The sequence below is a fragment of the Limanda limanda genome, chromosome 22 (assembly GCF_963576545.1).
Source record: "Limanda limanda chromosome 22, fLimLim1.1, whole genome shotgun sequence".
NCBI classification, from domain to species: Eukaryota; Metazoa; Chordata; class Actinopteri; order Pleuronectiformes; family Pleuronectidae; genus Limanda; species Limanda limanda.
Window position 1 is genome coordinate 16,391,124 of NC_083657.1, and position 72,089 is coordinate 16,463,212.

At 41.3% G+C, this 72,089-nt stretch overlaps 1 protein-coding gene across 2 annotated transcripts; it reads left to right on the forward strand.

Moving 5' to 3' along the window:
* Positions 1-304: 304 nt before the first annotated feature.
* On the forward strand, positions 305-47,467 carry mllt3 (MLLT3 super elongation complex subunit). Of its 2 annotated transcripts, XM_061066401.1 has the most exons (14): positions 305-385; positions 1,121-1,301; positions 25,048-25,130; positions 25,745-25,888; positions 27,104-27,142; positions 28,054-28,182; positions 30,889-31,467; positions 37,916-37,985; positions 38,305-38,358; positions 39,454-39,592; positions 40,159-40,255; positions 40,386-40,454; positions 41,277-41,348; positions 45,314-47,467. In XM_061066401.1, the coding sequence occupies exons 1-14, from the start codon at positions 374-376 to the stop codon at positions 45,443-45,445; spliced, it is 1,800 nt and encodes a 599-aa protein (XP_060922384.1). In that variant the 5' UTR covers positions 305-373; the 3' UTR covers positions 45,446-47,467. The 2 variants fall into 2 exon arrangements, with proteins under 2 accessions (XP_060922384.1, XP_060922385.1); XM_061066402.1 differs by lacking the exon at positions 38,305-38,358.
* The last annotated feature ends 24,622 nt before the right edge of the window (positions 47,468-72,089 follow it).

Here is a 72,089-nt window from a genome sequence, read left to right on the forward strand (position 1 = left end):
TATGTCTTTTTTACCATTTACTACAATTGTATTGGATTTGGCTGCAAACACTTCACCTGCCACTCCATCGGCAGAGTGGTGAGTAGATAATGAGGCCAATTTCATTTTTTCGGTGAACTATCCCTTTAACGAGGTTTTGGCTTCCACATGGAGCAGCTTCTCCGCGGGAGATTTATTTTGAAAGTCCGCAGCGGAACCTCTTCAGCTCGTGGCGGGCGGCTGACAGCCGGCGAGCCCGTGTGAAAGTGTAGAGTGACTTGGGTCCAGGAGAAGAGAGAGACCATGTCCGCCGTCACAGAGAAGCTGTCCTCACCTCCGCTCCCGGTTCCACACTCGGTCTCCATGAGAGAACAGTAACGCGCGGCCCTCCAGGATGGCCACCTCGGTGAGTACCGGGCCGGGGGCTCTGCCGGCGTGTCGGCCTCTAACGGGACCGGGGTTTTCGGACGTTTCGCCGCCGTGTCACACCGGAGGAGTCGGTGGCTTTTAGTCCGTAACGAGGATTTTCCACACAGCTAGCAAGAGCCGATACGTGCCGCCGGTCCAGAACCAGCCGTGCAAGTCGGAATTCCCTTCAAAAAACTTCCCATTTGAACAATTCTCTCTATTCGTCTGCAAAAACAAAGAGTTTTCGCTCGTTCGTAAATTGTTAATATGAATTGTGTCACTCCACAGTTTCATTCGGCGCAGTGTTGCACACTATCCACGCATTATTATATGAATCGGAAAACGTGTCAACTTTCTACATCATTTTTTTTTTTTTTGCTATTCTCGTAACATTGCCTTTGAATATTCTGCAAAGTTGACGCAATTTCCCGGGAGTTTAAAGTGCATGGAAACGTGTTCTGCTTCACGCGTGGATGTTTGACTCCACAGTTCCCGTGCAGGCTGCGAGTCAGGTTGTGAATTTAAATCTGCACTTTTACCACCGGACTTCTCAATGCGGGGGGTCGTGGATACACACTGGGCTGCGATGGATGAAAATAAAAAAAGAGCAAAATCAAATCCACATAAGGATTTGTTTTTGATGACAAAAATGATTCTCTGCAGTGTTGGGATTTTTTTTCTTCTTCAAATTGTGTGAGCATTAAATCCAACCTCCTGTTCTCCCCCCCCTCAGGGTGCTGTTCAGGTGAAACTAGAACTCGGTCACCGTGCCCAAGTCCGGAAGAAACCCACAGTGGAAGGCTTCACCCACGACTGGATGGTGTTTGTCCGAGGACCAGAGCAGAGCAACATCCAGCACTTTGTGGAGAAGGTGGTTTTTCACCTGCACGAAAGCTTCCCTAAACCAAAAAGAGGTAAACCCCCCCTGAGTATTTGCTTGTTTTCTTAGGTTGTGAGAGGAAACCCTTATCAGAAAGCACCCACATTGCTTGTGGGCCCCTCATCCAGCCATGGAGTTGCTGTGGTTCACTGTGACTGCTGATAATTTTCAGGGTGGCAGTAAAAAAAAAGTAGAAATTCTCACATGTGCATATTGCAGGGAAGACAGTGGATGTATGGTTCTGTGAAGAGAACAGCGGTGGAGAGTGTTATTTGTTTTTAGTGGCAAATCAAAGAATCCTTGGCTGTGGCTGAAATCGCTCCCGATCACTTTGGGGATAGTCCCACTACTTGAGCCGTTTTCAGACATGACCTCTGAGGTAAAAGCGGGAGAATCTGCTATGGAGTCTACCTGTAGTCTGCCTTCCACACGTGCACAACACAGCGGGAGGTTTATCTTCACGTTCACAACTGCAAGAAACGATTATTCAGACGAGAGGTGGAGCAGCCGGGTGCAGCAGACAGAGACAGGAAGTGATGTATTAAACACTCTGATGTGTGGATCAGGTGATTTCCTTTACAGCACCCCGACACCGTCATCGGCTCCTATCACCACAAAATCTCTCGACACATTTTGTCTGTGTCTTCTATGTCTGTGACATCGCCTTTTCGCCGGGATATATATTTTAAATGTTTTGCGACTGTCGCGTTTTGGAAGCATCATCAACCCCCCCCCCCACTCACCTGTGTTGAATTCAGTCGGGGATCCCAAGAGTTCGCAATTTTGTAGTGCCGTTTGAAAATGTTATACCCTATATAGTACACTACACTCACTGTTTCCGCAATTTGCATCGTGAGAAGTAGTGTCCAGCCGATGGTCACTAACCGAGCACTATATCCCATCATGCATTGCCCTCGTGGCAGAGGGGAGAGAGGGTAGCGGGAACAGCCCGACCCGGCTTTCAAGAGCAGAGCAGCGCATCACGGCACAAACTGCAACAAACAAGTTTGTTTCTCTATCTAAATATGGTCAGTCAACATGCTTTTATCCTGAAAGTGTTGATTCTGAAAATCAAATAAACATATTGTACGTCATAACCTTGCGATAATGATGTAATTACGTCGCGTCTGAAAGGGTTTTATTCTTTTGTCATTGAGCTCACTATACTATCGTCTCCATAGAAGTCAGGACATAGGGAAGTAGGGGTTATCGAGGGCATAACTCATGTGGGTCCCTTCCTCTGGAGATCTCGGACGACATAATGGATGGACTGGAAATCATGTTTAATGTTGCATTTAGCTTTTTGTGCTGAATGTCGCTCCACGGCGTGTCGGTTTGAAACCCTGCCAGACAGAAGGGATCACATGTGATGTCGCCTTTGGACATGAGGTAGATAAACCTTTTGTGTAAGAGCTGCTTGGCGTGAGGGTGTTAGATGGTAGAAGTCACCTGTAGAGGACATTCGTGTGAATCTAGTCGGTCGCAGGCCTGTAGGCATTAAATCTGCAGTGACCCTGAAATACAAGTATTGCAAATAAAAAGTCTTTAAAGTCAAGGTTAGCTTGATCATTGCTTTTCATCCAACTCACTGCTAACACACATGCACCCATTTTATAGAGGCTGCAACAAAATGGTAAATGGACTGTATTTATATCGAGCTACTCCAGTCTTCACCAACACTCAAAGTGCTTTACAGTACAAGACACATTCACACATTCATACATTCATACAGCTCCGTTTTTCTATCATACACTATTCATACACAATCTGCACAGTCAGGAGCAATTAGGGGTTCAGTATCTTACCCTAGGACACTTAGGCATGTGGACTGGAAGAGCCAGGGATCGAACCGCCCACCCTCTGCTTAGTGGATGACCGTCTAAATGGGACTTGTTCTGGAAAGCTCTTAGCCTCTTGAACCATGGCCGCCTCAGCAAACATGAGGACTGGTACTTGGCATCGGTCCAGTCTTGATTCCTGATTTTGTGCCGGATAATAACAACGGGCGATACTTCTTGATTCGCTGACTCCTCTCTGCTTCTCAATAATGAACGTGGCAGATTCTCACCGGATGTTTCTTGTAGTGATGGGAAATAGGACCAATGTGTCAGTTGGTGTTCGTGTCACGTCTAAGTCGGGGGGGGATTGTCTCACTTTGTGGCCACATGTTCATGTTCATGCAGACGGACTGGACGACCTGCAGCCACACTCGATCTGAAGCTTTCCAATGTATCCAGGGATGAAGTGGCTCTTTTTATTGTCACTGCCGATCGATCTGGTGCTTCACTTCTCACACAATTCCTTGTTTGTATAGAGTATAAGTACCTGTTCTGTAGCTGTTTGTTGAAGTGAACCATTGTTTTTCTTTCTACCTCCACCATTTGTTTCTTATCAATAGAAAGAGATGGAGATGTTCTGTGCAACATGCTGCATGTTGGAACTGATGAGATAATCTGTTACTTCAGGGTTCAAACCTTTTAGAGGTTTGATGTAAGTCTGAGCAGATGAACAAAAAAAACATCTGTATATTTCTCTTCTTTGTTCCCTGGTTCTGCCGTGCTCTGCAATGCCATGTGCAAAATTATTTGAAAATGAAGAAAAGGAATATTTTTCCCTTTTTGTTTGCAAAGTTACGCTCGGGATCTTTGTTGAAAAAACAGAAACCTTGAAGAATAGCAAAGGCCGTCAAAAGGGGTGATACAGTATTTTTATATATATATTTATTGCTTGATCAGCTGCAGGCCATTGTCCAGAATCCATTTCTCTTTATGAAATGCATTGTTAAATAGAAGTTCTATATGGGACTGCATGATTTGCCTCCTCAATCCTCAATTCAATCTATGGCGGTAACTGGGACGGACGTGCGTGCCCACACAGTTCACTCTCACATGTGACGGGTACACAGACTACAGTGAAATATAATCACAACTGCAGCTGAAACTAAGATCCAACTGCGTGCATGGTGAAAATGTGATGGACCATAGTGCAAGCACGCAGTAGCATGATAAAGCGAGTGAGCACGCAACACATAGTGATGCACACAGCTTTACAACACAGCAATGGAGCAAAACCACAAAGTAAGAAATCTCTTTTGTTATTACCAGAAGAGTAACATGTTTTTGGTTTACTTTTTAAACTGCTGGCATAAATTACAACACAGCACCAAGAGAGAAACTCTGCAGAAAGTCCACAGACAGCTCCTCCAGAGAATGTCTGTAGATTCTTTGGAGTTGTCTGAAAGTGTTTGAAAGCCGCTACAAACTCAGTGTAACTGCTGGATTGTTTTCAAGTTGGGCTAATTAAGTTCTCTCAGGCCCGGACAGTTTTGGATAGAACAATGCTGCTCGAGCCAACTGTACTGTTAGCAGTCTATAAATCACATCTCTATTTCCTGATATGAAACCTTCAGAGATTTGGATCTATCTTAAGAAGCCTTTGGATTGTAGGGAATCAGATCAGTCTATGCACATGGCAACCTTCTTCCCGACCTTTAGCTCCAGTCCAGTCTTTATGATTGTGACGTGTGGCTCAAACACTAACCATCAGTAGGGTCTCACATGATGACACATGCTATGAGGTCTTTCCAGCCCTGGTGAGGGTTTTGGTGAATCTGCGTTTTTACAGGATGACAAATTGCCAGCCACAGTCATTCCATGTCTGTTGGCTCTTCAAATGCTGCTTAGTGTTTTTCTTCTGAAACACAGTGTAATAGATCAGAGAGAGGGCTACTGTGCAGTTTCTTTTTATTAAACTGCTCAAGAGGATCCAGTGAAACTAACGGGCCGCTCTTCCACACTCTCCATCTGTTCAAATGTTTGCATTCAGTGATTAACACTTTCTAAAGACTACACGTCTCTAGATCTGTTTAGGATGAATGATCTGAAAGGTAAAAACCACTGGTGTACAGTTGATAGAAAAGTCGTCACCTTGGGCTCTTAGGCTACATCCATAATACTATATTAAACTCAGAAAAACAATCTTTGTCCACACGAGTGTTTTCCTGTGGACACAGTGTATTGCTCGAATGACAGCTTGTCTCCTACACATGTTAACAGTTGTATCATTGTAAACTATTGTTAGCAAATACAGCAAGGTCAATATGTCATGTGATAGGAAGCTGACAAATCAGCAAAAGCTACGTTGTGATTGAAAAGACCTAATTGTCAAGCAGTTGTGGGTGTCTACGTTATTGTTTACAAACATCTCAGTTTGCTCCTGTCCAGACGCAGCCCCAATGTTTTCAAACTAAAATGGGGAAAGCAGTGTTTACAAATTTCTCAGTTTAAGCGGCTCTAAAACTCCGGAGTATAGTGTGGATCCATAGCAGAGTATACTAAAATGAAAACGTAGTTGTGTGGATGAAGCATTAGACCCTAAGAAACCTTCTGAAGTTTATAAAGCTGCAACATTTTGTTGATTAATCAGTCAACAGAAAATTTGTCTGAGAATTGTTTTGAGTCAAATTCAGGTTTCAGTTTGGCAGATTAGAGGATTGACAATGATGTGGGCGGCTGTGGCTGAGGGGTAGAGTGGTCGTCCTCCAACCTGAAGGTCGGCGGTTCGATCCCCAGTCTGAACCATCTGCATGCCGAAGTGTCCTTGGGCAAGATGCTGAACCCTCAATAGCCCCCCATAGAATAACAAAGTGCTGCAAGTAGATGCACTGTATGAATGTGTGTGTGAATGGGTGAATGTGAAACTGTACTGTAAAACGCTTTGAGTGGTCTTCATCAGACTAGAAAAGCGCTATATAAATACAAATCCATTTACCATTTACAATGAGACGTCACCTTGCTATATGAAAAATGCAAATAGTTTATAGATCATTTTCAGTAGCAGTCCTACAGTTAATCAACTAAATAACTGTCAGTTGTAGTCCTCATGTGAATTTGGCTGAAGCTGTAAAGGGGGTTTTGGCACAGTCACTAACTTCTTCTTGCTTTGCTTGATTGCTCCTTGTTGGACTGGATCTGTCTTTAATTAGCCACTTACTTCTCAATCAAACAGTTTTGTTTTTCACATTTAAGCAGCAGGAAACTCATCACAGCCAACTTTCCTCATCAGTTATCTCTATTTTCAGTATCAAGTTAATCTGATGAGTTGTTTTTATTGTTGGCTTATTAGAAGATGGTGAAAGACAATCAGTATGATGTCGTCAAAATACAATTTTTTTTCACTATCTAGCTTTTTAAGTGAAAATATGAAATCATTATCAACCTATTGTCTATTAACAACTTATAAGTAATCTATAAATGAGTTGTTTGTTAAACAGGATTAAGGGCACCAAACTTTTCATGCCCAGGATGACCTTTGGAGGGTCACTTTTATTATTTTTGCCATTTCTGTTGAAACAGGCTCAATGTATGAGCATACATATACATACAGAAAGACAGTTTTGCAACTTTATCTATTGAATTTACAATATTCACAATAATATCTGTTCAAAACAAACTATTCAGCATCTGTTCAATACACAATATTTAGCCTCTAAGTTCAACTCAGTATTCACACTTGAAAATGGCCAAAAATATAACTGTATTTTCTTGTATAATAGTAGTACTATATACTCAAATATATACCAGTACTATACCATATATCATTAAGCCGCGCAACTAATACAAATAAATGGATTCATTTAAAAGAAACGCTGGAGTGCTTTTTATTTTGAAATTGGTGCAGGAGGAGCCGCAAACATTTGTAGTGTCTATTCTCTGCGTGGAATGTTTTTTTGTAGAAAATGTCACAAATATACATGTTTGCAACACTCTTTGTACCCGTTTCAAAGTAAAAGCACTCCAATGTTTCTGTCCAGAGCGTAAAGGGGCTCAACAGTGAAGGCTTTCGAGATCTGTTGTTTACCTCTGATTTATGGTTAGAGGAACAAGGGATGGTGACGTGTGTATCCTCTTTCTATGTGTGGCCACAGTGTTTGGTTAAATAAAGAGAGAAGCTCTTCACTCACCTGTGTCTCACATGATGACTCACCATCCACTTAAAAACACAATGGGAGGCACTGAAACGTGTCAAAGTAAACGTGTGAAAAGGGATTCAGTTGTGATGTCTGGGTTTCGGAGTCCGTAGATGATATCTGACTTAATTTTTTTCTTCTTCTTTTATGGACAACGGTAATGTTTTTAGTGTCAGAAAAGTAGATGTGACTGGTTTCATACTATGTCGCCTTGGAAACCTGATAATAAGTGTGAGGAGGAGTGGGACAGTGCAGGGAGATGAGGACCCATCTTTAACTAAATGGACTGGAACATCCTTTTCCTTCTCCCTCTTTCGCCTGGTTTGTGAGGCCAGATTCGACTGCTGACTTTCATGTGTGAATTTACGCTTTTTACATGTAAATTGTTTTTAAGATACAAAAAAAGAGAAACAAAAAAAATGGACCTGATGCATTTGAATCCAATTTGAGTGTGCTGAGTCAACCTCCTCTTTGATCTCGCCTTACATAACTGACTGCAGTGTTAGATGAATGGAGGTTAGGTGTGTGAACCTAGTGTCATGATTCTGCAGCCTGGATGGCAAGCGTGAGTTATGTGGGACAGAGATCCCCCCCAATGGCCTGTCAGGATTTCAAAGACGGGGGCATGTGAAAGCAGGGGGCCCTGATCATATTTCAAACTTTGGAGTACGCATTTCAAAATGCAAAGAAATATTTCTTTCGCCATGCTTTCTTTGCTGCTGTAAAGACACAGACGACAGGTAGGCTCACTCGGCTTGCTGATAGGAATTTAAACCACTTCCCACATCAGCTGTTTCCTCATTGCTCAAACAGTTCCTCTTATCAACATGTCATCATTTTTATCAATATTTCTACACACCCGTGCAGCGTCGCAAAGACCCAGAGAGCGCTCAGGATGAGAAAGCGATAAGAGAGCATGAGTGTAACTTCCTCTCGCCCTCTCAGTGATTTGTTGTGCAGCCAAGAGAAGCTGCCAGACGCACATTAAGATTAATGGTGAATCAGTCAGTAAAGCTGCCACTGTGCTTCATTATTGCCACGCGGTTAACGGGCCTGTGTTGAGGCGTTGCCATGGAGACGGCCAAATGGCAACGCCGTTTGAACAAATGGAGGTAAAGAAGCTCTTTGGAACCAGTGAAGGGGGTGCTATTTTGCCAATAGGTGGCAGCGGCTCATGCTGCTTAAGCACCTCATTTGGAGCCTCGGCTGCCATTTAATCTACTCTGGAGATGGCATCCCTTCAAAGGTGTTTGTGATATTTCAGGGGATTGTCACTTTTATGGAAAGATGTAAGAGCGTGTAATGGGCAAGAAATAGGCCAGCTTGGTGAAAAGAGTTTGAGAATTGTGGTCTGTGCAGTGCAGGGGAAGATACACAAGAGCTGAGGCTCTGAGACCAAGGTGCTTTTTGTTCTAGGGGGAAAGAAAAACGAAAAAGAGGGTGTGGTGAAAGCATGACAACTCTATATTCCATCCTCTTCGTCACCGGCTATGGTATATTTGCCAGTGAGAAATTACAATTTAGCATTAAACATTTTTAGCATCCACACCAGAACTTAACGAAAATCACAGCTGAACCTCTCTGTCATCTACCTACTCATTCCACGAAGGTCTGTCTGCCTGCCTAGCTGTCTGTCTGTTTGTGGAACACATATCTTGCGAGCCGAGTTTGTTGTGATTTGGACACAGGATAAATTCAACGTTACCAAAAATTGAATAAACCGGAAACAAAGCACTCTGTAGCAGTCAGTGGGGAAGTGGTAGTGTGTCTGCCCTCAGTCTGTGGACAGAGTTAAACATGTCTTCTATGTCCTGGGATAAACTGCAGCAGTGTTCAGTGAAAAGTTGTGAACTTGACTAAGAAGAATGTGCAATTTTTTTAACAGATCTCTGAAATTGTATGAAAAAATAACAACAGTTCAGGAAATCATTCAAGCTTGCATGAAAACCACACATGAACAGTAAAAAAACTAAAAATTGATGATAAAATCATCATTGCAGAGAAAGCAGGTAGGATGAACACAGTTTTTTCACTTCACTCTGCACTGCATAGACTATATATTATAATATATATAATAGGCTCTGCACACAATGTCCGGCATCCAAACAGTAAAAAGTGACAGTACATTCTAGAACTGTTTGAGGAAAACTGGCAAACTAAAAACCCATTTCAAATTGCTGGGCACTAGATAATTCCCTTTCAACTGCATCTTGTGCTCATTTATTCAGGGAATTGTTTAACCCTTGTTTACAATGACAGTCACTAGGGATGCACATATGGACATTATAGCAGAGTACAGATCCATTTGGATTATGCCATCTTGAATGTGTTAACGTATGTGATTGTTAAGCAATGGCAGCTCACATGTTTGAGTCTGATCCTGCGAATTTTGTTCAGTGTTGCTGTAAAAACCATAAAATATCCCAAACGATAGATGTCCTTCCACCTCTGGTTTGAGACATTTGCTGTAAAAGGCGTACGCGTATATATCTGGGGGCTAACCCAGCAAGGTACGGCTATCAGTTTTTGGGAAAACAGCCAAATTAGAAATGTAGTCTTACTCGTGTATGACACTTCTCTGGAGGATGAGCACAGACACCTCATTTGTTCCCAATAGGAATGTGTGTAAGTTGCTCTGATCTATTTATGCGATCCCACCGATCCCATTTAAAAAAAAAAAAAAAAAAAAAAGAGGTTTACAATTTTATGCATCCCTTATGGTATGACTGAGCTTGTCCCTTCCTGTGTGTTGTCAAATGTTAGAAAGTTTCAGGGAGTGGCAGGAAAAAGGTTAACCTTCATCCAGGAAGACTTTTTTTTCACCTTAGAGAGACATGTTAGGGGGGAAAAAAAATCTGTGTGATGCACGTCCAGCTAATTTAAAGTGTGGTGTCTTGTTTGCTACAAATCTGGTACTGGTTCATTGCTGCTCCTGTGACTTTAACCTTCTGAAACGGTGTATTTCAGCAACACTAGAGCTAAGTTTCAACCTCCTGTTTTGGGATTTTCAGAAAGCCTTAAAGTTAAAGTCGAGAACAATAGTTGAGGGTGAAGAGTATCTCCTTTCCTTAAAGAAAGAGCCGTCTGTTCTGTGAGCCAGATTGGCGACAGTGTAAGCCCCGCGCAGTGTACACATTACACACACCCTCAGATTGATGCCTTAATGATTGGGCCAACATGTTAGCCTCTGGCCATCTCCTGGGCTCTTTGGAACGTTTGCATGAAACCTTTTAACTCCCCTCATCCTCTGCTCCAGCTTAATTTGTGGCTTGTGTGCACATACCACATAAGTCAAGTCACTGCAGTGACCTATACATAAGATACGGATCCTCGGGCTGAAATATGTCTCAGAAGCTGTAGAGCTTTCCTCCCCTCTTTGCTGTGGCTTTGCTCATGTGATCCCTCTGAGCTGTGATGATAGCGCTGTCGATATCCTATAACGCCTGCCTGAATGCAGTTTCAAAAAGCAGTGACATCATTGTAGCGTTTTGCTGAATAATAGTGATTTAAATGGAATTCTTTTTTATTTGTTTTACATCTCTATGCTAACCATTATTTTTCTTAGTTTGTCAATTCTGGATCAACTGGGAATTCTTTTCAAACTTGCACTGATTATAATTTAATGGCCAAAGACTTCGATGTAAACTATTTAACTGGTTGGTGAGAAACACATTTACAAGGCAGTAATTGTTTTATTGTTGTATGCATTAATTTACTTTCTCATATAATTTATTTGTTGTGTTGACAAATGAGTCAGGTTTTCAGATACATGACGACCAATGAATGCTACTGCTGTCCCTTGTTTGCTGAATGGGCAAATAGAAAAGTATTTGTGTTAAGATTTGACAATTGCCACTTTAAAGGCCGTCATCTCTTGCTGTTAGATAATGAATGCAGCTTTGAGTTTAGCTGCGGCGCGTTCAAACTGAATTACTCCTTAAGTTTTAATACAAGCTCAAGTAGAAAGCTCTTGGTGTTTTTCAGTTTTTAGCCAGGAACCTGTAGCAGCCTAAATATATCCGTTGCCACTGCTGAGTCATTCACTGCTGGGAAGCAGCATGTCAGAGCTTAAATAGATAAAATAAATATAAATGTATAAAAGTTGGAATGTCAAGTGATTCCAAATTGCGGCTGCAAGTTTAGAGAATTCTGAACAAGGACCTGCTGCATGAATACTTGTATTTACAGTAACCTGTTGCCTAGTATAACTGTAACTGTACATTGTTTCTCAAACGCTTGGGAAAATTCACATGACAAAGCAAATTCGTGAAGCACTGATGGATGTAAGATGTACTTAAGGACTTCTTCAGGAGTTGAGCTGAATGCGCTGAAAAAGAAAAGAACCCAGAAAACACACAGTAGCAGCAGCTGGAGCTTCATCTCAGCCGACACAAGTATGAGAGTTTCTAAGTCGGTATGCACATTAGGATCAAAACGTGAGGCAGCGTTTTTTTGGATGAAAATACCTGACCTCCCCCCTCGCCCCCCACTCTGCCCCTTCCCCTTTCCAGTGTCTGGCAGGAATCAAAGAGCTGCAGGAATTTGCCAGTAATTGTTTTACGATTCCTAAGAAATCATACCTACTTGTATAGGTTGAACACAAAGAAAGCAAGAGCCATGAAAGCTGCAGGCTGGCTGTTGCTGCTGGCATGAAAGGATGGGGAAGGGGAGGAGGTACAGATACATGGGGCAGCCACCACCAAATAACAGGAACTGAGCTGTAAATGCTGGCTCTCCCTCTGTTCAGTCAATGAAAGGAGGTTGGAGGAAGTGGTTTATTGAAGCATGGTTTATATGGGCTGTCTGTTGGCAGCTCTCGCTCTCCTTTCTCACTCGGCCCTGCCATAAAACATTTGTCTTCTATTGACAGCTCCTCCAAACACCAGATCTGGAGGACTTGAGTCAGGAGCCATGGGCTTTTTTTCATTAGTGAGTTAAATGGACCCAAAAGGTGAAATTATTTACACCAAGTTTTATTGTACTTTTTAGTTACAGTTAAACCCATTAGTCTGCCTACAGAAAATACATCTAAATTCATTAAGCAACAACACCAAACCTCCAGCATCTGTCTATTGTTGTGAAATTAATCATTGGGTTCATAAGTGTTGTCAAGATTTTTCCATTTAAACTTTTGGTCCCTGGTGTGTGGTGCCTTGTGTTTTTCATTTTTACATTTTACAGACTTTTCATTTAGTTGCTACTTCATTATCAGAGTTGATGAAGCAGCTTCAAGTAAAGCCAGTTTATATTTTCTGGTAAACAAATATCTCTCTGAAAAGGAGCTTCATTCATCATTCTGATAGAGCCAGAACATTGCATACAGTGGATTTAATAAGTAACAGAAGGATTTGCTTCTGGCAAGCGAGAGTACTTAGTGGCCCCGACATGGGTAGATGACATTCCACAAAGAATTGTCCACATCTTGTTTGGGTTCAAGGGGAGTAATAGAGTGTGATTAGTCTACGTTTTGATTAATCTCTATAATTAATTGATCAAAGTTAACATGTTATTGTATAATAACAATAATTAGAATCTGATGAAGCAGTGATTAAATAAAATAAATCTGTACTGCATTTGTTTGACCCAATAATAGAGCAGATGTTTCTTTCCACATTAAGGCTCCATTATGCTTCTACGTATCCGTTTCTCGGAGAGGGTTGCACGGAGAGCGGAGAGTCTTTTTGATTTTTACTTCTCCGACGACTGTACGTTGAAAACAATTCACCGCCAAACCCATAGGTGGCGCAACGGAAGACAAGCTCAGAGAAGCCGACCCCAATTCTGGGAAGGAGTCCACGTGTGTCTGTTTACCTCTGTCGGCTGGCCTCCCACACACTGAACCATGGCAACAAACAGAACTAAATAAAGTGACACCCAGCGGGTCAAAATGCTGATGTTATCGTTTCTTAGCGCAGCGGTTCCCCGGTCTTGTTTCCGAACTGTGTTGCTAATGTAGCTTGAAGCTTGAAGCTAGACAGAGCTAGCTAGCTCCCCTCCCAGCTTCCACACAGTCAGCAGGGACTCCCGGCACTAACTACTACCCAGTGTTTGATTCTAACCTGGCGGTATTATAGAAACAGTGTCATGATAGAAGTGGAATTAAAGTCGTGACGGCGGGTTCTTGCACTATTACCACTGCAGTTAGCATGGTGGCTAGCCCGCTAGTGCAGTTTTGAAAGCTCGTTATAACCATATGTGACCGTGCACACATGCCGTCAGTGCTCTAACGAGCCACCGGTAGCAGGACAACTCCGCTGGCTTAACACACACGTCACATTAATCGTAGAATCGTAGTTGTGTTTGGGTTTATTGTCAAGCAGGAAGTTTGAGGTCCGGAAATGTGAAATCCGGAAATTACGTCGTAGGGAAATGATGTCGTTCGCGGACCAATCACAGCCAAGAGCTGTCCGTGGGGTCTCCGAAACAAAGACGGACAGTTCGAAAAATCAGAGGTGTACGAAAAGCTGTCCGAGGCGCTCGGAGAGGGCGTTCCACAACGGATAGGGCGGTCTTATCTATCCGTTTTAGAAAAGACGGACAGGCATAAATTGGCCTTTAGTTGTATTTTATGTATAAATATGAATAAGGAATATTGTGATATTTGTTTGGGTTGTATGGCCCAGCTCAGCCTGCTGGCATGAGCACTGTTGACACGTCTGAAACTCTTCATTACTGTAATTCTGATATAATATGAGGGCTGCATAAGCTCCTCCACAGCCTGATAAGACTTCAAACAACTTCACAGCTCAAATTTTTGTCAAGACACATGGTTTTCTCTTTGTTATGTGTCTCTGACTCACTGCACCGTACATCCTCTGTGTTCAATTCAAGAACTTGCATATTAATTTGGTACTCCATTAAATGGGTAATGTAGTCCCTTTTCCTTTGAAGGAACTGGTAGGAGTCCAATGAAAGGATCAGGAAATTAATGTTTGTTACTAGTCACTTCCGAGGGCTGAAGTTATGACAGCAGTCAGATTTGTATTATTTTTTTGTTTGTGAAACATCATCTCAAAGTCCAGCAAACACAAATTATATTGACTGCTTCCTCCTCAGTTTAAGCAGAGGTCACAAACACCAAAGACTGTGATTCAAAATAATTTGGTCCCACTCATGTCACACTGTTTTCCTTGCATTTTCCATTTTAGTATTGCATTTCTGGGTATAATAACACGTAAATACTAAGGCAAATTGGAGTTTTTTTCGTCCACCACTCTGCTGTGATCAGTTTATACCTGTGACATAAATGTCATCCACCCAGGTCCGCTATAGGGTATGCAGGGACCTTTGCAGAATGTATGTGTGCAGGCCAAAATCAGTTACTGCGCTGACTGTATGTGTCAACTGCGCATGCTCCAGCCCCAATATACTACTGGAATAACACCAACCCTCATTTGAGTATGAATGGAACCGTGGGCATGTACGTGTTACAGAAATTAGTACGCAATTCTACGCGGACACGGAACACGGCGAAAATGCTGAACCTTTAGTCACACACTGCTGTTACAGAGAAACTAGAGTTTGCTCGCATGAATCCAATTTTAAATGAGTGCTTCACACAGGGAACTGTTCCCAGAAAACAGTCACGGCAACCATGTATTAAAACTGGAAATGTAAATGCTTTTATCTGCCTCAAATCAGTTGTGTTAGACAATGAGTGTCAGAAGTGACATTTAAATATTAATCAAAATGAAAATGCCACAGATTATCTGACTGGTGCTGTGCCAGTATGAAATTAGACGGTTGGAACTTCTCTGCCCAAGAATGACATAGCCAGACATCTACAGCATACTCAACTCAGTCCCTACCAATACCATTGAAATTCAACAGTCAAGGGAAATTATTTAAATGTTTTCTCAAAATAATTCCAATGATTAATCATTTGGATAAAACAAGTTTTAGTTTTAACAACGTCAATGAAGCAAGAAAAACAAACATTCAACTGTAACGTGTTGCTGTGTCACTGAGTCCGTACATGCTGCCAAAATATCAGCTCTCTGTGCCATAAGTCTCATGATCCAACTGCAGACTGCCGTGCAAATTTCCTTTTTGATTTGACTCGTGCCATAACCTTTTCATCAGCCCTCCTAAAGATCCCAGAGTTGTTAGTTAAATCAACACTAGGCAGGTTTTTAGCGCAGCTGTACGTTGATACTCTTCCCTCAATAGCATGTCTGTGCATGTGAGGTCTGAGCCCCAGCTGTCAGCTCTGAGGCTACATAGCTCCATGGGCACACATGTGGTGAAGGTACAAAGAAGTCCCAATGTGAGACTGGTACAGGTAGAGCCAGATTCTGGACACGATACACCACACTGATGCCTTCTTTCAGTTTCATGGTTACCAGGCAGAGTGAAGGTCATTTCGACGTGGGCTCCATAAAACAAAATAAGATGAACAAACTACATAGAAAAGGCAAGTGTTGACTGTGGCCTTCAAGTTTTACTCTAACATGTGTACTCTGGTAGCTGTTCTTTTAAAATGTCTGACTAAGTTGCAATTTGATACTTATGATAGTACTTTGTTTTGTCAGGTATTTGTTAATCACAGATATGTTTTGTATCAAGAAGTCGCCAAATGCAGAGGATACGTCACATCACATGTGGTTTCGAGACCGTGTCCCTTTTTCTCAGCTTGTCAGTGCTCAACTTGTCAGCATAGACTGTCTAGAAAGATGGACGACCTGTTGGGGAGCTATCATGTTGTCCAGTTTTTATATTGTATGGTGTTTATTGGTATTTATAATAGTATATATATATCAATATGCATTTTAATCCCAGCCCATGCCTTAATGTATCTGTGAAAGATGCTGAACCCCCCCAACATTTAAAAATTAAATTTACCCTAATGGATGCCAATTGTAAATCGCTTATGGATAAAAGCGTCAACTAAATGACATGTAATGTAATTTATTGTTTACTCTTAAGCAGCTTTAATGTGGTTAAATCTGCTTATTCCACTGACAATATCACACATATTCCATATCAGCTTCCTCATAAGTTAGGACACTGAGGACAGACATTGTTGGACGTTTTAATCAGGGTGACTTTCTGAAAGACCCCTTGAGAAGAGGCCACATCAGAAGTCAGAACATAGACACATAATGGATCTCCTGGGAGATATGGGAGTGTGCTGGCAGCCCTTCTTCCCATTGTGTGTGCTGTTTACCTGGAACCTGCTATCTAGAGCATCCCCATTATCTTAAGGCCAACCCCAACCCCCAACCCCCACTTCAGTCTTCCAGTCTACCTCTCCATCTGTGTTTGGTCCCTCGAGGTGGGTGTGGCGTCACACACCTGTGGTTTAAATCCAGGATGTGCATATGGTGTTGTTCATGTATAATTTCTGAAGATCCTGCCTGGATTTCTTCTTACAAAGATGCATGTGCCCCTTGCTCTACTTCTTGGTTCAGTACTGATGGGACAGGAAGAGAGTTCTACCTACAACCTTCTTTTTTTTTGCCCGAGTTCAACCGTATAATGGTGGTTTACAGGATGAGTATGAGGAGTGTATGCTGTTTTACTGACCCCTACGCAACCTATAACTGCCCCAGGCTGGCCACCTGTTGGTCTTCTTATCTAGTGCGTTGGCTTACAACACAAACGTGGATGTTTCTTGTGTTCCGGCCTTTAATCTTGGCAGATCAATCTTGGCCCCCATTTGTGTTGGAGGGTCTTTGTTGTTGGCTGATTAGTGTGAGGTCGTTTGGGTCAAGAGAGTTCCCGCAGCACTGTGGAGAAAACTATAGTGTGAGGTTGTTTTTAAGGGACTGCTCAGTCAACCAGAGACACCATCCCCGCTGAGCTGCTAATCACCACCCGCCATTGTTACAGAGGTTCATATCATGACTACTCAATGTTTGTCATGCTGCTATACTCTTATAGTGGGGTCCGTAAGTTTTAAACCACAGTCCCCATCTTACTGTATACGTTGTTCCAGGAAATATACAGCACTCCGTTTCACATGGTGATTTATTCTCCAGTATCCACAGTACTCAGTAGTGGTTTCCCCTTTACACAGCTTTATTCTTTATTACGATATTTTCCTATTAAAAACCACATTTCACTATGGTGTCACCTTTTTGTACGGCTTTGGTTTAGATTATTGAATTTCTTTTGTTAAAGCTACAGGATGCCTGCCTACCAAGGGTGGTAAAAACTGCTTTGTTTTTATTGATGTGGGGGGGATTCCTCCTGTTGCTGGTCAGTCTGGCTGTAACACACTAACCACCGTGTTTGTTAGACACACACTTCGCACACTGTTATCTTATTGTGAGAAGTGTTAATTTTGAAAATATAGCAAGTTGTTTGCACAAAGTTCCACAGTGTTCCCTGCAGAAGTCATTAATTTAGTACAACAAGGTACTATCTGTTAGACGCCCTTCCTGAGTAATGAATGTAAATGTCCTGGTATTAGTGTACATAATATGTTGTTAATGTGTGGTGTAACCAGATTCCAGTATTGATGGGGAAACTGAGTCTGAAAATATTGCTGAATTATATATATACCATAACAGGGATTTGTTTAAATTGTATTAAGAGTGAAGAAGTTATTGTAGGTTATGTTTCTAACAGTGTTGGTATGGTTATTAGACCTGGTGAAGTGTGCTACACCATTGAGAAATTGGCAGTGAACACAGCATATGGCCTTGACCATGTAACAGCAGAACATCTGAAATATGCTAGCCACAGGATCTCAGTGTTACTTGCTGTTTGTTTTACTGGTCTGCTAATGCATGGCATATTGCCTGACTCTTTGTTGTGTGTCATGTTAGTGCCAGTTGTTAAGAACCAAACTGGAAAAATATCCAGCATAGAAAATTACAGGCCAATTGCTCTGGCTAGTATACTTTCCAAAGTACTCGAACAACTTCTCTTGGGAAGACTTCAAGAATATATTATAACCATTTAAAAATTCAAACATGGCACAGATTTGTGTATATATGCACTGGAGGAAACTGGTTAGTACGTGTAGAAGACATAACACCACAATCTTTGTGTTTTTTGGATGCATCCACAGCATTTGACCGATTTAATACAACAGTAAAGATTTCCCACGTACCTGATAATTATTTTTGCACTTTTGTTATTCACATCATTCCTAGTGACCAATGGGGTTCAACAGGGTGGAATACTGTCACTTGTTCTTTTCAGTCTGTATATGGAGGATCTTTACAACAAGTTAAAGGAGTGTAAGACTGGATGTGTGTTTGGGAGAGCTTCATGTGGCTTTTATCAATGTATTTAGAATCTTTCTAAAGCTCTCAAGATGAACCAGCACAATTTTAGATTTGTGGCCAGTAATGTTCTTACTTTCCATGCAGTCGTTGTGAATTTAATTTACAAATGTATGTGTCTATTAAATGATTCTAAAAATGTCACCATAATGGCCTTAACTGAGCCTCGTCAGAGTGACACAAGGTATTCCTCTTGTTTCTGGTAACACTGGAACAAATGCCTGTATGTGTCTTAACAATAATCTAATTATTTTCGATTTGTGGGCTGCTATGATTGTATTTATGTTTGTTTGTATTTTATTTTGTATAGATATGGACCTTTGTTTCTACAATAAATTGCATTGGAATTGAAATAGCCGTTAACATGTAATCATTTGTCTCTGCTGAAGTTTGAAAAACATTGACTTAGTGTTACTGCTGCAGATTGAATTGCTCAGAGGCGGCACACCGTTTCACATTCCGCCTCCGCTGGACTCCAAAATGTTGACATCACTATGTGGATGTGTATTTGTTGAGGGGAATAAGATAGGGTCTGCTTTGTTTAGTATAGCATCAGTAGCCTATAAATGTGCTAGTTAATACAACACCATTTTGCTGGTCATGAATATTAATGAACCATGTGAAGGTTGAGCAGTGGTGCTCATGATTAATAGTTTTTAAAAGTGTAACCTGTCTTTCAGCAGCTAATATTAGCTTGAAGCCGTGGTGCAAGAGGTTGGCAGTAGGAGACCAAAAATGAGCACTCTCATATTGACTGACAGCAGTGAAATAAAATAACCCTGAGCCACAGCTACCAGAGGCTAAAAAGCTCAGCAGAAGTGAAAAAGAATTGCAGAGTTAGCGACAATTCTGTTGTTTTTTCATTTCGAGGAACTCCCTGTTGGTATAAAAAAAACATTGATTAGTGGAGCATTATAACATCCTCTGATATTGTAGCTCAAATTACTTGATCAGAGATTTGACAAGAAGAGTGTAATATGCTTTTGGTGGATTAAGATATTTGAGGGTAAAGTGGCTGAGGACCCATTAAATAAATGGGTAGATCCATATATCTGATCACTGATATATTTTGTGACCAAGATGTGTTCTGAGTGAAGCATTTTACATTAGAAACTAAAAGTTTTCTCTGATTAATATTTTTTTTTCTACCTCTCCACTACATACTTTATGTGGACCCTTGCCGCCCAAATGCCTGGCATTTATTGGACGGGTGATGTTGAGATGAATGGTTCCATTAGGTTGAAGAGGGATTAACAGTAAATCAGTGAGCGGAAGGAGCTCATATTTAAGCCACAAGCCTCACTAAAGAATTTTTTATGTCCGGTCCTGTCTTTTGTTTTATGGTCAGGCCTACCGTCTGGCCTGGCCTCATTACAAACCAGTCTGCGTAGAAAGGGCAAATATGTAGTGACTGGCATTGTTCTGTGACTGGCATCTCAGTTTAAACCGAGGCCATGTTAATAAACCACCCGGCCCTATCCCACTTTGAAAGCCTCTGTGACCATTGGCAAATTTTCTCTTACAGGTCAGCGAATGCATTGTGCATCTCTGCCTCTCAGACGCTCCTTCAGATACTGCTATCCTTCTCAACCTGAACTCCTGAACCCCAGCCAAGATGCTACCCTGACTCCACATTTACTCGATTGATCCTGCCTGTCCGTGAAGCTTCAGGGTTTTTCCTCTCATTTTAACTGTCACTTGAGGTTACTGTTCTGTTTCAACAAATCAAGGCTCTAGAGTTTGTCCATCCAAGTGTTCTTGCTGTTATTTCAAAAAAAAAAAAAAAAAAAAGGTCAGGCATGGGCTGCCAATCAAACTTGATGGACATGCAGGTTTTCCCCAAGATATTGTTTGCAGAAGGTGTTAAGCCCCATTTCATCTGAAGATCAATGTAGTTAATATCAAATATGCAATAAACAGTAAGCAAACAATAATTTTGTGGATTCACCTGGAATGTCAGGAAACGGTGTACAATATAATAACAAAGATGTAATGATGTCTGTCGCAGTTTACCAGAACTAAAATTGTCATGTTGTTTAAAACAAAGTGTTGTAAAAGAAAGAGAACCCACAAATCCTCACGTTGAAGAAACACTAATCAGAAAATGATTGAAATTACTGAACTGTAAAAATATAAAAAACGGATAATTAATCTTTGTCAGACGTGAACTGCATTATATAGATAGTGGCTCACCTCTATAAAACCATAAAACCCTGCAGGAAAACCCTCATATGATTTCATACATTTCAATTTTCTTTTTATTGTACTGGAACATTGAAAATGAGAGAACTAATTAAAAAGTCTACTAACAGTATGAACAACCAGTTATTTACTTAGTACATCTTTGTTATCAAATATCAATACATAGTAAGATGTTTCACAAAGCCCAGGTTGGCTTTCTGAACTAGTTTCAGAAACCATCAATGACCATCAGCCAAAATACTCACAATGTCTGGGATTCAAAGTCAATGTTCGCTTGTCTAATTGTTCCTGCAAAAGAGGATTAACAACATAAGACGTATATCGCGGTATAATCTATAATGCAAGTAACTTTCCATTTCCCAAAATGCGTATCAAAGAGCCCTGCTGAGCTTTGACTTTTCTCTTTTAATCAAGTCTGGATATGTACATCCAAATGAAGCCTCTGTGAAACGTCTCACTGTAGATGTGTCAAGTGGCGACAATAGTATTTACCACAAAAATCAACACTATATAGAGCTGCAGGAATGATCCACAAACAAGTTTATGCTCTTTAGAATAATGTTCATTAACAACTTTGCCTAAATACGAACGGAAGAAGTTAAAAATGTAATCACTATTGCATGACTTAAGTATAACCACGAATAAGCTTCCAACTCGATGTTTGATTTGGTGCTCACATTTTCTACTAATGCCTTTGCTCCCAGGAAGAGAAGCACAAGTCACACATAACGAGTCTGTAACGACACACTTCTGAGTGGGTTTTCATGTTGGGTGTGGTGACCTTTTAATGCCCCTGACTACTTTGGTAGTCTTTTGTCTAGCCACTTGTTAGCGACCAATCTTTTAAAACGTGTATAAACTTAACAAATATTGTGTGGCTTGTTTGAACCATAGACCTTAGTTCAGGCATCTTATGAAAACCTTTCAAAGTGGACCTCGAGATGAGGAAACAAGAAGTGCAAAAACATGAACTATCTCCTGTGTGTTAGGACTCATTATTGCAGCACTCTATATTGGTCAGGCTCTAGCTGCACAGAATATATATCAGGATGACATCATGTCTACCCAGTTCATGCCAATAAGAAAAATATACCAACACATGTACAAGTATATGTGAGTGTATATTTTTCTTTCCATTTTGTTCAGCTCATCTCCTTCTCCACCTCCGTTTATATAAAGGTGCGGTGGTGAATGGGGTCTTTTAGCTAGCTGTAATTGAACCTGACCCACTTGCACAATTAACTCTAACCCATAATATTTGTTTAGTGGTATTGGGTTTTAGATGGCTTGGCCCCAGCGGTGAGCTCGACCTCAGCGTCGTCAGCTGAACCATCAATCACTGCCGCTCCATGAAGGGGTGGTGCTCCAAAATTAAATGGCAGAGGCCAGCAACGACAAGACTGATGCCAAAGCCTGGTCTGAGGATGACTCAAGATGTTTCCAAGCTCTCCTCCATCACCAGGAGCTTAGCTGTCAGCCATGCAATTTCTATACTGTGTGTCGCCACTTGAAAAATACTGACTACGTGTCCAGTGCATGGCACCAACTGATTTTATATGATTAAAAACACTGGTATTTGTTATGAAAACAAAATATTATGGCTGCCACTGTACTGAGAAACAATGAATTATAATTATTAGTTAAAGTAGTTGCCATTTCATTTAACAAAGAATTGAGCCTATAAAATGTAATATATATATATATATATTAGAGCTGTCAAACGATTAAAATATTTAATCGCGATTAATCACATTTTGTCATAGTTAACTCGCGATTAATCGCAAATTTGTATCTATTCTGAATGTTCCTTCATTTATTATTTTTCCATAATTTTACTTTCGTTTTAATGCTCTTATCAACATGGAAAAGTGGATTGGCTTGCTTTATGCAAATGTTTTATATTATTGAAAAACAACATTGCCATACAGGGCGGTACAAAATAAAATTATAAAGTGCACATTTCAGGTAAACAAGGACTCAGCCTATAGTGCAGTTAAACCATGGCTTAATATTTTCTTTTTTTCAAGTTTGCTGTGAACATAGCAGTCAGTCCTCTTATTTCAGAAACAATGAACCATAACAGTTAGGTTACCAATAAAAGGTTAGCCTACTACTTCTTTGCTTTAAACTCAAACAGACAAGCAACAAATAACAAACAAACAAAATACACAGGCAGGTGTTGGCCTACTTTGAAATAAATGAAACACAGAACTTTGTACGGCTATTTGAGTCCTCCCCTTGTTTGTGGAAAATGTATGAAATAAGAAGTACCCTATTTTTAAATAAATAAAAACATATAGCTGCAGCCTAATAGTGTAACGGACTGGGGTTATGTTTATGTTTGGTTTTGACGTATGCTCAGTAAAACACTGTTGAAGGAGCGCTCTGATGTCTGACGGTCAGTGAAGGGGTCTGGGTGGGACATGTGACTGTTTGGACCAATAGGATGGGGGGATCGGGGATCAATGAGGAAGTGAAGTGTTGATGTCTGCGAGTGACGGAGTAACAGCGAGAGGTGCACATGTTCGTGTAGAGGAAAATACCAGTTACTAAACCACGAAGAAGTTCCGTGTCCTGTGGGACGCTACAATAGCTTTAAAATATATATTTTAGGTGGCGAAATATTAAAACAAAAAGCGAGAGCAGGTCAGACTGGAGGCGAACACAGATACTGAAGCTGCAGCTGCAGCTCTGCTTTAACTCGAGTTAAAAAAATTGACGGCGTTAAAATGGGTTTGCGTTAACGCCGTTAATAACGCGTTAAACTGACATCCCTAATATATATAAGTTAATATTGTAATTATGATGTGTAATAGCATCCCTACAAAACATAGCTCACTGTAGCCGCTTTCAGACTCTCACTAAACTCCAGAGGTCTTCTGGAGTTTCTTCAGAGGAGGTGGAATTTTTTGCTGACTTTCTCCGCCCGGCTCCCTAGTATTAAGTTCCGCAGAAGGTCAAACGCAGTGCGAACACACCAGGAGATCCTCTGCGGGATTAACCCAGAGTGAGTGGAAGGTTGATGACGCTTCTTACACGGGAAAGTCGCAAAAGACACATATCTCTGGAAGAAAAAATTGGTGCCACACAGACGAGACTTTGAGGTGATCCGAGCTTATGCCGGTGTCGATGTGCTGTAAACATAAACAAGTGATCTCCACAGCGGAATTAATACGTTACAGCCTGCCTCTGCATGCTGCACCACTCCTCTGAATATTGCGGAGGATTTGTTTTTGTTGAGAAGGCGTCTGTGTGGAGAAGCCGGGACCCATTCCTCCTCCGTAGGACGTCTCAGACGTGTTTGCTCAGTATATTATAATGAATTAGTAATTGATTGGTAATGTAATAGAAATCCTGAGTACATGTTAGTTAGTGGACCTTGAGTGAAGGAGTGAGTTGTGTAGTCAGTGGAACAGCTTTTTAAGAATGAATATATAAGATAACACATTGTGTAAATTGTGTTTAAAATTGAACTGGTACTGTAGGAGAACATGTTACAACAAAGGAGCGTGAGGGTAAAGGGGTTGAAAAAGTTTCCAAAGCATTTTTTCCCCACTGGAAAGAACTTGTCAGAGATGCCTGAGCATTTTCCACTTTTCACTCTAGTTGCTGTAGACTTATGACATCTTACATTATCATCCATTCATGCAGTCCACCATGAAAATAATGGACTGCAGCCACCTTCATTGTGAGTATGGATGCAGTTGTTGTTACTTTCAGGGAATATTGCACTAAAGTATATTATCTAAAAAAGGCCCCAAAGCTTAAATGTGCTTCCAGTAAACACAGTCACTCTCAACATGCATGGACTTAATTGGCACTTTTTGTGCAGCGTCCACAGGGACTGAAGCTGACAAACACACACCTCCAGGGAGGAACTCCTGAGCTCTAGTTGTGCTTGTTTGTCTCTCTAAAAGGCCATGGAGGTGAGGGGGTGCCTCACCTTGTCATCAGCTGTGTGCATTCATTAGCTTTTAAGGCTCTGGATCTACTTTAAGCCCCTTTTTTTTATTGATACATCAGCGCAGACAATGGGATTGGGAGTTAATGAGATCTCATGAGAATAGAGCTGCAGGTTAAGTGGCTCAGTATGTGCAGTGACACACTGACATCTTCAGAAGCATAGTGTTGTTCATCTGAGTGTCGCTCCATAAACCCTTTGAGAATGTGATAATAATAATAATGGTTTGGACTGTTGGTGTTCTTCAGAGGGTCTGTCACCCCGCAGCCACTGCTGTAGTGCACACTACACAGCAGCTGCTTTGTATTGTACCGAACTACATGAATAAGAACCAGTCTTTTTCTGTATTCAACAGTCACCTTGTGCTAAAGGTCAACAGCTCTCTCTTAAACAGCAAACATCTCTTTCATTTCAGTGTGCAAGGATCCACCGTACAAATTGGAGGAGTCTGGATACGCAGGCTTCATACTGCCCATTGAAGTTTACTTCAGAAACAAGGTATATTAAAACAATTTCACACTAGAAAACTCTGTAAAAATAGATTTCTCATTACAAATATATTTCTTTAGATCCATCAGGTTTGTTTTGTTTTTGTAAAGATCAAATACTAAAGTGGCTTTTTCATGAGGAGTTTTAAGATTTTTAGTTAATTTATAGAGCAATGTATAGATTGTAGTTTATAAACTTTAAGGCTGGAGATATACCTACTTTTTAACTACACATACACATCATGGCTACCCTGGGTATCCTGCTGCCATTTGATATGTTGGTTCTGCATGTCCTCAGAAATTAACGCAACATGTCTCAAGATGCAATACACATGAGAACCTTTTTATTCAGTACCTGACACTAAGTAATTTGCAACTACCTCCTACAAAATGTCTTGAAACATTGTTGTATTCATCCATCAACTCTCTGTCGTAATGGAGAGTCAGAAAAAGATACTATGTTAGAAATCATGATGCCTGTGAAGGTCAACATGATAGCTTGGATCTGAGTGTAGCTTTCATATGACACAGTGTTCATCTGTATTATCGGGAAAAAACTCCCGACAGACTGAATTTGATTGTTCTCTTCTCCTCCTCTCCGGCTGGATAACCACTTTTCCTCAGGAAGAACCGAAGAAAGTTCGCTTCGACTACGACCTGTTTCTCCACCTGGACGGCCACCCGCCTGTCAATCATCTCCGTTGTGAGAAGCTCACCTTCAACAACCCAACGGAGGAGTTTCGTAAGAAGCTGCTTAAAGCCGGAGGGGTAAGAGATGCTACACAGACATGTACTCATGCAGGCAAATACAATCAGAAATTGTATTAAGAGGATGGAGCTCAGTGCTGCATTTTCAGAAATACCTTCATACAGTTCTTCAGCCACAAAGAATTGTTCATTTGATAAACTCTCTGAAACTGATGGTCCCTTAGTTCAAATGCCGTTAAAAGGAGACTATAACCATGGGTCATGGAGACCAAACCCCAGTCTGTCTCTCAAAACCACTCTACTCTGTCTGGGTCTACTAAAGACATAAATCTCAAAAAACTGCTCACAAAAATATAGTTTCAATAAATAAAAAAAAAAGCCTGCATGCGTGTGTGTGCGCTTGGGTTAAATGGAGTCATAATAGTGTTTGGGGAGGGACGTAGAAACACCGAGAGCTGCATGTGAGCGATCCCTCTCCCAGGTTAGTGTGGTATTATATAAGATTCGGTTACTATAAAAAAATGAAGCTCATAATTTGATTAATTATTAAATGGTCAAGATAGTATTTGCACAATCCCCTTTTCTTCTTTTCAGGCGTGAACAGGTTTCCAAAGAGGAAACTCCTTTGTTTGGCTCTTAGGCGCAGCAGCAGATGTTCAGGAGAAAAGTGTGACTGTGCATGCCAAATGTCATTCTGTTACAGTGCAGGAGGTGTAACCTAACCACTCCTCTTATCTGTTCTATTCAGAACAAGCTGCTGTATTGTCTGAGTCTCGTCATTTCATGTAAGAAATGATTCTGCACTCTACAATTGGTTTAACCACAGAGATTTGTTTTACCTGATTCTCTCAGTTATGAAAGTGATACAGTGCAGAATGAATGCCCCACACACAGTAGATCAGCTGACCTCATCTGTAAAGCTCTCTGTACTTGTTACAGTTGTGATAAACTGGCATCCGTTTACCTTCAGTCGTGTCCTCAGTCGGGTGCGCTCAGTCAGTTGGCCGCCGGCCAGAGACCCCCTGTGGACACGAGGTTTTATGGCTGGAGCTAAGTGCTCTGTATTTACTTTGCCAGTCAGCTCCCTCCGTCTTACTTTCATGTCACAACTCACATTATCCATTGGCCAGAGGAGAGTCATCACTGAAAGTTCTGTGATCTCGCTAGTTTCTCCACCATACCCTATTCCTCAGATTTGAACCATGCAGCATTTCTTTGTACCTGAATTAAAGCAGACGGAGATCAAATATCTTTCTCTTTCATTGTCTTTCACAGCAACGGGATCCTCACAAACGAAGTTCAGAAGACTCAAAAGTAAGACTTCTCTCATGCAGTTGGAGTCATGGATGCCTTCTGTAGAGATGACTAAACAATTGGACAACAAAACAAAGCTTCAGATTGCTTTGGTACCAGCGGATCAGTCCTGACCTTGTCATGTACCTTCATTAACATCAGCACTCTAATATAGCCATGCTGAAGTAGCTATATTCTTGTTACTGTCTGAGCCCTTAGATAAATTCTGCATATTTCAGCATTAAGCGTCACTTTCAGGTGTTTGAATGGATTACTGTTAAGATGAATGCACACTGCTGCAGCAACACACAGCAGAGAGTCACATGAAGCTGGTTTAGTGCTGTCGTGACCAGTGGCAAGAGGTGATGCAGGGTGGTGCTGAGCTGCCACTGAAATAGAAAGTACATACAAATTTAACTAATAGAAAATTTTATAGAAATTACACAAGATATGTTTGAAACAAGCCTATTCTCCCTTATACCACTATTTATGCTAAGCTAGGCTAACAACACCCTAACTAATGCACACAAAATGGCTTCATATGCAGATATGAGCATATAAAATCTGAAAAACAAAAAAAAAAAAGGTGTCACACTGGATTTCATGAGAGTTTGTTTTTTCATAAGAGCTGACGATAGTGTCGGGTGCAGTAAACATGATCATGTGAGCAGAGTTAATATATCACTTCCTGTCTCTATCTGCTGCACCCGGCTGCTCCATCTCTTGCCTGATTAACGCAGAGGATTTGACACATACTCACATTGAAAGGCAGACTACGGGTAACCTCTGTAGCCAATTCTCTGGATTTTATGTCGGGAAAAGGTTATACTCAGTCCTTCTTTTCACCTTTTATTACTGGAAACTCATGAAAAGTAATTTGATGCAAGGGAGTCTCTGATCACATTTGTTTGTTGTTGCTTTTTCTCTGTCAGGTGATGGTAATGCAGGAGGGCTCGACTTCTCTGTTCGGTCAGCACCTGAAGCTGCCTACACTTCCCAACAGCTCGCTGACATCCACCTTCTCAGACCAAAAGAAGAGTAAAAGCTTCCTCGGGTCAAAGGTCAGTCTCGTTTCCAGGTCCAGCCTGGAGCTAAACAACCTTCTCTTCTGCCTCCACTCCTTGGCTCCACCCAGTCCTGAAACTCTGAAACCCCTTCAATGTCTTCAGGCGCCTAATCCCCCACATATTTGGCAGGTTCAAAGACGTCCAACATATTTAAACTCTGGGATTTCAAAGGCATCCAACCTTGCTTTAAGCAAACTATATCTTGGCCATAAGCACTTACTCTGCTGACTCAGAAGTGCTGGAAATCTCTTACAACATGTAGGTCTGCAGATGGTCGACTTTATTTAAGATTTTAGACAATAATTGTTTAGAAAATTTGTAAATGAGTGAATAAGAAGGTTGGAGGGAATGTCCTAAAGGACGGGATTAGAAAGTCCATGTGAGATCTGAGACATTATGTCTTGCAACATAAAATAATTTATGTCGGTGAAGTTGCATGTTGTTTCCATTAAGTGTTATTTTCAGTCCCTTTTTAAATTGTGTCATTTAAGAGCCAGGTCAGAGGAGGCCCATTTCACATGGAAACAGTTTCCAGTCTAAACACAGTGTGTGTGATGAATTACTTGTGGAGCAGGAGGTCACACACACACTGTGTCATTGAGATGGTTCTGCATTTTTGTATTGGCCACCATCCAAAACAGTGCCTGTGTGTTCTCTCCCCAGGTGCACTAGTGCTGCTGTGGTATGCAGTGTCAAAACTTAAGTGTCTAAACTGTTTTGTTGTAATTTTACGTTGACATTTAGAGTCTTTGAGACGTTTTAATAGAGATTGATTCTATATTATAGTGTCAAAATAGAATTAAAAATGCCTCAAAAACAGCATTAGTCGCAATACGAAAGACTTAAACTCAATCCACACCAATCTTGAATTGCTTGTGTTGTTCAGAATAAAAGACTTATCCACTAATGTCGACACAGGCTGTAAGGAGACATTGTATATTTTTAAACCGCACGTGGGATATTAACAGTGGATTGTGCTGTGAGAGTTTCAGTCATCATGGTCAGACCTGTGGAAACACTGTTGCTACTGCTACTACAACAGCTAGGCTGCAGCATGGGAAAGTGGTAATTCAGCAAATTAAAAACATAATTTTGTATTGGTAATCCATCTATGTTATGCTCCATAGCTGTGTCCAGCTCACATTTATTTAATGAATCATATAATTTGTCATTATTATTATATACTGCTAAGAAGTACTAAAAAAAATGGCTATATATGGTCCTGACAGCTTTTCACCATTTCCTACAGTTTGAATTGTAGGACAGGTTTTAAATTCAATTGTGTAGAATTAGGATCTTAAAAAATCATGAATTTAATGGGATGAACCCTATTACCCATGTGACTGCTTATCTTTAGAGTTATGATAATAAAATACAAACGGTACATCACATAGTTAATTTCTATCTATTCTTGAAAATAATACATTCCTCGAAAGTAAAAGTGTATTCGGTTACTGTTCGATATGTTTTTTTAGTTTTAGTAACTACTTCTTATATATTATTATTCTTATTACGGGACCTTCACAGATTTACATGAACTTGGGTCACCTGCTAACCTGCTAATGCCATGGTGCTGAAAGGTTTGTTAAAAAGTGCCATTTTAGTGATCTACTCAAAGAACGCTGTGGAGGCTCTTGTGTCAATTCCACAGCACTAAAGCAGGTTTATGCCGCGCTGCCTTGGGAGAGAAATGGGTTTACTGCAGCGGAGGAGCACGCTAGAGGTTAGAATGAGCTGGCAGCTTTACATCCTGAGGTTCTGGGGTCACCAGCAGATAGACAAAATGAAAGGTTTTAGTGGTGGTTGGGCCGAGTTGTTACACACCCCGTCGTCTAGACTGCTTTAATGGGTTTACTGCATTGATGAAATATTGACAAGGGGGCTTGAGGTGAGACCCAGTGACAAATGGCCCCCGTCGTTAGAACCAATGCATTTCCTCCTTTCTCCACATTGCCCTCCGCTCCACTTTTAAGGATGCACATGTGTGGCTGTTGAAAAGCCTCCTTCACCCCAATGAACAACACTACTCAAAAGAAGCCCATAGTTTGCTCTTTAAGCCTTTAGATGGGGGCTAAGAAGACCCTTTGAGTTTCTTTTAAGAATGAACCTATTTTTACAGATGGTAATGCCAAACTGCAGGGTGGCATGCATGTTTTCTCTTGTGTAAAAGGCAGAGGATTAATCTTCCTTTGACCTAGCAGCCTGGTTTTTGCTCACTTTGTTGTTTTGGGACTAAGCATTTTAGAAGTTCAATATGTAGTCTTAAGTGCAATCGACTAAAAGATGAACCACAAGAGTGTGGTTCATAATCTCAGTTGCACCTCATTTGCCTGTGTCATTTGTTCTCTCAGCAGTACAAGCCCATTGCATCCTCTCAAAACAGTATTTCTCAGTAGCTAATTATGCCGTTGCCGTATTATGTTTGCCCATTGACCTAAAGTGGGATTTCCCTCTTCCTTGTGCAATAATCCGTTGAGCTGAAGATTTTTCTTTGTAGCATAGATGATTCATTGTAATTCTGCTGAAACACCCTACATATTTCCGTGCATGACTTAACTTGCCATCATCCAGTCTTTACATGATTTAGTCTATCAGGAACCAAGAAATCTAAACCCATTGATTATTGTTGAGTAATTTGTTCTTCAAGACATGTTCCTGCATTGTGTAGAATCTAATTAATTTGTTGGTTTTCATCCACAGGATGGCTCCAAAGGAAGTGAAGCTGCCCTTCTTACCACTGCCACAACCACCAGCACCAACAGCAGTAGCTTCTCCAAACTCTACAAACCCTCCAAGGACCACAAAGACAAGCCTCCAAAAGACTTAAAAGATCCCAAAAGTGCCTTCAGAGACTCCGGCTGGGAACCCAGCAAAGCCCCCAAAGAACCTTCCAGGAAACCCAAAGAAAACCAGCCACTTAGGGATATCAATCCTAAGATAGGCTTCAAGGAACCCAAGTCTTTGTCAAAGGAGCATCGGACTGAGGGTATCACCCATGGGTCAGGGATAAACAAGCGTCTGTCCACCTCTGACGGTGATGATCATCTGGCCAAAAAACGTAAAAAGGGATTTGTTGATTCCTCGGGGAAGCCGCTATCAGGTTTAGACGTTCAACATTCAGATAGGAAACTACTGAAGGATAGATCACAAATGCGAACAAGCAAATTACGACCAGAAGTTGATGAAGCTGAGCGCAAGAAGGTGTCAACGCTTCCTCCATTCCAGCAACTAGTGGACCCCAATGACTCTGATATGGAGGACCAGTCCAACAAATCAGATGTAAGTACAACATTTTCTTCTCATCCAAACCAAGACAATCACAGTTTGAGTTAAAATAAGAGTCAATGCCAGTTCTTTGTGTGATGATACAGCTACAATGAGGAAACACATGTCTTTTCTTTTCTCATGGAGGTTGAAAAAGCAGCTAAATCTATCAGGATGGACTAACTGATTTAAGATTTCATGGGTAGGCATTTATAAGCAGTGGAGAGGTATACAGTTATTTCAAGACGTTAAGGGGGTTAAGATTTGTTGGTGGTCAGTGCTTCCTTGGTGTGGAAGGGCTATAAACTCAAATGACCTGCAGGGAGAGAATCTTCTTTAATGGTGGTCTGGTGGACTCCAGGGGTCTGGGGTGGGAAATTGCAAGAAGGGGTGGCTACCAATAAACCTAACGGGAGTTCAGTCGCATTCGTCTGGGTGGTCAAAGAGGAAGTGAACACAACTAACTTCAACAGCAAGCTACAGCTACAAGATACACTTTTGCTTTCTTATTGAGAGAAAATGAAAGATTGAAATATATTTTTAATTATTAAATACAGATGTGAAGTGTGCTAACTTTATTATCTTGGGTATTGAACCCTTCGTTCAACTCAAGAGCAGGATTAGAAATCTTCATCTCTACAGTGGTGCTTTTCATGAATAGGCTGACATTCAACTGGGTTGCCTGGTCCACGCACATTTGGTGGAGAACCTCCCCATAAAGAAGGGCTGTTTTAAAGCCAAATAGTAGACAAGAAAGATTTATGGTTTTACAACACCTGAGGAGAAAAGGGAGACACGGCTGTGAATAGCCCAGAGTTCCCCTTTAATCCTTTTAGCTTTTGAAAGAGGAAAAAGGGTGAGCGTTTGTTAAAGAAAGGTCTAAATCCCTGCAGCAGTTTTCTTTTATGCAATAGTGTTTTCATTTCTAGTCTCGGTGCTTGTATAAAGCGTGGGTCTTTGTGCATCCTTCCACAGGCGCAGCTTGTTTAGGCCGGGGAATTATTACTTAGCACTAGCAAAACCTGTGTTTTTGTCTGCGTTGTATTGAAATGGCTTTTAAGTTTTCCCCTACAGGGACGGGGGGAAGGGTCTGTTGTAAAGGGGATGTGGGGTGACAAATGCCAGGTGTTTGATTCTCCCCAGGCTCACAACCCCGGTGGCCGAGCGCTGGGCCGACCCAGAGCGCCACTCTCATGTGACCGCTTGTTTGATCTCAGTGTTTTCAAGCGAGCGCCGGGCCAGAAACGGCAGAGAGGAGGAAATGTGGGGTAGGTGATGACATGAAGGTAAAGCAGGCTGCTGTGCTAGCACGAGAACCATGTTGTTAGCACCCTGGATGTGGGCACAGACTGAGTGATTTTTTACCTGCATGAGTTAGCTTTAAATCTAAGCCCTTTTGCAGTGGATTCTTCATGTAGGAATGAGGTTAAGGGGGGGATATTTATTTGATAAATAACTTAACATTTTAATGGCTTAAGAAATAGATGCAAAGCTTTTTCATTTCAGATCCTGGGGGCAGTAACAACAAAAAAGAGACCATGTAACAGACAAAAACAATTTGGCAACATTAAACTGATTAGAAAGATATTGCATTTCAAGAACTAATGTTGAATATTGTTGGCAACATTATCCAGAAGCGTTTAAGGACCAAAGTCTGACATTTCAATTGGTTTGAGAAGCAGCTCAACAGTATTATCTGTTTAATTATGGGCCTCAGACAAACTGTGGTGACAGGTTGCGCCTTGTGTCTGTAGCAGTACCACTTTCAATTTTCCTCATTAATTTGTGTAATTTCCTCAACATTCATCTCAAAAACTGATAACTGCACTAATGGTCTGAAAAAACAAAATAGTAAAATCAACAAATATTCATTGGAATAACATTCCAAACGTATAGATACGACTATACTGAATTAAAGGAGTGTCAGGGCTTGCTTTAATTCAGTTAAAATGAAAAGTAATAAGCTTGCATTATTCAAGCATGTTTTTTTAGTTTTTTTAAGAAGCGTTATGAACTTCCTGGAAAAGAACCTCCTGAAACAGTTTGATTTAAACTTCCCACTCTGGTTGAGAGCCTGAAATGTGACAGACAATTTGAGCCAAGTGGATCAAAGTCCTTGATGAGATAATGCAACTAAGACTCAATTGAGAAAAAACATTTCTGTGTTAACTACAGCGAGAGTTCAGAAGTTAACTGTACATTAGCAACATTACAGTATAAATGGCTTTGTCAAACTGGAAGGCCTCTAAATTCACATTAAATTCATTTTGTTTGGACAGCCCCCGCTGAATTAGACAAGAAACCCAAATAGTCTTGGTCAGCCAGGTCTTGTTTGCTGGCATTTCTTTTTGGCGAGAGTTAAGAGAGGAAGCCAAATTGATGCCAGTGAGCAACAGCTAAAGACTATTTATTGTCTTTGAAGAGGGTAGCTTTGGTGGCTTTGAGAGAAGCAGGACAAAAGCCCTAAAAAGGAGTGGTGGCAAGATTTATGGCCCCTTGAAGGAGCTGTCCCATAAACCAACAGACCAGCTGTGTGATGTTTGTTGGCAGGAGGTGACAAGCATTGAAGTCCCTCTGCCTTTTATCCTCACTTCTCTCTTTTTCTCTTGTGTGTCTTCTGTTTGGTCACTTCTCCCCAATTTGTTTTCTGGTTTGCAGTAGCAGACGCCTTTATGAATTTGGGTTTGCACAACAAGATCCAAGTAAACATTGTTCTCAGTGGTGCAGCTTTAAACCCACATTTACAGCTAATCTGATCATCCAGCCTGGACGTGGTAGAGTTTTGGTTGAAGATGTAAAAAGCTGTGAGCTGAAAGAACTTCAGATACTTTTTTTCCTTTTCCAGTTTGTATTTTTGTCTGTTAGCATGATAATCAAAATGTACTGAACACATTTTCTTCAAATTTGGTTGAAAGGTGGGTTATGTGGTAAGGAGAGAACCCATGGTATTTTGGCAGGGATCTGAAAAAAAGTGGTGGATCAAGGAATTCACTTTCTCTGACATTGTTAGATAGGGTGTTTAACACTTCTGCCAGGGAGTAATTCATGGAGTTTGATTAAATAAATCAGTCATATTTACAGGACTGATATCTATGAGTGTGTAAAAGTTGGTGCATCTTGATTAAAAGTTGAGTGTATTTATATTTGATAACTAATCTTTTCATCGAAACATGGTACTGGAGGAGAAATTAACTCACAGTTGATCAACTTCACACCTCATGTTGTTGAATAATTGAATTGCTTCATAAGGGACAGCTCTTGTAAATTTCCTGAAACAAATAATACCTTTGTTCATTTATTTCTATATTCTAATAGAATGGAAGCATGTTATGACACCAACGTATAATTCTTTGTCCACTACCACTGGATAAATGTCTCAAAATTTCTGACAAAGCGGTGTCTTCTACGTGTATGACACTGCATTGTCACCGGGATTTGTTTGTTTTCTTTTGGGTTTTTCTTATTTTGTGTCTTTCGCAGACACAAACCGACCCCCACCCTCTCGAGATGAATCTCCGCTTCGTTCTCACATGGAATACTGCTGAATTTCTACGGACTTTATATTAGGGGGTTAGGCAGAGAAAGTCCACGTTCACACATGCACCTCCTCTGGAGAAAATAGGGAGTAACTGCTGAGTTCAGTATAATTCAGTCTGCCTGCAGCCTAACTGAAAAATCATTAATCAAAACCCTGATTCCTTCCCCCGACCACAACTTACTCGAGGTTTTGTACACTGTCTTCAGCTAATATTTGCTAGTGATAATGTGATTAGTCTCCATACAATAGTTCTCCTTTATCTTGAAGGCTAGTTATTAAAGTAATAAATCAAAAGTTTGCCCAAACAAAAGAAAATAACTTCACCACACACAGAGGGCTACAGTTTTCCCTCACTATTCTGTTAGCATGCTTTTAAGCTCCAAGCAAATACAGAAAATCTAAATAGACACAGAGAATCCTTCACCTGATTAATTGCTGATGTCACCACTAATTTCTGAATGTTTGAACTTGAACTACACAACGGAAACAGAATGCTTAAGGCCAGGGGGAAGGGCAGGTCAACAAATCAGGGGCCAGATAATCACTTTTACAATGTGTCCATTAAGTCTGCTGCTCCATCTACTAGTGTGAGCTCTTTCTTCCCCTGAGGACTGACTCTCACTCACAGCCTCCTTTTTCTATGCAATTTATGTATGTCCACATATCAGCCCTGTCTTAGGAGGACGGGCAGTCACAAATGACTCTGCATCCAAGTAATTAGGAATCATCAGCGCAGGACAAACTACAACTACAATCTCTCAAGTTGAAAACTAATTTATTAACTGAGGTAAAGCAATTAATTATTTCACCATAAATTATTAATTAAATGCTTGAGACATGATAAGAGATCAGAAAGTACAGTAATATCCATATTATATTATCAAAACATGCATATGTTCACCCCTGTTTTGCGGAATGAAGAGGACTGTTTTTGACATGGTAGGATACAAACAATGAATGTTAATATATCGCATGATTAACTCCTGCAGCTTTGATTCGTGCAGCGTCTGCAAGCTCATTTAGCCAAAGAAGTCAAAACAAATTCACAGCTATAACACCAGTTGCTACAACTGAAGCACATGAATAGTATATTTGTGGTTGTTTCCCGGATGTGGTTTTCGTATGTGCCATCTTATTTCTCCTGTTCATTTCCAAGATTAATTGGTTTGAGACACTTGCTGAAGTTAAAACAAGCTTGTTTGTGGGTATTTCAATGAGTCGTAGTAGTAGTAGTAGTAGTTGTAGTTGTAGTAGTAATAGTAGTAGTAGTATGTTTGCATGGATATCCTTGCAGGGCAATGTTTTCCAGCAGGTCACATCTGCACTTGATTTCTTTAGTTTGTAGCATGTGGAGGCCTAAAAGACATTTGTCTGGCATTTATTTGCATCAACAACAATCTGGGGCTTCAGGGTCTGGATCTCTGCCTCAGCCGAGACGTTTCTCATGGGCTTGTAAAAGTCACTGTTTTGTACTAAGAGGGTCAGGAGTTGCCTTCCACCTAAATGAATCATTATTAGCTCTGATGGCTGCTTCAAATGTCCACTTTTGCCTGTCTCCAAATGGAATTAGCTTAATGTGGTGGAGGTTTGCTCTCCAGCAGCACGACACAGTGGCTATAGATGATGCTCTAAGATGTTTTCCTACTGCGCCTTACTATGTGTTTTCTCTAGTGTTTGAACAATAGATGCAAAATCCCTCCAGACATTTATTCAGAGGATGTTTCATATTAGAGGTCCAATTTTCTTCTTGATGACACCATGCGGCTCGTTGTAATACTGACACAAGTAAGACTGGTCACAAAAAAGTTCCAGCTTTGTTCAGGATGTCTTTCATCCACAGCCACAGCCTCTCTTGTCAGCAGGCAGTGGGTCAGCAGTGAGTGCAGACAGAAGCAGAAGAACAAGTGTCAGGAATGTGGTGAACGGAGTCACTCTCACAGCCGTGCATGCCTTGGATCACTGCAGGCATGGCTGACAGACTGAAGGGTGTCCAAGAACTAAATGAGTGGAACTCCTGTCATGACAGAACAGCATCTCTGAGGGAGCATGTATTGGCCCTGAGAATTTCCATTTAAACAAGAACTTCTGGCTGGTGCATTTAGACTCTGCTGACTCAGCTTTTTGTGAAGTGGGTGGAGCAGCATGTCTTTGGAAACATTTGTGCCTATTTAAAACATTTCTTAAAGTTGCAATAATATAGAAACACATGAAGCTCCTGAATAATGTACAACTCCAATAGGGTTATGTAAAGGATCATGCCTTTGATCATTTCCACTTAGACTCTGATAAATCAGGTTGTGTCCATCCTTTTGGCATGGCACACTGCTCTAAATAAGACAACAACCATGTGCTTTGGCTGCTATTGATATGGAGAGGAGGCAAGTCAGAGGGGTAATCAATTCAGAGTGCTTTGTCATTGAATTTGAGAACAGAGCATGGCCCTCATTGAATTCATTCACAACTGACCCAAAATCCACACGTGAAGATGCAGTAACAACATAATCATTAACCACCGGCTGCTTGTAGAGGATCTTAGAGTGTTATTCTCTCTGATTGGATGTTCCTTGCCAGAATGCACCATGGAAGTTTGATTTAACGGCTCATCTGAAGTTTTTATGTACCCACCCTTTTTATATTTTCTAATGCAGCTGTTCATCTTTTGTACTGATGATTCAACCTATAGACTTTCATGCTGACGCAGGCTGTAGCTGTAAATCACAAACAAGCCTATTTGGAAGTGAAGTGTCCTTCCCTTCCAGAGCCAGCAGTGTCTGAAGTAGCCAGAAGCCAAAGAAATATCCTTCAATTCCCCTAATGCAGAAATATACAATATTATACAAAATATTGGATGTTGCTGATTAATTAACTTAAAGTCGCTCATGTGTGTTGTATTTTTCACCGTTTGATTTCTCTTTTTCCTCCCAGTCCGAACAGCCCAGTCCAGCCAGTTCCAGCTCCAGTTCAGGCTTTGCTCCCACCCACCACAAACGACAAGGTAGCTTTCTGGAATTCATTCAATTTACAGGCGCTGATTATTGTGTATTTTCCTTTGGAAATTATTTGTTTAATTAGCCAGTGAAGCTCATATGATCTGAATAATAAAGCTGAAATTTTAGTGACACATCGAACAATAGTCCCTCGAACAATGATCTTTAAGATGCACTACAAGTCGCTAAGAACGGAAAATAGTCCAAAAGGGCCAGATGGGTTCAGAATGCATTGTCTGAGCCATAACATGGGAATATTTGTATATTTGGAGCTTCTGTTCTTGAAGGTGACGTCTGCTTGTGTTTGCAATTTTTCCCTGGATGCAGTGGTGGACTTAATCATCAGGAAAAGGGTGGCTATTCCTGCCACCACCCACACAGGTAACAGTACACCTGAGACCTGTGAGGCCACCACAATCCAGTCACATTTGCATGGAGAACATTTTTCCCGCTTGTTTATTTGCATGAACATTCATGCACATCCTTACGGCCATGTCAGCAGGGGTGTTGCTGTTGTATCTTGATAGGACCATCATTGCTGATGCAGCAACATATATGCATATTCTCTCTGTCCTGTCTTTTTGGTTGATTACATTTATTGTTGTACAAAAGCTTTGAAAACACAGTGAGCCAAAATGTTGGGTTGGTTGACTTAATCCCACAGAAATGTTCAATATAGCAATATAAATTTGGATTAATCTGCAGTTGAAACTAGTCGCAAATATATTAACTTTCCTCCTGTTTATTTAAATGTCAGTGTCCAGCTGTTCTAAGAAATCAGTGAAATTAACGAAACACATAGTGAGCAGGTTTTCTCAGGGTTCCCATTGCTTGGACCAATGGGCTTGGAGTATGGGTAGCATAAGCTGCTTTAAGACATGCACTGAACTCTGCAGTTACTCCATATTTTCTCCAGTGGAGGTGCATGCGTTAACGCAAATGTCAGAGTGAGAGGCTCCTCAGTTTCTGCGGATTTTCTCCGCCTGGCCTCCGAGTATAAAGTCTGTCGAAATTCGGGAGAATTCGATGTGAATCCAACAGAGGATTTTGCTGTGAATGCATCTGTGCAGAGAATGCCCCCCCTCCCCGCTGTGTTGTGCATTTGTGAAAGGCAAAGTTATGTCTGAAATTGGCTACAGAGCAGAGAAGTAGTGAGAGATGGAGAAGCAGATTGTTGGTCTTGTTATTTTTGTGGTTTTGGTCTTTCTGGTGGATTTGAAATGGAAATTAGTTTCAGACTTCTCTTTTTAAAAGAAAGAGTGAATGTGTCCCCAGTCTAACTGGAGTCAACCCTGCAGCTGGTCCTCACCTCCAGTGGTTCCTTCAGCCACAAGCTCTACTGCACCGTCTCACCATCCCTCCACCACACAGCATTATCTGCTGCTTTGTGCATGTTTTCACTTGCATTGAATTTTAAATTGATTTTTCAAATGAAACTTAATTCCAGTGTCGTCATTTGTGTTCTTTCACACAAAGTGTTGGGCCCGCTGCAGTCAGTGATGCAGGATCTGCACTCGGACGACAACGACGAGGATTCAGAGGATGATGATGAAAATGACATGGACTCTGATATGGAGCGATTGGCACACACGCACCTCACCCACCACCAGCGCAGGTTAGTAAATGGTCATAATCATTGTGTTACAGGACCGCTACTCATCATAGACACAGGCAGCAGATACATGCCTACTGCCTCTTTCTTGTCATTATGAGAAACGTTTAAACATGTTCATATCATAATGAAACTCTAATGCGACAAACGAGACTAAGGTGGGCCGCCACATTCTAGGTAATTGATGGAAAACACTGCACATTGTGTGCATGACACCAGGTAGAATGTCTGGACGTTCAGTTTCCGTTACTGTACCTGAGTGGCAGTAATACAAATCTTTGACCAATACCCATTTTTCAGGAGGAAATTAGTCCATATTTATATGATGATATAACCTCAGTTTAAACTGAGCCACAGTATCCATATGTTTTAAAATCTCTATTTGTCATCCATGTGAAGTGCCTACATTTCCCTTGGGTATTAGCAGTTGGACTCTGAACAGTGAAACGGCTCTGATAAAGCCCCTGTAGACTCTGTGCCCTGCCGCAAACAGCAGAGTGAGGGATGTTCAGTTGCTGGTGAACATGTGCTGAAGCATTTGTTTTCTGTTTTCTCTTCTACCTGTTCAGGGTCAGTTTAAGTGATGGCAGTGAGAGTGACAGCTGCTCGCCCTCACCCCCCTCCCGCAACGAGGCCCCGCCCTTACTAAAGACTACTAATAACCAGGTAAATTCCTATGATGTCACATATTCTGTATTGGTCATTCAATGTAGCACAACGCACCCAAGGTGTTGGCTCTATGTAGCCCCAGGTCACCCGGAGGGACTGACCCTCTGTTTACTTTGTGTCCTGTCAGATCCTGGAGGTGAAGAGTCCCATCAAGCAGGGCAAACACGACAAGAACAAAAACCTTGACTGTGACAAGGTAAACGAGATTCCTTTTAATTTTGTGAGTTTAAAACAGCCAATCTCAAAAAGACCAGTGAAATATTATCAGTTAGAAATGGAGAGTGTGTAAATTGTCTTTATTTATATAGCACTTTTCTAGTCCTTATGACCTCTTCACAGAACAGTTTCACCAAGCACACTTCGGCATGCGGGTGGGTAAGACTGGGATTGAACCGCCAGCCGCCCACAGTAGTTTACTATAGTGTGTTACATCATTCAGCCAGACACAGGGTAGATGTGTGTTCATCAGCTTGGTCCCAGAAGATAACATGGCTGTCACACTGGCTGGCTCTGATATGAATGGGTGAACACATGACTCGTTAGAATGGTTGTTTGATTATTCTAACTTTATTGTTCTATTTGGCAGTAACCAAGGCTGCAGTGTGAAGCTTGTTGCATAAAACCATTTCCCTCTTCAGCTCGGCTTACTCATCAGTGAGCCCGTCAGTATAAACTCACACTGTGCAGCTGCATATGAAACATGTGAAATACACATTTTATTTTCAATTGTAGTAGGAAGGTAGCTAATACTTCAGATCAGAATATTTTTCCTTTAAACCAAAGTCTTTCCCATTTTTAACAATGCAGGGTACCGAGTTTTTCAGTATACATGTGTATCTGCACATGAGTTACACATGTATACTGAAAAAAGAAGCTTACTGTGTGTTGGAATGTTAGGGTTCCACACAGGGCCAAAATGTTCATTATCCTGTGTCCAACAGCTGCTTCCTGTGTTGAAGTGAACACAGAAGATAATACACTAACACTAAAAAAAAAAACTGCTGTGTGTGTTTTTAAGGCTTACCTGGATGAGCTGGTGGAGCTGCACAAAAGACTGATGACGCTAAGAGAAGGTCACATACTGCAACAGGTGAGCTGCAGCTGGTCAACAGTGTGTAACACTACAGTCACTCACCTCTCACCCTGCCTCTTCGACTGCACCCTATCCCATAATGCGCTTCACACATTTAACAATCCGAGGAACCAACACACAGGTGAGCGGCAGGGTATTTGAAAACCACAATGCTGCCAAGTGATTAGTGAACACTGTGATGTGTTTATGTTGGCAGTCGTGGCTCAGTGAAGCCATGCAGGTCCTGTAGCTGCAGTCATCTGTTCAGGTTGCTCTGATAACTCCCTCAGTCAGCCAATGGGCCCAGGGGGAATAAGTTGCTCTTTAATACTGACCGATAATCTTATTATTAAGATGAGTAAATAGTTCTGTGTACATAATACAGTTGAGCTGATTTATTCTAGTGTATGTCTGTACAACAGTGTGGTTGGGGCAGGGTGTTCAAGACTTAAGACAGTGCCGCCGATTTTTTTTTTAGAAAGGAAAAGCAGAATAACATTTTCTTTTCCAGACCACAAGGTTTTTTCTATCTGTTGAAAAAGTGAAAATGCCCTAACCCCTTCACTTGGGTTCAGTTTCATAACATTCACCCTTTTTGTCTCTCTCACTCTTTCTCTGTTAAGTGTTCAGACCTGAAAAATTTTGATCACAATAACCTTCCTCCAATGACTCTATGCCCGGTGAAAGACCGAACACAGCTCAGTATTTAAATAGTTTTGTCTTTTTTCTGTTTAGAAATAGTTTTAATTCGCCCATGGAAAACACCAGTTTACTCCTAGATAAAAGCTAGAGTGGGTAAGGGGACAGGACCAGTCCTCTCCTCAGTTGTCACGCTATTCAAGACACTTGTGGCTGGAGTGAGGACAACACCAGGCGAAAAGCAAGAAAACACGGCTTTACAGAGCACTACCATCTTCTACTCATATTTATCTGTTGTAATTTGTAAATGAGAGGAGAATGTGACCTGAGATGGACAGGACTCATTTATATGTGGTATCTAGATACAACATTGATACAGAATACATTTAATAGTGTAAATGGAGTCAAAGCACAGTGTTAGAATCAAATCTATGTGGAGTGTTTAACATACATTAATTCACAAAATGAACAGAAATGTTTCTCCATTGTTTTTTCCCATTTAGAATTCTCTTTAAATATATAATCTTATTGTGTCTTGGCATAATTTATTACCCACACTCGCAAGTGTACCTTACACTTTATGAAAACATAGTTCAACTACTAACCTCACTTGAACATTGTAGTTTTATTAAAAATGTCTGAGTTATATGTTTTTGTTTATTTTAGACCAGTAACTAACAGCGGTGTACCTAAAGGTATAAAATTGGGAAGAAGTATTTTACACTGAACTGCGAGGTTCCAGGTAAAATATACTGAGTTGGTTCCCACAGTTTTCCCTCCTCTCAGCATAATATCCCACATGCCAGTGGTGCTGGTCGGCTTTATTGTTGCATTGGATTAGAGGAGGAGCTGAAATCTGTTACAGATCCTCTGTAATCTGTGGTTTCATCTGGAAGCAATGAATTATTTGGTTAACCTCCCTCCACCTAAGAGATTGCATGTTTCTTGCTTATATTCTCTCGGCCTATCGTATGACTGCATTAATAGATCTTCCCAGCGGAGGCTGCCAAGTCCTGCCTCGCTCTCCTAACAAGACGTCTGGCTCTGAGGAAACACACGAAATCCCATCCAACGCGGCGGCGCTCGTGCACGGCTTTCACCGGCACAGTAATCAAGCTAATCCGGCAGAGTTCACCAACAGGCTTCACTTCCTGTTACAAGAGATGGAAATGATTAAGTCGCAGCCTCTCTGCACACTGGTGGGTCGCACAGAGCTGCACTGTGGGACTCCACAGGAGTTTGCTAGCTTGTTTCCAGCTGAGTCCCAAAGAGCAAAGAAAATGGGCAAACAGGCCAAATCGTCAGCCACACAGCGCAAACAAGTAGGAAAAGTGTGAAGTGACACTTGAGCATCTGACTTGCATCTGCCCTGTGATTAAAGCAGGCTGCCATTCCTTCCACAGAGGCTTTGTAGTGTGAACAGATTCAGGTTTTTTCCAAAGTGACTGTATCTAAAAAACAAAATACTACCCAGCCGTCTTCTTTTGGTCAACCAGCATCAAAACATCTAATCAGAGGAAAAGCTCAGTCGACAGGAGACCGATCATCTTGTGGTTCTGCTTAACCCAAGAAAACAACCAGTGGAAAATAGTCATCACAAAAGTTACATGTGTAGCATTGGCACTTAAAACCAGGTCCAGCATTGAAATTGCTCCCACATACGCATTAGTGTTAGTGATCAGTTTTCTTTTTGCATTGTATCAGAAGACAGCCGGTCAGCAGCTCTAGATCCTGTGTCAACATTTCTCATTCACACATATTGGTTCCGCGTCTCGTTTGTCTAAAAGAAAAAGTCATTTGTTTCTTACGGAACTATAGAACACGACCCCTCTTGTTCTGTGGACAGTGAAATGAAGATTTTTCCAGGGTGTTTAAGTCCAGCTTTACAAAACCAAATGTCTCACATCTACAAAACAGACAAATTTGAAACAAAACATATGTGAAGAAAAACCGATGTGTGCTTCCTTTTAAAATAAGCAAATCGGTAATTAAAATGTTTTAAATTCAGTTAGCCCCGAAAAATGTTGAGTTTTGCTTCTCCAATTTCTCAGTAAATGATTTTCTGGATCTTGATTAAAAAAAAAAGTGACTTTTATGGAGTTCGTTCAACTACATGCAGATTATGAAACATAATTTACCTTTTATTTTCCTATTGTAAGAGCGAGACAGACGTGGAGGATTGTTTGGCCTTGCCTGAGGTTTGTGCTCCACTAAGTGCTGTTCTAGCTTAGTTCAAATTTGAATTTGCAGAGGCTGAGAGCCTGAAGAACAAAAAAATGTTCACAGTCCTTAATTCTTCCAGTCTTGTCCAAGGTTGAAATACTAAAAGAAGGTAGAGTGCCAATAGAACAGAAATTCATAAGTCATAAGTTGCTGATCTATTTTCCTCTCCGGAGGCGGTGCACGTGTGAACGCAAATGTCTTAGTGAGACGCTCCGGATCATCTGCAGACTTCTCCCACTGACCAACTAGTATAAAGTTCGCAGAAAGTCAGGAGAATTTGATGTGAGATCGCAGCAGGGGACCCCCCCACTGGATTCAATGTGAACGAGTGGGTGGTCGCAGAAGCTTCTAATGCACGACAGACGCAAAAATGAAAATGTGGTGTCATACAGGTAGAAGACGGACGGAAATGTCTGATAACAGCTGACTGTGTATTGTAAAGAAAATCTAAGTGATATCCATAGAGGAATTTAAACTTAGCTCCCTGTCTCTGCATCCGGCTGCTCCACCTCTCGCCTGAAGAATGCGGAGGATTTGTTGCTGTTGTGAATGCATCTGTGCAGATAATCCCCCCCCCTAAAAACAGCTTGTTAATGTGTAACTGACTGTACTTGTGCTACTATAACGTGTGTAAGTGTGAATACTGAATTAAATATAAGCACTAGGTGAAGTGAAGTACTAAAAGAAAGTAGCAATGTTGTGAAAGGAGTTGAAGTGTCAGTCGAAGATCAATGGAAATAAATGTGATTAACTGTTCTGGGAATTGTTTGGTTTCTCTACATATTTCAAGGTCTTGAACTTCTATGTAAAGTGCCTTGAGATCATGTTTATTATGATTTGGTGCTATACAAATTAAATTGAATTGAGTTCATATCAGCTTTAGTGTAAGTTCATAAACCTGCTCAGTGGAATAAGGTTTACAAAGGATGAAGTGGCAGTTCTAAGAGTACGCATTGGAAGAGGTGTGAATCATAGCTGAAGTGTGAGTGAAGACATTACGTGTTACATCATGCCACTGATTTCATGTATGATCATGTGACATGCCCAATACTACTGATTCTACTGATCAGAACAGAAATGACTACATCCTGTATTCACCCACTGTCCCCTGTGTTTTCCAGATTGTGAACCTGATTGAAGAGACGGGACACTTTCACATCACAAACACTACTTTTGACTTCGACCTTTGCTCTTTGGACAGAAGTACAGTAAGGAAGCTCCAGAGTTACCTGGAGACCTCCGGACTGTCCTGAGGCCCCGAGCAGCTGGCTGCTGGATCTCTGTCTCCACATAGACTTCTGACTTCCCTTGAATAAACTCTTTCGATGCAATGCAAAAGCCCCACTGCGGCCCGGGTCCAGTTGCTGTGTGCGTCCGGCCTGCTGGTTGGACTGGGCTCTCTGAATGAAGAGGTCGTCCCGCTGCAGAAACCAGAGCCAGGTGTGGTGGGGACGAGCCCTGTCGATCAGGAGATCACCCAGAAAGCCTTGAAAGCTTCACTTGATCTCAAAGAAAAACCCAAGTGGGGAGTGGGGGCCGTGTTCTCTTAATGAATTTGCATATCGTTACCATGTATGTTTCTTGATTTGTTGTACATTGTGACAAACGCATGGTCAACACTGCCTTACAAAATTGTAAGTCTTATTTATTGAATTTAATTTGCAGGTGTGTGTGTATTTGAAATGGCAAAAAAAAAAAAAAAAAAAAGCAGCAGAATGAGACTTTGTAAAAGCACTTCACAGCAGACACATCACTACAGTAATGTCACTGACCTGGAGTTTAAATCAAATCAAACTGAATAATGTTAATAGGAACAAAAAGTGATTCACTTTTCAATTGATAAAAAACGTAATTGGTTTGTCCGACTCTATTGGGAAACGAGCAATCTGGTTTTTTTTTTGTGAAAGTTATTGTAAATCTGAAACACTAAATACTGGTTTTGCAGGAATGAAAAAAGAGGCATGGCCAGTTTAGACTAGTCTTGGTCAATTGCAAACACATTTTTGACAAAGTGGCTTTGCTTTGTCAGGGACTTTGTCAAAGAACGGAGCAGCAAGACAAGAGGAGGATGACATATTTGTGCTTGGAGAACAAGGTTGTTTTTGAGCGGCAATCAAGGCCACACTGAACCCATAACTACAAATGTCTTTAAAGATGTCGTCGACACAGATTATATCACTGCCTACATAACATGTGAGATGTGATGAATCACACAAATTGGAGAGGACAGCACTCATTTACATTAAATCTCTTTAAAGGTGGTTGTGATGCTCCCCTCTGCTGTACACACATCACACCACAAGCTAGTATTTGCATAAATTGGGCATAATCGTCGGTTTATGGAATGGATGCAACTCACCGAAAAGGTCCTGACAGATGCATTCAAGATGCATCCTGAGGGGAAGATGTCTTACTGTTAAACAAAGAAATAGGACATGACATAAAAATACCACTCAGAGGCAATAATTTAGCACCTTTTTTGTGTTTCCTCTTAAGGAAAACTTGTTTCAAAGGATGTAATCTTATCACTGAATTAAGTTCCTTGCAATTCGATCAGTGCATATATCTGCATTAATTCAGCATCCATAAAACAATCCAAATGACTGCGAAACCACTCACCTTTTCTTGAAGCAGTTTTTTACTGATTTGACGCTGTACAGATCGAGATGTGAGCGGCAGCTGCTGGAACGAGCTGAGCACAAATCCCTGAGGAGGACGTGTTCATCACATCTTTCTGCTCCTGCAGCTTCAAGAGAGCAGAGCCAATGGAACGCGCCAAAACCACAGTTAACGGATTCACTCGGTTTAAGTTTGGACCAACATTTGTCTACAGAATATCATCTCTTTGCCATTGGGAGGAAAAAGGATTCATAGCACATACATCAGAGGAAAGGGAGGACTAACTCCCTTTAAGATCACTGCAGAGAAAAGAAACTCCTGCGTTCTGCATTTCTGAAATGTGTGATGAAATTATTTGGCTAAATCTCATGGGTTACGGGGGAGGCAGTGGGAATTTTTGGACTGACAGGTAATGTTACGGGTGAAAAAAAAGTCAGATCTTTTATTTATTTTGTTGGAGCTTGAGTTGTTAAATCAGAGCTCAGCGTTCATTTTTTTCCGAGAAGAAAGCCTTTGTTGGATTTTAAACTGAGGACACACGTTTGCCAGTCTGATAAACTGAAGTTCAGAATGACAAACTGCTCCGGTCCTTTCCAAATCACCTTAAAGGGGTTTAGCTTTCCCTGCGATCTGTCTTATGGTTTCTTGTGTATTTTGAGGACATACAATAAACATTCTGTATGATGTACAGATGAGTTATTAAGCTATTTGTTTATGAGCTTTTTTGGGAGGGGGGCTTAGTTTTTTTCCCGCAGCTGCAAATGTTTTCATTACTATTTAAGCACAAGCTCCCTCTGGCCATTACTTGATTTTGAGTGAAAGATTGCCAATTTTTTTTTGTATTGTTAAATATTTGAAACTTACAACATTAAATCAGAGGTTCAGTGTGTAAGATTTAAGTGAGAGGGATCTATTGGCATAAATTGAATATATAATAATCCTAGGGATGTTTTCACGAGTGTTTATTCATCTAAATTATTGTTTCCTTTACCATAGAATGGGCCCTTTACATTTAAATACTTTATTAGGACCGGGTCCTCTCTACGAAGGCCGCCATGTTTTAAACGATAGTCCATACTGGACAAACTAAACACCTTTTGAGTTTTTATCACAACTGAAGGTTACCACAGGTTCTCTTTCCTGTTTGGAAGGGGAGGGGGAGGGGTATACAGCTGCAACCGGCAACTTCACCACTAAATTATACACACTGAACCTTTAAAGCTCTTATATGTAGGAATTGAAAATATCTGTCTCCTCCTAGTGGTAGTATGATAAACCACAGTCAGTGAGGTGAATGGGCAGAATACAAAGACAGCACAGCACCAGTTTCCACAGGGTTTATGTCATCTTTCCACAAATTGGTGTACTCCAAATAATTATAAAGCTTCTACCACAGCCAGATATAAACTTTACACGTAGCAGCTTTAATTTAGTGTCATTTCCTGAGTTGAATTTTCATATTCATGAAACCAGCATTTTATTGAGACAATGACCGAGGATGCTGTGTAGTGTACTGGTAAATGATGTGCATCACATACACTGCACCAGCGCAGGGTGTAAGAAATGGATGAAAGGCTCCATCGCCTGTTCTTCTGTGAATTTTTTTATTTTCTTTCAGTTTTTCCTTCTGACAAGAATCAATTTTTTACCCACATTATGATGGAGACATGCCCTTGAAACGTGAAGCTGTGATTTATTACAACTTGGGTTTAGTTTCCATGGCGCTGGTAATCAGTGGTGCTGGCTCATGATAACGTTTCTACAACCACATTCACTGACTGTGGGAAATCGGGCTTCAGAGTTGGACTCAAATCTGCAGCGGGTGTTTTTAAAACAGCTTTAGGCTCAATATCTGAGGTTCACAATTTGAGGGCAATAAAAATCCATTTTAGTTTAATGGCTCAGTAGGAGTGTAAAGTCACTTGGTTTCCTCTGGTTGATGTTCTTTTTGTGTCAGTCTAAGTGGGTGGTCTTATCGAGGAAAAGCTGGAAGTGGTCCAGTTTTTCCATTTATTTTGGGCGAAGGATCTCACATGCTCGATGTCATGCGTCTTACCAGGCCTGCACAGGAACAACCTGTTCCTAAATGTTAAAAATGTCTCCGTGGAGGAGTCGGTGGGTGTTTGTCTCTGTTCTTCTCAGATTCAGTCGTGGTGCAAATCGGTTCCGGTTCCATTTGCTCTGCTGTGATTTTTATTTAATGTTTTTGCTTTTTGGCAACACTACCAAATATAGATTTGACAGCAGAAATCTAAATCTGTCAGTTTGGTATGAAATCTCCTCCGCACATTAATGCTCCTTTTGACTTGAACTGAGCCCGTGGGTAGGCACAAAGACAGGCCGTCATATCCTACACACACACCGTGGTGGAAGTGGCTGTGGGAGGAATGAAGAGAGACAGGCCTCAGAACACACTTCACTGGGATTTGTGGGTTTGAATGTCTAGAAAGTTGCACAATTTGCCGTATGCGTGATATTTAACTTTTGCTGGTGGGAATCATATATGATGCAGTCTCTGCCTCGGTCAGCCTCTGAATTTACCAACATGTTTTGGCACAAGGCCTCATCAAGGTGCCTGTGAATGGTAATGTGGTGCAATGATCCGATGGTCCAACTTGTAATTAGACGTGGCAGTGCTAACCAAATGTAGAGACACCAGTGTATAGTTGTTATGTTCATTACATAAAGCAACAGTGTTTAAATTAAGACGTCATCATTTCCCAAACGCTCCATTTTTACTTGAATACACAGAAACACAGAGAGTTTTTTAAAACCGGCACTTCGGAAGGCGTTTATGAAAAACTCTGTTTTAGTGACGTCAAACACTGGAGAAGGTTTGTTTTTGCAAATTAGCTACATTAGAGTGGACAGGGATCATATCCTATCATAATCAATGCTTGGTTGGTTGATATAAATAGCCAACCTAAGTACTTGCCCAGGTAATATCTCACCAAGTCTGGTGAGAATTATTTTGGACACACACAATACAAGCCTAGTCTTATGATAGTAAATCTTTGTTCAGGACATGTTTCTGATGGGTTTTTTTTGTACTACAGTATTATAACAAGCTGAACCCTCTGTGAATGTAACAACCGCTTCTCTGTGAGCGCAGAAATGGTAAATGGTCTGTATTTATATAGCGCTTTTCTAGTCTTGATGACTCAAAGCACTTTACAGCACAGTTTAACATTCACCCTTTCTCACACACATTCCTACAGAGAATCTTTGTGAGGCACTGTTCTCTATGAGAAGGGGGCAATATGAGGTTCAGTACCTTGCCCAAGGACACTTCAGCAGTAGGAATGTGGAAGACTGGGATCAAACCGCCGAGCTAAATCTCCAGCTGCCTCCCACAGAAAAAATGACATATGCAGCATCACATATACTTTCTGTGCATCATTAAGTTTCTTCTCTCTCACAGTTATTTTATAAGCTATTTAGCCGGGTCGATAACATCTCAAATAATGTGAATTAAGTGTAGCTAAAAGCTTGAATAATAAATATGCATAATTATTGAATAGTTATAAATAACTCTGAATATTTGAAGTCGTATGACATACTGCTGAGGATGGCTCAGCTCGGAGGCTGGAGATTTGGTTATTTGTGTCACTTCTAATGTCAGTGGGATTCTGGAGGAAGTTTCCTGAGTCCAGAGCAGAACTTGTGTGGACTCCACGTTTGGTCTTTTGCCAGGGACGAGCCTGCGTTGCATCAGAGCTGACAGAACTGGCAGTGAAAGATAAACTCGCTCATGACAAAGAGTTGGGGACAGTTCACAAGGTAAAAAAAGGTTTGGCGCTTCGAGTGGAAGAAACGCTTTGTTTTCCCATCAGTGAAGTATTACCTCATGAATCATTTTCCTTTCACCCACAAACACTACTGACGTCGGAGTTGTTAGAGTTCCACAACACAGTCGCTGCAGACTTCCACATGCTACAACTCTCCGCATGTCCCTTGAGCATCAACAGCTGAGAAGTGTGTTTTTTTACTTCGACTAAAGTAGGACTGGAATGCAGGTCACCTGAGTTTGGGTCCTTGGAGGCCAGAAAAATTGATATGAAACATTATAGGAGCAGATAGCAAGAGCAAGACTTTACTGAAAAACATAAGTCTGTCTGTCTGTCTATTTTCTTGACAACCTCTCACCCAATCAGCTTTAAACTTGGCTAGTGCGTTGCTGTGAGCCCAGTGTTTGAAAACACTGGGCAATTAAAACACAGAACAATTAAACGCGACACATCCGTCCAAATGACTGGTGGTTCTGTGAAACCATAACCATGTTGTGGGTTGTGTCACGTGGATATGTCATCATGCATTGTGAGACTGTGTTGAGTGTGAAGTTGTTGGATGATGCTCTCAACAAAACTGCTGCCTGATTAATGAAGGCCAATAGAGTAGCTCCTACTGAAGGACACACTGAATGGGCACTGCCTATCTGTCTGTCTGTCTGTCCGTCCATGCGTCTTTTAACCTGTCACTCCGTCTGCCTGACTGTCCATCTATCCGACCACCCACCTGTCTGTCTGTCTGCCTGCCTGTCACACACAAACTAGCTACCTTACTAACACACAAACAGACAAATCAATGCAGACAGAATAAGAATAATACAGACCCGTACATCATCTTCTACCAACAGACACATTGTGAGTGGGGACTGCACTGCTGCTGTGAGAAAGATCACAGTTTGTGTTGGATCAGAACAGTGTGCTGTGAATCATGATCTAAAGGCCTCAATGAAAACATTTGTATGCTCCTGACACGCACCAGACGTACGTTTTCTGTGACATTTCCGAGTTCATCAAAGCAGAAATTGTAGCAGATAACCAGAATGGCACTCAGTGCACTGTATACCTCCTCCCAGCTCCAACAGTCTCCGACAACATGATTGTATTAGGCCCCTGGGTTGGGAATTTGATTAATTGGTTGAGTAGATTGTGCATTATCCTACAAACAAACAAATAAACAAACAACACAGATGAAAACTTAAACCTCCTTGTGACATCACAAAGTTACAGAAGTCTTTATGGCTTGTTTTGAGTTTCTGTAAACAGGATGTGTGCTCTTCCCATGGACTGAGCGCTTTGATTCTTCCACTCTATTCAAACAGCACCTTGAACTTTTGGGAATAGTAAACGTCAGCTAACTTAAGGCAATTATAGCTGCTTTCAGACAACTCCACAAGTCCTCCGTATTTTATCCGGAGGAGTTGCATGTGTAAGCTCAGCAGTTTCTGCAGACTTTAACCCCCTGGCCACTTAATATAAAGTGGAAATCCAGGAGAAATTGATGTGCCGTTTTTTTCCCCTTTGAATTCACCCCGAGCATGCGACTGGTGCAAAAAGAAAACAAATATCTCCTGGTGAAAAAGCACTGCATACACGTAGAATACACTGACGATGATGTGAAGAGAGTTTTTGGTGATAAGAGCTGACAACGACGTGAGGGGGCTGTAAACATGATCACGTGATCTCCGCAGTGGAGTTAAGCTACGTCACTTCCTGTCTTCCTGAGGATTTGATACTGGTAAGAAGAACGCTGAAAACCTCCTGCTCTGCTGTGTATGTGTGAAAGACAAACTCTGGGTCAATTCTCCACATTTTACCCGGAGGTCATGTCTGAAAGCAGCTTGTTACTGTGTAACTGGCTCTTATTGTGCTGCTACTACATTTGAGCATACATCATGATCCTGTCATTGACACTTTTGGCCACAGAAGTCACAAATCCGTTTTCCTTAAGTTGGCTGGGGTGGTTGGATGAGTGTTCAACTCTGGGTGGGGGTATGGTGCAGAGGCAAAACTCATGCTGATGTGGATATATTCAAAACATTTTCAGTCATCTATTATTCATCTTATTTATTAAAATACCAAAACGGTTGTTTTCTTTCTCTGCTTATAATGAGCGAACTACAAAACAACACCTTAGACATTACTGCCACCATCTTGACTCTAAGTCTACTGACGTTTGTAAATTACATTTAGCACAATGCAAAGTTTGTAAAAGTATCGGTACCTTTGAATGCAGCCATACTGTAATATTGTGTTCACCTTACCTAACAGCAGCTACACTAGCAATGAACTCTCATTTGTCATTCATTTTGCTGTCATTCCGAGTGCAGACAAGAAGAGAGAAAGTGGCTGTTTAGATTCCCGGATTGATTTAAGCCATTTTCCTCAGAGAGAATTGGGGCTGGGGGACAAGGGGGGGGGGGGGGTGTACAGAGGAAGAATGGAGCTGAGGGGGGGTGGGTGAGTAGGTGGGAATGGTCCAGGCCAGCCAGCAGGACATCTTGTTTGAGCTCCCCAATACCATTTCCTCCAATAAAAAAGGGGGGAGACATTGGAAATAATCTCCCATCGAAGAGTCACAGAGACGTTGATTGTCACCCTGGCTCGAGGCCAAGTCTGAGGAGAAAGGCTCCCCCCCCCACCGAGCCTCTGGACGCCAGTCAAAAAGCACCTTGAGGAAATCATTAGAGCTCAAGGTTGATGAAAAGTCCCTCGTTCCTTCCTTATCTCACCTCCCTGTGCCGTGTGCGCAGAAGCAGGTGTAGCAGCCTCATGTAATGGAGATCTTAGCGAATAGCAAACGCCCTGATACCATCACAGCAGGTCGGCAGGGGGCTAAAAATAAGTTCAACTGCCCCCAGAGGTTAAAGCAAAAAAGTCCGCAAACCGTGATGGATGTTAACGAGTGAGAGTTTGACCTGGGGCTTAGCTTACGACCTATCTGACCACGTGACTGCTCGTGTGTGTTGATCTGCTGCAGTTAGCAGGATCTCACAAGCAGCAAACTCATGTATGCTTTCTCTACAAGACTCAGCCGAGTCCCGTTACATGTGGTAGTCAAATCGAAGCTTAAAGGGATGGTTCACGGAAAAGTTTAATTGACTCATAATTTACTCATGACTATGCCGATGGAGGGGCGGGTGAAGTGTTTGCATCCAAAAAAACCACTTCTGGAATTTCAGGTGTAAACAGCGTTCAAGCCAAATCCTATACAATAGAAGTAAATGGTGATTCATTCTTAAAATGTAAAAAAACTACAGAAAAAAACCATAAAATGCCTCCGTACTGCTCCTGTGGTGTCATCCAACACAAGCCCCAACATTCAAATTTGAATCAAAACTGTATCATTTACCCACCGTTTTGGGACTTAATGTCCTGCGTTATCCTTCCCTGGAGCAACATTCATGTTCTCACGCGCACACTGGAAACAAGCTCTCGTTCAAGGGTACATGTGGGGTGCGGTAGCATCGCTGCTTCCGCATTGGTACTTCTGATAGTGGATAGGTATTTCAATTGTATTGGATTTGGTTGCAACACTGTTTACCCCTGAAACTCGTTGTTTGACACAACTTCATGATGATACATCCTCTACATTTCCTCTGGGCTTGTAGCTTCTTTTGTAAACTGTCACTTGAAAGAGTTGATTTACAACAGAGGTAGGCCAGAGTGTGCCACAATTATAAAATTAACTTGGTCAACGTCGAGGGGCACTTTGGAAATATTACTGTTTACATATTACAGTTAGAAAAAATCATGAATATTACTAACCCGATACCCTAACCCTTCAAGGATTACCAACACTAACTTTTATAAAATTGAGATGCCTATCCTTTCATTTTTTTTTCTTGAACTATTGAAGTACATTTTAGTTTTTTTGTTACAGCAATACATTTTCATAAATCCACTAAAGTATCCAAAATATACGCAGTCTGTGAATGTTTTTTTGACTATGGTCTGATCATTTTCTCCTAAAACACAAAATCACAGCTGTGTCCTTCTCTATAATCTCTGTTGGTTTAATCCTTTTCATGATTCAGATGAACTGATTGCTTGTTTGTTTTGAATGGAAGTGAATAATACATTGAATGAGCATTTTATCAAAAAGTGCAAATAAAATACAAAATTTGGAAGTTCCAGTTCACATGAATCCGCTCCTTTGAAGTTCATATTTGCCTTTGTGACTCGCTGTCGTCTCTTCCAGTGGGGACGCTGACAGCAAGATGAAGACCACCAAAGCATGCGCGGCCTCTCTTTGCAGAGGGAATTCAGCCCCCCCGACTACTCGGCCATTGTCATCAAATTTGCACAGAGCTGCAATAATTCAAAGACACTTATCATATGCTTTTGGCTCGCTTGTGTCCCCCATTTCCCCCTGTGGCCAATCGTGTTGACCTTCCTGTCAGCTCCCATGTGGAATTCTGGGTGGCGGGTTTAGTCCTGCCTTCTCCTCTCTACCCTCGCACCAACCCCCCCCCCCACCTCCCCCACCACCACCACCACCACCCCACTCACGGAATGCATACAAATTAGCCTTTCCAAAATCAGATCAAGTTATGTAAAGAACAAAAGTAAGCATACTTCAAAGAGGGAGGGACGAGGAGGGATGCTACGTGCAGAGGCTTCATCCAGCTCTCTCTACTGGCCCAGTCTTCAGACGCCCTGGTGGATTTGATTATTGTTTCTAACTCCTCCTCCTCCTCCTCCTCCTCCTCCTCCTCCTCCTCCTCCTCCTCCTCCTCCTCCTCCTCCTCCTCCTTCCTCTTCCTCCTCCCCCTCGGCTGCCATAGACCCCCTGCACCACTAAAATGGGTCCAGCCTTTTGGAGCGAATCCCAATCCCAAACCTGGTCTTTGATTTCAGGGGGCTTGGCACCGCTCCTGCTCCCCATGCTTTGTTCCTCTTGACGGATCTAGGCGGGCCGGCGAACCGTGACCCCTGCCAGCCCACCCCGTCTGCGTGTGAGCACACACACACACACACACACACACACACACACACACACAATGCCAGGCAGCCACTGAACGCAACAGGAAAGGAGGGGGAAAAATGGAGAGAGAAAAAAAATGTCGACAAATGTGCTGAAAGCGCGTGCATCAAAGTCTCATCCCTGACAGAGATTACAGGCGCGGCGAGTGTCGTGGCTGCTTTCTTTGTGTCTGTTCTGATAAGTTAGCCATGTGTGATGGACGAGGAGGAGAGTCTGGACCGCCGCCTATTCAGCAGCTCTGAACCACCTGCCACCAGATGGACCCGAGTGTGAACTTGAACAAGGAAGAGGGAGAAAAAGAAAAAAAAACTTCAATTCTCAGCCCTCCCAGCAGCCGCCTCATTTTCTCTCTAACTGTGTTATCAAACCCCAGAATTAAATCTGCTTTATAGTCAGGCGGTGCTGAGTTGACAAACTTTTACAGTTGCTCCGTGCACACTGTTTCCTGCTGGGACCTGTTTGCTGTACCGAGACCAAAAACAAAGCAGCCGCTAAACAGGAAATCCCTGGGCTATCTGTCTATCTGTTTCAATCTATGGCACGGGGTTAGTGCTTCATTCAGTATAATGATCTCACACTCATGCATAGTTCACTTCTACCTTCTAAATACTTTAAACATTGACACATATTTCCATTATGTTAAAACCTGTTTCTTCTAATCAATGTTGTAAATACGGTTATTTTGCTGAAGTGTTCAGTTACAAGCAGCATCTATTGCACTTCTGTCCGTCCTGGGAGAGGGATCCCTCACATGTGGCTCTCTTTAAGGTTTCCATGTTCATTCCCCTGTTATTGGGTATTTTTTTTATAGTTTTTCTTGCTGAGGGTGAAGAACAGAGGATAGATGTTAAAGCCCTATGAGACAAATTGTGATTTTTGAATATGGGCTATAGAAATAGAATTTGATTGATTGATTGATTGATGAAATATTGTAAAACATAGCTCACTGATATCAATTCCAAGTCATTGCAACAGGGGTCTGTTGCTCCCACTGATGATAATTTTATTAAGTGGTAAAAAGGATTACAGAGTTTTGCAAAGGTCAAAGCATTCACCTTTCATAAAGCAGGGGACATATAAGATAAATCATATAAAAGCAGTGGTTTGGCCCTTTTAACTCAAAGTCGAGGTTTAAATGACTCCACGCATTTTGCTTCATTTCCTGCAAATTCAACACAAAATGGCACAATCGCTTCTTCAATCTGTAATTCCACTTTTTAGTATTAGATCACACATATTTATGGGATTATATTTATGGGAGACAGTAGAGAGAGAGGAGCGCTCTTCATCACAGAGACGGTAAATCCTTTATCTAACTTGTGACGACATGGAGTTCTGAGCTTAGTAAAACCCAATAAATACAAAATCCACCCAGTGAAGCCAGATGTGCTAATGGCTTCCAGAGAACACCGGAGACACTGTCCAGCCTGGAGGAAGGTAGGTGAGCACCGCTGCTTCACTTCCTGCACTTTAATTAGAACCAAATGAAAAGGAGCCCCCCCCCCTCAGTCTACTCTTAATTGACTTAATGGTTGAGTGGTGCCCTGCCCGGCTGGAGCTCGAGGGAAAGCCTCATTAGCACGTCGCCTTTCACCAGGAATAGAAAACAAATCGCCAATGGCCGAGCAGACAAATGTGCTTGTTAAGGACTCTAAAGGTTAATTATGGATCAGCCGAGCACATTTTGAAGTTCATTACACCCATTTGGACATTTGGAGAGGCTTTTGATCCGTGTTAGTCCTGATGCAAGCTCTGTAAACTGAGTCCAAATCAGCCTGGCTGAAAGAATCTGGGACAGATTTCTGGCTCTACCAAGGTGCATGAATCCAAAGGCACAAAACTTTATTTAAATACTTGATCGAAAGTAATATCAAAGTATTGGAAACTTTAAAGGATTAGTTTTTAGTTTGGTTTATAACCGTATTCCTCTATTTCCTGTCAGCTGTCTTCTATCAGTCTTAAAAGAAAATTGCGCAAAATGTTGCTTTTTTTTTTTATTCAAGAACTAGTAGGACATTGTTAGCCTAAGAAAAGACCGAAAGAATGGATGAGAATTCCAACAAGAGAATTCCAGGATAATTTACAGGGTTTGTTGCAGGTCTGAAAGCAGCTTAAGAGTGTACAGCTATGTTAGTGTTTCTATGAGAGTGTAACTAAATGTTAATGTCACCTGCTAACAAGCTCCCAATGACAGTCACCAGCCCCAAGTGGACCTTTGTGCACTCTGGTGAATGATCTGTATTTATATGTAGCTGTTCTACTCTTGATAGCCACTCAAAATACACTACTGTACAGTTTTACCATTCATCCATGGCAGCAGTCATAACACAGCAGCCCCCCCGAATACACTGAATTGAAAACTGGCTGAATAATAATAATAAAACTGTTATGCCATGATGACAAGCAAAAAAGATGACTTGAGAGGAGAGGAGATGAGTAAAGAGAGGAGATATGACTGGAGAGGAGAAGAGTGCAGTGGAGAGGAGCGGAGGAGGAGAAAAGATGAATAAAGATAAAGTTAGTGTAGGACTAATCCAAACCAATTTGCTAAACCTTTTCCTAAAATAACTGTAGAAACGCATATATTTCTGTTCATTGCTTAAAAAATAAAACAATAAAATAATAAACATTGTGTTTGCTGTCTTATGTCTTAAGTATAATGTGTACATGCTAACTTAAAATATTTATGTATATTTGATATAATTTGATACACTTATAGTGTACACCATAAGTGTATTTTTTTTAATTAAAGAAATGAATATAAAGTTATACAAAATACACATTAACATGTTTATATTGCCAAGCACACATTAGAATCACAATACAGTATTAAACATTGTATTGAATAACAAAATACGTAAAAATTCATCTTGTTTGTTAATAATGAGTTGTGAGATTTTGGTCCCCCCCCGATATTCACTTTATGACTACGGCCTTGCATCCATTCACGTTCTCTCTCGTGCATCCATCACACACTGTCAGGGGCAATTTGGGGTTCAGCATCTTGCCCAAGGAAGCTTTGACTGGGATCAAACCACCGACCTTCTGGATAGGGGCTGCACCTCCTGAGCAACCACCCTGCTGTCGCACATGGATCAGTTTATTAATTATCCCTCTCATCATTTCCTCATACGTGACGCAGACTGAGGAGTGCACCCAGGTTGTGTTTGGACTCATTTGTCCAGTTAAGGACCTCAGCCTCTTCTGCATCTTTGATTGGTTTAGACAAGCCAGCGAGAGCGGTACTGGTGCTGCGTGCGAGCCCAGACTGTGTCACACTGAAAACGTTTCTTCGTTGTTTTTCAAACGTCACATCTGATTTCACTTGCACAAAGAGGTGAAAAGAAAACAGATTTCACTTCTTCATTAATGAAGAATTTGTGCACTCCTTAACTTTTTTTTCTTGATGGAAGATTCCAAAGCTTTCCTTCTCACAGTCCTAGACTTGGATGGAAATAAGTGGACAGACAGAATGTGACATGATTCGATCAACATAATAAGAAGCGTACATTTGCCTTCTGAAAGTTACATTAGAAGACTCATAACTTGTGTCCTTGTGTTGAGTAAAGAGCTGCGGTGAGGACATGATCATGTGCTCACCCCTGTCCATTTGTTGGTTTGTTGGTTTGATTGTTTGCAGGATTATGCAAAAAGTACAGCTCAGATTTCTAAGAACCTGGGTGGAAGGATATTGCGCAATCGGGTGGGGGGTTTGCTTGTCTATCTGGAGGGCTGATATCTATCAGTGTGTGTAATTTGGTGCACCTTGGCGGAGGTGCACACTTTACTAAGGGCCATTGTAGTTTAATCTTTTAAATAATCACATGCTGGAAGTATTGAACTATTCCATTAATCCTGGACAGGTCCTGTGAATCTTAACTGGACTGCAACGAAAAGAAGTCTCTCATCCCTCTCATCTGAAACACAGTAGATAAGTACATTCTTATTTGTGCAAAATAAAATCTACTATATTACCGTTGCTATCCCTATTTTTCTAGGTGCAATAAATATACCTGTCTCCTTGCACTGTGTACCCTGTACAACACTCCGCTCCATATACTGGAACACTAACTTCACATCATATGTGATATGTGTTAATATAAACCATATTGATATTATATATAATTTTATACAATAATATTGTCTTTTGCACACTCTGTCTACATATTCTTACACTCATAGTATATTATATTATCTATTGTATAGTCAAATACTTATATTTATAACTCTACTATATATCATATCATATTATATCATACTCTTTGTATATTCTTTGTATATATAAGTCTATATACACATATTTATACATGTGTACATGTTATTATTATTATTATTATTATATTTACTATTATTATTTACTATTATTATTAAATATACTGTTGCTGCCATTATAACTATATACTGCTTTTGTATTGGTATAATTACTATCATATATAAATATATATTATGTTATATTATATACTATATATACTGTACTATTTTTATATACTGTCTAACAATAACATTACCATCATATCAACAGTACTATTACCATCATCTTGCCACTGCACCTTATCTACCTATTTATCTTGTATTTGCTTTTATTCTTTCTACCTCAATATTTTTTATTTTATTGTATTGTATTGTATTTTATTATATTCAAATATACAGGCTGCTATGACGACTTAATTTCCCTTCGGGGATGAATAAAGTATTCTATCTATCTATCTATCTATCTATCTATCTATCTATCTATCTATCTATCTATCTATCTATCTATCTATCTATCTATCTATCTATCTATCTATCTATCTATCTATCTATCTATCTATCTATCTATCTATCTATCTATCTATCTATCTATCTATCTATCTATCTATCTATCTATCTATCTATCTATCTATCTATCTATCTATCTATCTATCTATCTATCTATCTATCTATCTATCTATCTATCTATCTATCTATCTATCTATCTATCTATCTATCTATCTATCTATCTATCTATCTATCTATCTAAGCACTTCTGAATGGTGTATGGCCTGTACTTCAGTCAGCCACCAGGGGGCAAGACTCTTGGCATCACCATTAACACTGATACAAAGTCACCTATGAAAACCGTTGTCATTGTGTGAGTGATAGAAGATATGTAAACTGGTTACTTTGGTTTGAGTTTGAAAAACACACATTTATAACTGAAACCTTGAAATATAAACTGAGGGAGTAGAGTTTAAATGGAGGTGGAAGTTATCAAGTGCATCAAAAAGGGGTTTAAAGTTGCATTATGGGAAATGTAGGTCACAGATAGTCCTCCCTTGGCCTCTGCTTCCATGTTAATTATTTGAATAATTGTCTCTGACATCAACAGTCAAACCCATGGAGCTAGAACTTTATAATGGAACAGAAAGTTAAACAACTTCCCATACATAATCTGTTTATAGAGATTAGGAAACATTGAACTCTCACACAGAGCTCTCAACTTTCTCTCTGAGGTTTCTACGTTATTTTTACCCTGTTAAAAGGGATTTTAGTAGTTTTTCCTTCCTCGTGTTGAGGTTTAAGGGCAGAGGATGTTACACCTTGTTAAAGCCATATGAGACAAATTGTGATTTGTGAATATGGGCTATACAAATAATATTTGATTGATTGATTGAAGTTTATGAAAGTAAAACACTCAGTTGCTGGAATATTCCTGGGATAGTTTTACTGAGTATCACTAACACATATAATCTTCTTTATATGTGCAGTATATCAACAGAAAGACTTTTTCCATGTTTTTGGGAGTGTTAGTGTGTACTCATGATCTAGATATGTTGGTTGCTTCTTCCTCACGTCTTTATGAATGTACTCTCCTGAAAGCACAGTTTATATGTAGAACAGTTAACCCCTCCCTCTCTTACCTTCCCTGAAGCCTCGTGGGGAAGGAGTGTCTCTTACAGATGTTACAGTAGCACGTTGGAGGCCCAGCGCAGGCTGCAGGCTCGAGACCTTTCTCCATCCGAGACCTTCCAGGCCCTGATGACCAGGGTTTTTACACACAAGCTTTTGTTTACGTGTTTGAGTTTGAACTGCAAATACACAAGGAAACAATCAGTCAGAAGGGTTGTGTTTGTATTGTATGATGTTCCTCTAAAATATGATTTATTTTTTTATTTGATGTCTATACACTCAAAAAAAAAGTTAAATTCCTTAGAGGTGACACATTTAAATATCATTTGCTTTATTAATATATATCCATTTAATTAGTGTACATAAATAGTTTACAGGTGTAACACAAAATATTTTAATTGTTTCATCTCATTATTGTCAGATACTAAGTCATAATGAGATACAGGATTTTTATTTTCTTCGTCACGGTGAAATGGGCTTCCATCGATTTTTTACCCGACAGATGAACTTCCTTCTATGAAACTGCAGTTCATGTAAGAATTCTACTTTATATTTTTGTTTGTATTTTTCTATTGTGTTGTTCAGCGTTTTACTTAAAACGTGTCTTGTATTTGGGTTGTTTAGGCCTCCGCCACTGAGGGTGCAGAGAGGGACATTGCACTCACAATCATGGGGACATACACTGTCTGAAGAGATGGAGATGTGGAGCCAGAGGACGTGGGAATCGTGATTGAAGGCATCAGAGTCATGGACAACTTAGGAAGGGTGATAATGGGGTTCATCCTGCTGTTTGGGCTCATTAATGCCCTTGATCAGAGCTTTCCAGACAACCTCAAGTACACTTTCGAGTTTATTCAGAAATTAATTTGAATAGGCACAAGCTCAATGCAAAGATACACCAGCTGAAAACAAGTAATTTGCATGAGCAGGAAACACAGCCGACAAAGTTCTGTGACCTCAGTGATGTTTTTCCTGGGTATGATATTTTTAAAGAGGGGATTTCCATGAGCTGGGAGAAGTATGTTCACATATGGAAATTCTGTCCACATAACTTCCCCTTTCCATCTATGTGACTTTAACTCTGCTCTACACCACTTGTGTACTGCTGCCTTGTCACCTTCATGACCCTCAACTCAGGCCAAATGGACATTAACACACGTTTTTACTGTAGTGTTCATTGGTTGTGAATTACCTCTTAATGCTGCCAGTCACTCTGTTACAGATAAGAAGCAACATTGTAATTACTGCTTTAATGAGTTTTAATAAGTTAAAACCAGATTCTGTTGGATTTCTGCAAATGACCAACAAGTGTATTGCCTTGCTGGTTTTGGGACTGGGGGATTGCTAGGCATTTATTTCTGACAATTGTCATCAATATTGCTAGATGCATGGACCCAAGGGGAGACATTTCTTTGTAAATTGGCTTCTTTATGGCTGTATGGATGTCATGTTGCTTATTAGGAGAACACTGTAGTTTTCTTGGCCTCTTAATGCTGCAAGTCACTCTGCCACAGAGCTGTTAAGATTAGCATTTGTTGCCAGTGCACTTCAAATCGGAGTGCTCTAGTAGGTTGATATGGTATTAACATCTCTTTAAGGTAAAAAGGTGCCTTATCATTAAGGGCCTTGAAGGTGAGGAGGAGAATTTTAAATTCTATTCTTGATTTAACAGGAAGCCAGTGTAGCGATGCTTATACTGGGGAAATGTGCTCTCTTTTCTTAATTCTTGTCAGGACACGTGCTGTGGCATTTTGGACCAGCTGCAGAGTCTTTAACGACTTACTGCTGGAGCCTGATAATAGTGAATTACAGTAGTCCAGTCTCGATTTAACAAAGGCGTGGACTAGTTTTTCTGCATCTTTTTGCGAAAGGACATGTCTGATTTTTGAGATATTACGCAAGTGGAAAAAGGCGGTCCTAGAAATTTGTTTTAAGTGACTTTTTAAAGTGACTGATTAAAACAGTACAAATCCAAAAACACAAATATACAAAAACAAAGTGTAAACAAAAGATCATAACTGAAATTAAAAGTCCAAAGAGTGACTTCTATATAGAGCACTGCATAGTGAGCTCATCAGAAAAGAACAAAAAGCTTTCAGTCACTATTCAGCGTTTTTTGTCTGGGTCGAAAATGATATTGGGGCGGCTGTGGCTGAGGGGTAGAGTGGTCGTCCTCCAACCTGAAGGTTTTTGGTTCGATCCCCAGTCTGACCCACCTGCATGCTGAAGTGTCCTTGGGTAAGATGCTGAACCCCCAAACTGAGTCCATTATATAGGGTATAAAACAAATCTGTAAACATTTGGACACCACTAAAAAATGGCGAACTCAGCATATAGTGCACTATACAGTGATTAGTGAGGGAATTGGAACACAGCCATAGACTCACAGATGAACTGATTCGATTTCAGTTGGTGGTGGTTAACTTATAAAACATGTTTTGGCCTCTTGAACATGATATTTCAAGTCTGTGTTTCGATCATTTCCTCACATTTTTGAGCAGTTTTCACTTGAAGATGTTGAAGATGAACAGATAAGATTTCAGTGGTCAAAGGTCAGGGTGACCTCATATGAGTCCAGAAAAAAAAATGTATGCAGAAATAAACTACACAGGTTGAAGGTGGCAAACAACCACAGGGTGGAACTTTATAACTGACTTGCTTGTTTTGGGGAATTGTCTGACAGGCCTGATCAAACTGTCTTGTGGGCAACATGCAGCCTGGAGACCAGAGGCTCCTCTCTGTGTTGTGAATAAAAGATCCAAGTACTTCTTCACAAAGCTAGTACCACTGTAAACGTGTATTTTCTTTCTCTCCTCGTTCTTGAAGTGAACCTGACCGGACCCTGCTGGGAAGCAGACATTCTGAAATCAGCAAGTTTCCAAAATCCACCCTGAAACACATTCATAGACCCAGGACAGATATAATACAGAGTTTGATGACATCAAATAACCCTGAGGGAGATGACTGAATACTGTCAGGATCTGGCACTTTAGTGCATGTTTAAGTTAATTGTAAAAGTATTTTCTGTTTGGTAGATCTCTGTTTGTTTGAGTTTTCATGTTTGCACTCTGTTTCTGTTTCCTGTTTTATTTTGTAGTCTGTTCCTTGTGTGTTGTTTCTGTCTTTACTTCCTGTCGGTGATTGTCTTCCTCTGCCCTCATGTGTTACACCTGTGTTCAATTGCCCCTGCCTCCCCTGTGTATTTAAACATCTGTCTTCCCTTTGTCCTCTGTCGGATTGTCTGTGTTCCTGCGGTGTTTGTTCGTCATCCCTGCTGCCTTCCATGGTGCTTTCATGATCTCCTGATCTCCTGTATCCCCGCGTAAGCCTTGTGTTTTGTTTGTTACTGTTTAGTGTTAATGTTTTGTTTGTTTTGTTAAATACTTATTTAATTAAATTACCTTTTACTTTATAATTTCTGCATTTGGGTCCATCTCCTTCATCCAAACCGTGACAGTACAATCCGACCATAATATGGACCCAGCAGAGATTAGTTTTTGGTGTGAAAGAGTTTATTATTTTGATTGTTTGGTGTCTGAGCTGGAGGGGGGAGGCTCAGACACTGCTGAGACCCTGGAGGCGATCTTGATGATGGAGGCCTGGCTGAAAGATCGTCCCCAGCCATTACGTCCCCTACCTCCTGGAGGTGCAGGAGCGGTTGAGGACACTGCGCAGCCCTCCAGCCCCATCCACTAACCCCTTTGAGGGAACCCGTCTGGCCCGTGGTGGAAACCGCAGTCTGTTGAGGAGTTCTGCGGTTGGTGGTTCCCGCAGCTTCAAGAAGGGTTCTGCTGTGGACTGTCCCAGTCCCACGCCGGAGGATCCCTGCAGACGCCACTCTGGTTCCGGCGTCGGTGGTCCTCGCGGTGCCTGCTCCTGTCCTCGCTCCTGTCCCAGTCCCACGCCGGAGGATCCCGGCAGACGCCACTCTGGTTCCGGCGTCGGTGGTCGTCGCGGTGCCTGCTCCAGTCCCTGCTCCAGTCCCCGTCCCACGCCGGAGAGTCCCGGCAGACGCCACTCTGGTTCCGGCGTCTGAGGTCTTCGCCGTGCCTGCTCCAGTCCCTGCTCCAGTCCCCGTCCCACGCCGGAGAGTTCCGACAGACGCCACTCTGGTTCCGGCGTCTGAGGTCTTCGCCGTGCCTGCTCCAGTCCCTGCTCCAGTCCTTGTCCCACGCCGTAGGGTCCCGGCAGACGGCACTCTGGTTCCGCCGTCTGAGGTCCTCGCCGTGCCTGCTCCAGTCCCTGCTCCAGTACCTGCTCCAGTCCCCGTACCACGCCGGAGGGTCCCGGCAGACGCCACTCTGGTTCCGGCGTCTGAGGTCCTCGCCGTGCCTGCTCAAGTGCCTGCTTCAGTCCCCGTCCCACGCCGGAGGGTCTCGGCGGACGCTACTCTGGTTCTGGCGTCGGAGGTCTTCGCGGTGTCAGCTACAGTCCCTGCTCCTGTCCCCGCCCCAGTGCCTGCCCCACGCCGGAGGGTTCCTGCGGACGCCACTCTGGCTCCGGCGTCAGAGTTCCTCGCGGTGCCAGCAATGGTTCCTGCCCCACTTCTGGGGTTGGGGTCAGAGCCCTCGCCCTCTGCCCCTGACCGGCCCCCGGGCCTTCCTCCCGAGCATCTGAACTTTGCCCTTGAGCGACCACGGCGCCGCCCTCCTGAGCCCCTGAACTCTGCCCGGGACTCTGTTCATGTCCCGGATTCCCTCCTCCGGTTCCCCCCTCCTCCCACCCGTCTCCGTTCTTGTTTTGTTTTTTTTTGGGCTGTCTGGTATCCGGCCCTTGAGGGCGGGGTACTGTCAGGATCTGGCACTTTAGTGCATGTTTAAGTTAATTGTAAAAGTATTTTCTGTTTGGTAGATCTGTTTGTTTGAGTTTTCATGTTTGCACTCTGTTTCTGTTTCCTGTTTTATTTTGTAGTCTGTTCCTTGTGTGTTGTTTCTGTCTTCACTTCCTGTCGGTGATTGTCTTCCTCTGCCCTCATGTGTTACACCTGTGTTCAATTGCCCTGCCTCCCCTGTGTATTTAAACCTCTGTCTTCCCTTTGTCCTCTGTCGGATTGTCTGTGTTCCTGCGGTGTTTGTTCGTCATCCCTCCTGCCTTCCATGGTGCTTTCATGATCTCCTGATCTCCTGTATCCCCGCGTAAGCCTCGTGTTTTGTTTGTTACTGTTTAGTGTTAATGTTTTGTTTGTTTTGTTAAATACTTATTTAATTAAATTACCTTTTACTTTATAATTTCTGCATTTGGGTCCATCTCCTTCATCCAAACCGTGACAAATACAAAGAACTCCTGCCAGAGAGGATTTACAATGCAAAGCAGCCAGAACACTGGAAAGAAGGGTTAAATGGTTTTGGTAATTGGTTTTGTATTTATATAGCGCTTTTCTAGTCTCAATGACCACTCAAAGTGCTTCGCAGTACAGTTTTACATTCACCCATTCACACACACATTCATACAGTGCATCTATTCGCAGCACTTTGTTGTTCTATGGGGGGGCCATTCAGGGTTCAGCATGTTGCCCAAGGACACTTCGGTATGCAGATGGGTCAGACTTGGGATCGATCTGCCGACCTTCAGGTTGAGGACGACCACTCTACCCCTCAGCCACAGCCGCCCACAACATGTTCCCAGACACTTCTCCTAGACATTGCTGCTGTAGAGCTGCTGTTTTTGGTTGAGATCAGGAAACACACAACATGCTGGGGCTGAGTTGCTGCTCGGGCCTAGAAGGACTGGATCTGAGACATGTGGTGCAGATTGTGTCTCCATGAACACATCCATGACGTAAAGATGAATGGGGTTACATTGTCAGAATGGCTGTTATAATTTATAGATGATAGCATAATAATATAATTAATCACTCATTTATGTCTCTTCTCATCCTTGTTTTCATCTGATCTACATATTGGATGGAATTAGAGGTGATCACAACATTAATATATAAACATTTCAAACATCCCTGTCACAGAGGTATCATTGGATCCACGGTGTGAGCAAGACAAACAGACATTCATTCATTCACCGGCTGCACAGGGGTGGAGGCAGAGACCAGTCTGAGTCAGATACGATCAGAACTATCTGCATAGTGAGATGCCTGCAGAGATAAACGAGAAAAAAATTGTTTGCATCTTTGCCTTTTTGCATAAAGAGTTCCACAGAACTCTGACTATTTTCAGTAGAAGAGGAGGAGCTGCTGTTACATTTCCCTAAAGCTGCATTAGAACTAGTTAAGTTAGGTGTTCGTGGTGAATACTGGCACAGACAGTCCACAGAGCAGCATCAGGATGGAAGGGATCTTCATTGGTGTCTTGTTTCTCTCAGGTCAGTGAATTTAACTGTTTGTATGATGTCTAACAGGAAATCTGAATATAGAAGTTAATTTGAGTCCTTATACATAACAAAAATTATTGGTTTCATCCTCAGGGTGCCTCACCTTCTCCACATGCCTCCTCCATCAGTACCACTTTGTGCCTGATCCAATGAATTGGACTGAAGCTCAGAGCTACTGCAGAGAGAAGTACACAGACCTGGCCATTATTGAAAACACTGAAGAAATTAAGAAACTTAAAGACACAGTTTCCGCCGCTGGTCACAGCTCTGAGGTTTGGATTGGCCTGTACAGTCATATTGACTGGAAGTGGTCAGATGGGTTCAACCAGAGTGGAGCTGAATATAGGAGCTGGGATTCTGATCAACCAAACAATTTTGCAGCCAATGAGCTCTGTGTGTTCGAGAATGACAATGGGAAATGGTTTGATGAGGACTGCAACGTACGGATTCCATTTGTCTGCAACAATGGTAATGTTGTGCTTTATATTGATCTTTACTATACAACATAATGTATAAGATATGATTTTGAAAACCATTGTGTGATCTCAACAATCCCTCTTTTGTTCTCAAACTTAACTGCAGGAACTTTAGAGGATCCTGACTTTGTGCTAGTGAATACATCAAATAATTGGTCTGAGGCTCAGAGGCACTGCAGAGAACACTACACAGATCTGGCCACTGTGAGGAACGACACTGACAACACCAAGATACAGAACTTGATACCTGATAAAGAATGCCCATGGATTGGTTTGTATAGAGATCCTCAGATTTACTGGTCCGACGAGAGTAACTACTCATTCAGCTCCTGGTATCAGGGTGACAACCCACTTGGCTCGATGAAAGTCGTATGTGGTGTTGCAGATTTGGAGAAGGGAGGAAACTGGAGCTTATGTCCATGTAATGAAACAAAACCATTTGTCTGCTACAGCATGCGTGGATGGTGCTTCCTTTAGTGAAAGAGAGAGAACACATCCTGACATTAGAAACACTGTTATTGTCTCAATAGTGATTCTTATAACATCAATGCATTAATTAATATTTGGATGATGTTTGTTCTGTCTATTGTTTCTTTACAGTGAGATAAACTATACATTTCTTGTGATGCACTTGTATGTTATCACTTCATTAATCTGCTCTGTGATGGTTCTTCAAGACAAACTGACACTTTGGAACATTTTGACCCCATCTGGTTTCAGACTCCTTCACTAATTCTCCTTGTGAATGAAATGTCAGCTCTTAGCTCTCAGCAATTTGTTTGGGTAAAATTTAAAAGCCAAATTATTAATTTTTTTTTTAATATGCACTAGTTTTGGTTTTGGTAAGATTAAGTAGATAGACAAAAAAAATTGTACTTTAATAAATGAATAAATAAATGAATGTACTTGCAACATAAATATGTTCTTCTATTTTCTTTTCGACATAAAATACCTTGAGCAGCACACATTGGTAGATCCATTAAATATGTGTATTGAAATAGTGACCAGCAGAGGGTGGAAGGGTGGAGAGGTGGGTGGAAAAGAGGAGAGAGAGGGGTGGAGGAGACAGAGGGGAGAGACAGACCAGGAACAGTTGGGTACGCATCTATATACATATTTAATCTCTGTCAGACTAGTTGATAAAAAACAGAATGATTAGAGTGATATGCATGCAATGATGTTATTAATCATAATCACACTTGTTGTTGAGTGTCAGATCTGGATTCTGCAGCTCTAGAGTCCGAGATACAAAACTATGGGAGAGAAAAAAACACAATAATTATGAACTATGTCCTGTTACTTCAATTCCATTTCTGCTCTTTTCATCCTTATTCTCATCTGATGGATCTGCATATTGGAAAGAATTGATGACATTTCAGTAGAGGTGATCACAACATTGATAAATAAACATTTCAAACATCCCTGGTTCACAGGTTTCCTTTGAATAAAGTTTCCTCTGAAGATGCTGAGTTGTTGAGTTTTCGGAATGGCTCTTTTTAACGCTGTGAGCAAGATTGCCTGGAATGCAGTTCATGCACGATGGCTGACCGCTAGTGTGGCTGAGTGACACACGCACGCGCACAGTGTGACAAAGGTCACACAGCTTCCTGCACTTGAATTAGACCTGCGGTGGATCACGGAAAATCATATCAATAATCTCATTATCTACTCACCACAATGCTGATGGAGGGGGGGGGAGCCTTGTTGTCACGGTGACGCTGACCGGTTTGATTCTACAGAGATGGTAGAGAGATAAAATGCACTCATAGAGCCAATCCATGGCTTATGTGCAGTCTGTTTCACTGTACATATTCTGTTAACAGTGTATAACTGATGGACTGACAAACTGGTAAATGAATCAAGTCTGTGAAAGACCGGACACATTGTCTGCTAGGATGAGCTCCAGCCCCCCTCAAAGGATGAACGGTATAACTGATGGATCGGTGATTTCAGGTAATATTCCCTGTGGTGTTTATTCAACCTTTGTACAAAGGCAGGTTCGATTTTTAAGTGTTATACAGTATGTTTAACTTAATGTTATGTGAGTGTGGTACTTTAGTATGATTGTTGTAAACCTAAAAGATCAAACAAACTCCTAAATTCCTGTTGCAAAAACAGGTCAGGTCTTATGGACAGAGTGAGAACAACTTGAAGATCCTTTCTTATTGATGGCGAGCCTCCCAACCTGATTCCATCTGGAAGAAGAGATCTATTGAATATGTGGTGATAGGGTGGTGCTAGACACCTGGACTGCGACAGACACTAATAAAAGGTACACACTCTGTTAAGGAATCGTCACAGGAACAGTCACTGTCATTAACCAGTGGGATGACCAAACACATCAAGACTGATCACAGGAAACAAACTTTAAAGATGACTGACGTAAAACAACAGATTTAATTTATAGGGGCTCAGTTTTATTTTCGTACAAATGTTTTACCAAATGCTTGTGAATTATCACGTAAATCATCGGTAAAGTTACACCTTGCATTTAATTGTTTGTGCATTGTGTGTACTTTTATTTATGGTTATTATATATATATGTCCCTCAGCTCCTCATTGGACCTAGTAGATCGTAACCTGACCACAAGTGGTTTACATTATTATTATTATTTATTATTAATATATGAATTATTATTGCTGTCACTAATATAATCTTTCTAATAATAATTATCACTCTTGTTTGTCTCTCTCTATTATCTCTCACCCTCTCCTCCTATCTCTCTCTCCATCTCCTCTTTTCCACCCTCCTCTCATCCCACTATCTCTCTCTCTTCTCTTTCCTCTTTTACACCCCCCTCTCCTTCTTGCCCATATTGAGTCTGGTTTCAGAGGTTTCTTCCAGGTAATGAGGGAGTTTTTCTCTCCAAAGTCTCCAAAGTGCTGCTCATCGTGGGAACTGTTGGGTTTCTCTATACATTTTAAAGTTAAAGTTTTATGAGCCTATATAAAGTGTGTGGAAATGTAATCATTTAAATAAAAATGCAGATAGACATAGACCAAATCAAATGGAGCTCGAGACAGGACCTTCTAAATCGAGTAAGGCCTGAAACAGAGGCCTCACAAACTCCAAGATTCATAATGGTGTCAAAGTTGACATAACTGTAGGGGGAGACAAAGTCAACTTTGGACAGTATGTCTTCAGTTGGGGATCCGGAGCCAGCTCGGGTTTACATCTTGTAAAAGAATAAACTGTACTGCATTGAACTCTGACCATCTCCAGTGAATTCTTTTGACCAACTATCGAGACTCCAGTAATAGCAAAGTATACTTGTATACTTGAAGTCAGGACTTAGCATCTGGTCCAGTATTAGACTTTTAATCTCCAACAAAGCATCCTGTAGAAGAGTCTGACCCTCATCATTAAAACTATTATTTACACTTTATAAAAAAATCTTTTGTTTTTTTCTCAGGTTTGCAAAGGGGAAACAAATAACCACAGGTTTTTTAATTTTTCTGAATTAGACTCACATTCATCCCAGAAATCCCATAAATTGACACTGATTAAGTTCAGTGCTTTAGGACAGTGGTCCCCAACCTTTTTTGCGCCACGGACCGGTTGGATGTCAGACAATATTTTCACAGACCGGCCGTTAAGGTGTGGCTATGTAGCCTCACTACAGAGTCCCTCTGGTACGGCCTCTGGTGACATCGGTAGATTTTTTATTTATTTAATGAAATTAACAAATTGTTAATACGCGGCCCCAAAATTAATTATTGCGTGGTAAGTTACCAGCAAGACAGAGACGGACGGATACCAAAGCTCCATTACTCACACGCTGCACTTCTGTGCGCTTTGGAGAGGTTTTTTTGTTATTTAAAATAAAAAATGTATTCG

Coding starts and splice junctions, on each gene's coding strand:
- mllt3 (XM_061066401.1), top strand. Junction 25,131..25,744: donor AAGTTTACTTCAGAAACAAG/GTATATTAAAAC, acceptor ACTTTTCCTCAG/GAAGAACCGAAGAAAGTTCG. Junction 38,359..39,453: donor TCCTGCCACCACCCACACAG/GTAACAGTACAC, acceptor TTTCACACAAAG/TGTTGGGCCCGCTGCAGTCA.